This window comes from Eleutherodactylus coqui, chromosome 6, assembly GCF_035609145.1.
Source record: "Eleutherodactylus coqui strain aEleCoq1 chromosome 6, aEleCoq1.hap1, whole genome shotgun sequence".
Taxonomy (NCBI): Eukaryota; Metazoa; Chordata; class Amphibia; order Anura; family Eleutherodactylidae; genus Eleutherodactylus; species Eleutherodactylus coqui.
The window spans coordinates 51,151,762-51,223,850 of record NC_089842.1 but is presented as its reverse complement, the minus strand read 5'-3'; the positions used below and the strand labels follow the sequence as shown (position 1 = coordinate 51,223,850).

The 72,089-nt window shown below is 43.6% G+C and overlaps 1 protein-coding gene across 1 annotated transcript; it reads right to left on the bottom strand.

Annotated features, from left to right (window-relative positions):
* Positions 1–28,608: 28,608 nt before the first annotated feature.
* Positions 28,609–70,719, bottom strand: MXRA8 (matrix remodeling associated 8). Its single transcript, XM_066606810.1, has 10 exons — positions 70,513–70,719; positions 44,512–44,535; positions 41,315–41,620; positions 38,884–38,985; positions 37,911–38,387; positions 35,926–36,084; positions 35,588–35,618; positions 35,154–35,230; positions 32,882–32,959; positions 28,609–30,906 (listed from the first exon to the last, which is right to left on the bottom strand). The coding sequence occupies exons 1-10, from the start codon at positions 70,559–70,561 to the stop codon at positions 30,881–30,883; spliced, it is 1,329 nt and encodes a 442-aa protein (XP_066462907.1). The 5' UTR covers positions 70,562–70,719; the 3' UTR covers positions 28,609–30,880.
* Between the last annotated feature and the right edge of the window lie 1,370 nt (positions 70,720–72,089).

Below are 72,089 nucleotides of genomic sequence, written 5' to 3'. Positions count from 1 at the left end.
GATGCGGGGCAGGGGTCAGACTCACAAACAAAAACCAAGTGACAAACAAACACAAAGGCAGGTCAGACAATCCGGGTCGGCAACAGCAAGGAACGCAGTATCAGGGGTCAGGCGGAGTCGAGGTCAAAGTCCAAGGCAGAAAGTCAAACAACAATCCAAAAACAACACGGGTGCAGCAGGAGACGTTTAAATGCTGTCAGAACTCTCGCCCCAGCAGCTGATTGTCACTTGTCACGGTGGCTCTACCAAACTCCTCCCCGGAGGGATGCATGTAACCTCGGCCAAGGTACTGCTAGGCCTCTTCCAGGCAACGCTGGGGCAGCGTTTACCTTAATGGGGATGTGTAGTGGACCATAGAAGTTGTCACTCGTGACGCCACCATTCCTTTTCACATCGATAATTCTCCAGCAGTAAAATAACGAGAGTCCACACAGATAAACTTGGAAAACTCAATCACTGGGAATGGGCAGTGACCGATGAACTTTACTTTTGCTTTGGCAGGATACAGCTTACTCGATCGGACAGGTGAAGGCAACCTTTAGAAGATAGTCAGGGAGGAACAACTGAGAATGATACCGGACCTACAGTCTAAGTTATCTGTAATGCTCCGCTCTTAGACACACACACACTCCGGAAGTCAGAATAACTCCGGAGGGGGGACATAACTCTCCGCTGATACTCACTCAATACTCTTGGTGATAGACGCTGCACGGCAGAATCCTTTTCTCCTCTCACTCCTCAGAGGTGGTTCTTAGGATGGTGGTAACCTGGATACCTCTCCTCCGCTTCCATCCCTTCACTACATGAGGGTTGATGGTTACCCCCATGTGGCTGGCACTTTCCCTCCTCTCTCAACCGTTGAAGTAGAAAGACCACACTTCACTCTCAATCACTCATATTTATAATGTACAAACATCATGTAACCAGACAGACTTGTTACCTTTTCCAGACATATCCCAGCCACTTGCAGACAATAACCTCTTGCCTGCTGCAGCTGTGCAATACATATAACAGCAGACAAGACAGTTTGCACAGTGCATCCACATTAAAAACATGACATGTATGCCAGCTATGAAGGGGCTAGATATAGGTGTTTTGGGCCACAACAACAGTAAGCCGGAAGTTGTTAATAAGTGAATAATTGCCCATTTACAAGTAACAATACGTCGTATAGCTTTCTGCATGCAGACACTGAACGATGAACGAAACTTGAAGAAATTTGTGTTCATCGTTAGGTCAAGGCATGCATTTACACTGAACGATAAATGTTCAGATTCTCGCTGCATCGCGGGAGTGCACTCATTGGCGCCTAGTGCTGAATGACTGGGTGCATACGACCAATACATGCAGGGGCGTAAGTAAAGGCTCAGGGGCCCTGATGCAAAAGATGAGCTGGCCCCCCCCCCTCTATCTGTATCTGTACCCGTACCCATACCTAAACCATGCTGTACAGAGACATAACTTGAAGTTTCTGGGCCCCAATGCAAAACCTGTAACAAGGCCCCCAACTATAATGCTTTATTCATAGTACTGGGCTCCCTATATGGAGAAGACTGGCCTTATGGGCCCCCTAAGGTTCCTGGGCCCGGGTGCAACCGCATCCCCTGCACCCTCTATAGTTACACCCCTGAATACATGGTTATGTAGATTGGGGCTCCACCTTCTGCTTGCGGCTAGCATGCTACAACACATGTTATAAAGACTTGACCCATCTGGATTTCTTCCTAAGGGTTACCTTAAGGACTTTTTCACCAATGAAAGAATCGGAACGTTCCCATAGGAAACCATTGGTTCTAATAGCCGCATGTTTTTTAAGCACATGATTTTTGCATGCCTAGCTCCTTATGTGAAAAAGCCCTAAGGCAGCTGTCTATGATGGATACCCAGCAGCACCTCTTGATGTTGGCAAACTGGGGGGATGAATACAAGCAGCATGTGACCCCAGAAATGCCTTCCATTCCACCCCAATCAACTGGATACATCTTTGTATAGTCGGCAGTCGTTTTGAATAGTAACAAGTTCCTAGCTGTGTCCAAATCTTCACCTGCCTCATATCAGACCCTCATATTCCTTACTGGATGACTAACAACCCTAGCCATAGTGTATAAAACCACATGTTGGGGTGATAACCACAGCTGGAAGTGATATCACCATTAGTCACATCACCTGCCACTTTTGTAATGCTTGTGGTTTTATATAGTGAAAGTAGAGGGATACTGCGGCTCCTTGTTAAGCTTTAATCACAAGAGCCAGTGTGATATTGAGAAACTCGGAACGATATCACACTTATTACATGCAATTACATGTGATATGTTTTGCGAGAAAATCATATTGCATCGCTGAACCTGCAATTTCCCCACGTTTTTCACATAAATAATAAAAATAAATATTATACATGCCTGAAACTAACATGTACATATGCGATTGCGATGTGAGGGCAATGTGATTTTTTTTCTCACCCATTGGACGGGATTTTTGCGAACTTGCAGAAAAATAGAGCATAGAAATAGAGCAAAATGGCCTATGTAAATGCACCCATTGCAAATAATGGGTTGTATTTTCGTGCAAATTTCGTGTGTCTCACAATGCATAAAACTTGCATGATTTTTTCTGCCATGTTAGTACAGCCTCAGGGCTTATTCACGTGAGCGTATATTGGCCGCCGTTTTCATGGCCGACCGATATATGCCAACATCTGATGCATTGGATTCCAATGCATCAGATCACATATCTGTGCCATAGGCCATCTATGCACTTAAGAGCAACAAGGAGATCACCATTAAGCCTGCAGATAAGAGTGGCCCTATAGTCCTCATAAATACATTGGACTACAAGAAAGAAGCAGACAGACCAGGTACTACACCAAACTGGATCAAGACCCGACTCAGAAATATGTGAGGGAATTGAGAAGGGTCGTCAGAGGCCTATGTGTGAGCTCCACAAGACTTTTGGAACCGCAGGGTTGGAGTATTCTATATGCTTCCCAAACAATGCAAATCTGGCAACCCAGGGAGGCCAATTATCTCAGGAGTGGGAACCCTCACTGAAAAAATCTCAGGATGGGTCCTCAAACCACTGGTGAGGAATACAACCAGCTACTTGCAGGACACCACGGACCTATTGAACAAACGGTCAAACGTAAGTTCCCTCCCAGATGATGCAATCTTGGCCACAATGGATGTGGAGTCCTTGTATTCCAACATCCCACACGAAGATGGACTGACCACCTGCCAGGCACACCTTGAGGCCAATGGGGTCGCCTCTGATGCAGTGCTACAACTCATAAGATTCATTCTCACACACAATTATTTCTCCTTTGACAAAGAGATATTCCTGCAACTTACCGGGACATCCATGGGCAGTAAAATGGCAGCACAATATGCCAACCTTTTCATGGCAAAACTGGAGAGTGACTTTCTGGCCTCCTGCCCCAACAAATCACTGGCCTACTTCCACTACATTGATGACATCATAATCATGTGGACCAACACCGAACAAGAATTAATAAATTTCCCTGAGAGATTCAATGCATTCCACCCCACCATAAACCTGACATGAAGCGTCTCGTATAACGAAATCAACTTTTTGGACACCACCAAAAAAAATTCAGACAACTCAATACAGACATCCCTATACTGAAAACCAATTAATTGACCCACATACCTCAGATGGGACAGTTACCATCGTAAGCACATCAAAAAGTCCATCGTCTTTAGCCAGGCCATCAGATATAACCGGATCTGCTCCAACCCAACAGACAGAGAGGAACATTTATACCATCTTAAAAGGACATTTTTAAATCAGGGCTTCCATCCCACCTCAATTGATGACCAAATCACCAGAGCCACCAGGATACCCAGAAATCAACTAGTCCAATACAAGGAGAAGGAAAGAAACAATCGTGTGCCTCTAGTAGTGACCTACAATCCGCAGCTAGAAATACTAAGGAAAACTGCAAAGAAACTCCATCACACCCAACACAAGGATGACCGCCTGAACACTATATTCCCAGACCCTCCGCTTCTGTGTTACAGGCAACCTCCTAATTTGAGGAACTTTATAATCTGGAGTGTATTACCCTCTGACACACAAAAAGGAACATACCCCTGTAATGTAAGGAGCTGTAAGACCTGCTCACATGTACTGACTACGCATAGGATACAGATCACCAACACACAGCAGGTCTATAAGATCCCGGGGACATTCACATGTTCCACGTCCAATGTTGTGTATCTGATCCTGTGCAGTGAATGTCCTGTTGGGGGGCTTTATATCAGGGAAACAGGACAAAAACTGAGAGCCAGGATGAGATCTCATCGCCACTCAATTAGAGAGGGAAAGATGGAATTACCTATGGCAAAACATTTTTGTGATCACGGATACAGCATAGAGCAGGTGAGTTATCATACTGAATGGCAATTTCAAGTCGCAGTATCACAGAAGAATTTGGGAGTACAAATTCATGGCCATGTTTGATACCCTCCAGAATGGAATGAACCTCAGCCCGGGATTCTTGCATAAGTGAAAATATGAAAGGTCTGAAGGGGGTCAAGAGGGATGTCCTCTTCCCAATCATTTTTTTCTTTTTGAAACTTCATAAAAACACAGAACTTGACTTGTAATAATGTTGCCATCCAATAGGTGGTGCTGCATCTCATTGCATGTGCATTCCATGTTGAAGGAGGAATAAGATACATCATAGAACTGTCACATTCCTGAGCTCAAAAGACTGATTAAGTAGTGTCTCAGCTCAGTTTGTTTGTTGTTTTAAGTGCAAAACAATCTCAAATTTCTGTGTGTGAACATTTGTAGTTCAATCAAGAGGAGGTGTCCGCTCTGCATTTGTATATTATATATATACCCCATCCAAACCAGTTCCATTTTAGCCTGAGGAAGGATCAACAGAGAATGCAAAAGCTTGCTGTAACATCATGTATTATTGTTAGCCATTAAAAGGTATCATATCTACAAGATTACTTGGTTTCCCTGAGAACAATCACACTTTTCAAACATGTGTACTCCAGACAGCCAATCACAAAAATAGTATATATTTACATTGCAAAAGGAACCAAGAGCAGTTACACAGTATAACCACTAGATGTCAGCCCTCACCCACAGTTTAACACAAATATCAACATACCCTATCTGAAAATATGAAAACAATAACTAATGTAGCACGTTCCTTCATGACTACCCCTCTTATATTTGGCAACTTTCTGAAAACTTTTATCATTATAATGATTATAGATTCTATTGCCACACACATTAAGCCTGTAATGGTCACCATCTTTGCTCATCTGCACCTGTTGCTGCTGTGGTTGGTTGCAGTTCACACTGGTAAAAGAGGGAATACCAGGGTACCCCAAGTGCTGCATGCAGATTTATCCGAAAGTCAAACCAGTCTGTGGCAAGGTAGATCCATATCTGCTCACTGACAAAACCTTCATGGAGCTGTAAGAGGGGTGAGCAGTGCCCTGCTCCCTTCTTATTAATTACAATGGCTCACGACTGTTCTGGACCGAAGTCCTGTCCATTACCACTATTAGGCTGCAGTATCAAAATTGGCCATAATGGGGCGCTCCAACACAATCAAGGGTTATTGTTAATAGAACTGAATGGAGCTATTTGAGAACACTGAGAAACTTCTAGAATGGGGTTCTAATTGGCTGTGTCATCTTGGGACACTGTGCAACACAGCTACAGGAGAATAGGGCAGCAGCCCTGAGAAAACACAGCAGCAAAGGTCTGAGCAGCCTCGCCAGTGGACGTGGCAGAAGCAGCTGGCTGCAAGTGTAGCTCTGTCCCCACGCTAGGTAGCAGTGCAAATCACTTCTAAAAGTCCCTGATGACCGGGGGTGAAAATCAGGATCGCAAGGGTCCTGATAATTGGGGGCCGAAGAGGCAACACCAAACATGAACCGGCCAGAGCACCAAGGTGAAGGACTCTACAGGGTTTGGGAGGAGTGGGATTCTCCCTCCCCACAGAGCCTGACACTGAGGTGGCAATGTCAAAGAGAACGCTTCTGTGCAGCTGTAAGCTGGAGCAAGATACCAGAACTGTTTGTGAGTGTGATAATGCCCCTAGGCCTATATTACATAAATCCCTGGCCAGGGTGAGGGTCACGGACACATGGGGGCTGAATTAACACTGGGTTTTAGGGTTACAGTGTGATGCATTTCTGATGTAAAATGTGATGTGATTATATGTGTGGTATAACATGATGTAGAACGAAAAAAGTTTGGCACCGTGTTAGCCAGTAGAGCAAAATGTTAACCCTTTGCAATCTAATTTTGGATTCAGGGTTTCCTAGGGGGCTTTCTCTTTCTGCCATTATACAATAGCACCATCTGCTGGCTAGAGCCAGTACTGCGGTATGGGACATGCTGGAGAGGCCCCTGACAACAGAGCGGCCAGTAATCTACAGTAAGAATACCCTGCCGGACATCTTCCGACATCGGAGCTGTACAGCCTTCAATCAGAATGTCTTCAGATGTCAGACAGTGGATTGGAAAGGGTTAATAGAGAAACACTGTTCTATAACACCATGTTGGCCATTAAAAGGCATCATATCTACAAGATTACTTGGTTTCTTTCACTGAGAACAATCACATTATAACATGTTGTATAATGGTGCAATGAGGCACCGGTTAAAAGAGAGCAGCAGAATGTTTGCCAGCACGCTGTTTAAAGATGTATGTACACGGGGATTCAGCCATGATTATTGGATGATGACCTCAGTGGCAATGGCATCTCCGATGCGTCTTGTGTGCCAAGGACGTGGTTCCTATGGAGCAGGAGAGGTTGGGACTATAGTGGTGGCATGAAATAACATTGGTAAAAATGACATTTAGGGATTATAACAAGTGGTTGGTTACTGTCACTTTAACAGAAGTTATGCAACGTTCAAGTACAGTGCCTTCCTATGGATGGAAAGTATTATACATCCGGTGGCTGCTCAATAAAAGTTACTTTTATTTAGGAAAATGCGTCCTGCCTCCGTTCTCTCACCCCCGCGCTATACACACCACCCACCCTGCTTCAGAGTTTTCCAGGAGGCTTCTACAACACACAGATCTGCTAACACTCAGCTGGGAGCTTCTCCTCTAATTTTCGGGAGCCTCCAGTCGTTCTGGGAGAGTTGGCAGTATGTTCTATACTGATAATGAATATCTAGATCATTGTATCTCAAAGTGGGTTTTGGAATCTCCAGGGTACATCCATTATGTCCAGGGGTTACACTATAAGGAGTGTAGAGCTAGCTGATTGAGAGGGGTGAGCGGTGCACCGCTCCCCATCTTATAGTAGGGGCTCGTAGCAGCACTGACAAGGGGTCATGCTAGGCTCACCCCCATCAGACAGGAGGAAGCGGAGGAGAGAGCGTCGTGCGCCAAATTCATGCACCAGATTCATACGCATGGCAAGAGGTTCAAGTGCATGAAGGCGGCAGAATGCAAGAGTGCTTGTCCGTGCTGAAGAGCTAAGCCCCAAGTCGAACCCAGGGGAACATTCCCTGCCCTCTGCCAGCGCCATATAGAAGTGTGTGTGCTGCACTACATGGGACAGCGGTGTCAGAGCGGGGAGAAGCACCAGGAATGCAGAGACTGGCAGTGAAGTTAAAGGGGCTGCTTGGGGAGGATATTGGGTGTTCTAATGAGGGACCGGAGAATGTTTGTGACAAGAGAGGACAGCGAGAGCGCTATGCTGTGAGCCAGGGAAGGCTAACCAGATGCATGAGTTTTCACATGGACCATGTGTTGCATGTCCTATTCACATCTGTTTTCACATACGGGGAATAGGATATGCAGTGTGCACTGTCCATGGAGATTAGACAAATGGGAAAATGGGACAAAACCTCTACAGCACCACCTATTGGACGGCAGCATTCCTGTTACAAGACATTAAAAAGTCTGACATTGACTTGCATGAATGCTGCCTTCCAATAGGTGGTGCTGTAGAGTCATTATTCTATCTTAACATTTGCATATGTCCCAGAGGAGCATGAATGGCTCCTCCCACATTCTAGGTGCTCTCCCTGAGTAAAAACGATACCCTGCTTGATCCTGGAGATTAAACAGCATACAGGGAGGGGATCTGTGTTCTGTCTAATTTAAAGGGGTTGTCCCGCGCCGAAACGGGTTTTTTTTTTTTCAATAGCCCCCCCGTTCGGCGCGAGACAAACCCGATGCATGTGTTGAAAAAAAAAACCGGATAGTAGTTACCCGAATCCCCGCGCTCCGGTGACTTCTTACTTACCTTGCGAAGATGGCCGCCGGGATCTTCACCCTCGGTGGACCGCAGGTCTTCTGTGCGGTCCATTGCCGATTCCAGCCTCCTGATTGGCTGGAATCGGCACACGTGACGGGGCGGAGCTACGAGGAGCAGCTCTCCAGCACGAGCAGCCCCATTCAACACGGAGAAGACCGGACTGCGCAAGCGCGTCTAATCGGGCGATTAGACGCTGAAAATTATACGGCACCATGGAGACGGGGACGCCAGCAACGGAACAGGTAAGTGAATAACTTCTGTATGGCTCATAATTAATGCACAATGTACATTACAAAGTGCATTAATATGGCCATACAGAAGTGTATACCCCAACTTTGTTTCGCGGGACAACCCCTTTAAGTTGTGGCTGACTTTCTCAGGCGCAACCCACATATGGCCTTAAACGAGTTTTCTAGGAAAATACTATTGATGATCTATCCTGACTCCTGCAGCGTCTGTTTTATATTGGAAGGCTCTATTCATTGTTTTTCTCTTCACTTGTAACTAAGTGGGCAGACATCTGTCACCACGATTGTAGACCATGTACAGCAGATGACATGGCTGCTTTCAATCTTCGTCTGGCTGGAATCCCTGACAAGCTATGATCAATGGGTTTTAAATGTAAATTTTCTAAGAATGAGGACAGTGTGTGCAATGGGTTAGTGCATAATGTTTGCAATTTCTCTTGTTTTGTGTCCTGTAGAGTCATACTAGATTCCATTGCAATGGCGAAAGCATTGCCTGGCACCTGCCTGCCACATGATGGCAGCATAGAGACACAGGTCACGTAGGTGGCATGCAACACTGCATAATGATGAAGGTGGGACAATCAATGCAAAGAGTGAAACGGTCCACAGCAGCATCACAACCTTGAGAAGCAAACTGTCTCATTTTCATCTGTGCTGTGTTTGTTCCACTGTTATGGTCAATGTTTAATTCACTAAACTTATATATCACTGAGAAAGTCCATCATTAAAGAGGTAAGCCCACAAAACCTTTTAAAGGGGCTGTCTGACAACTGACTTCTATCACCTATCCATGGTGGATCCTTGGACAAGACCCCTTGTCTGCTGTAGTTTTCATACATGAGGCGTACACAGAGACTAATATGACGGTACATACCTCCAGATGACCATAAATGTAACCCCTTAGCAACATCCACTGTACATGGATGTGTATAGAGCAGGCTTTGACAGCTGATGGAATTGCACTTTTTTGGTCACCCCATCTCCAAGAAAATAAATAAATAAATAAATGCTCAAGAGGTTGTATGCACCTCAAAATGGTAAAAGTAGAAACTACAAGTCATTCTGCAAGAAACAAGCCTTCACAGCTGCATCAATGAAAAAATAAAAAAAGTCAGAAGATGGAGATAGAAAGGTTAAACGGAAATGGGGAAAAAATAGATAATGCAATCCTATGCAGACAGCAGCAATTTGACCGGTGAAAACTTGCGCCGTAAACAAATCGCGGCATGTCCTATTTCTGTTCAAGCCTCGCAGAGGCCCGCAGAGAAACATCACTAGTGATGGGTGGCAGCCGGCACATAGCAGAGTGGAGGAGACGCCGGAGGAGGTGAGCCGCGGGGGTCACTGCAGGGGCACGGGTCGCATCCCGCTGCGAGAATCCGATCTGGCCGTCTGAGTGAGGCCATAATCAATGTTCATGAAAACTAATAATAAACAAATGTGTAAAATAACACGCAGCTCCTTGTAATAAGTTTAACATTCGTGTATTAACCGTATTACTCTGGGATAAATGTTGATTACACTTGATAGTTAATGTGGCTGTATGGTGGTAAGCACATAATTGAACTTGGGGTGATCAGTGTCCTAACTCAGTCTTCTAGAAAAATCTGTTAATTACTACTCTGGCAACGTTCCTTTTACATAACAATTGGGCATGAACACTTGTAACTGTTAATAAATTGTGTTATCACTATCTCTGCTAGCTGGCCTGCTACCACTGTCCTTTTAGTGTCCACACTTGCTGGTTTTTATTGAGGCTGGCCTCACTTACAGTCCGATGATTATGAACTCCTAGACATCCTCTTTTGGTTCTGACCTGGTTGTCCTTTAGAGCAGTCACATGCTTTCTCGCTCCTCCAAACTGTTTGCTGCTTTGACTCCCCAGCGGTCTGTCAAGCGATGAAGTAGCTGTCAGTGGCACACTCTCCCTCTGCAGTCCTTATATATCCTGCAGACCCTCCTTTTGCTGACACTGCAAATTGTCAGGCTCCACACAGTTTACAGTCAGCACCTCTGCTCATCTACTGTGCTCTGCTCATTCGTTCTGAGACCTTCCAAACACGTGACCTCCTGCCAGCACAAAGGAGGCAATATTTGGGTGCAGTTTTTCAGACCGGTCAATGAGGTCCTTACAATCTCAAATTTCCCATCTCTAAGGCAATCTTAAAAAGGATTGTCCAGAGTTAGAAAAATAAGGATGCTTTCTTCCAAGCACAGTGCCACTCTTGTCCATAGGATAGCATGTGCTACTGCAGCTCAGCGCCATAACCCATGGATAAGGGTGGTGCTGTGCTTGGAAGAAAGCAGCAATGCTTTTCCAACCCTGGACAACCCCTTTAATTCTTTAGGGTGAGACACTTACAGAGTACTGAAGTTTCAGAGTAGTTATAGGAGGACTAGACCAAGGAATATCATTGCATTTTGGCATTGTAAAAGAGCCAACTTTACCAGACAATACATTAAAGGAGATGTCTCGAGGAAGCAGTTATTTTTTTTTTTTGCCCAGTCCCCCTAATTAAACATACATTACTAATTACCCCTGTAAATTACTTTCCTAGCTGGTTTGTACTTACCGTTCCAGCGTTTCAGCAACTTATAAAAGTTTCCTCAAGATGGCCGCCGGCTCTTTCCCCGTCGCTCGCTGCAGCCCGACGTGCGCGCTCCCGAGACGCCGCCAGCTGTGTCTCCATGGCAACCGGACGCCCCGCAGCCGCCGACCAGACGCCCCGCAGCCGCCGACCAGTCGCCCACCGCCAGGCAGCAGGTAACCGGCGCTAGCCCCCGGCTCCCCAGCGCTACAGACCCTCAGCCCAGGTGAAGGCCCCGGAGCCCAGCGCTAGGTTTCGGAGCCCAGCGCTAGGTTCCGGAGCCCAGCGCTAGTTCCCCCGGCCTAGCGACAGCCCCCCCATCGCAGCGGCAGCCCCCCCCGGCCTAGCGACAGCCCCCCATCGCAGCGGCAGCCCCCCCCGGCCTAGCGACAGCCCCCCCATCGCAGCGGCAGCCCCCCCCAGCCTAGCGACAGCCCCCCCATCGCAGCGGCAGCCCCCCCCCCCCGGCGCAGCGACAGCGACGACAGCCCCCCCAGCGCAGCGGCAGCCCCCCCGGCCCATCACTTACCTGGACGGCAGGACAGCTGGACGGCAGGACAGCTGGGCGGCTTCTCCGGACAGCTCGGCAGCTCTGCACCTTCCTCTAACAGAGGAAGGTACAGAATGGCCGCTCCAGCGCGCTCCCGAGCAGTGACAGCTCGTCTGCGCATGCGCAGAAGAGCTGTAGCGGGGAGCACACTGAAGCGGCTCGTGCTGAAAGGAGAAGACCGGACTGCGCAAGCGCGTCTAAAAAAGCAAGCTGCCAGCGAATTTAGACGGAACCACGGAAACGAGGACGCTCGCAACGGAGCAGGTAAGTGAATAACTTCTGTATGGCTCATATTTAATGCACAATGTATATTACAAAGTGCATTAATATGGCCATACGGAAGTGTATAACCCCACTTGGTTTCGCGAGACCACCCCTTTAAGGACATGTTCCATATGAGTCACTTGAACCTACTCTGACTCTTCATGGCGTTTGGTCATTTCCTTTTTGAGATCATAGTTGGACTAAGTTATCTTTCGTGTAATGAATTATAGTTTGGGAATCGTGTTGTGAGCTGTTAGGTAACGCGTCATCCTCCAAAATCTACTTTTCATGTAGTGCCAATTGAGCTCCTCCTCAAATGTCTGCCTCGTCTGTGAAGTACTGGAAGACTTCATTATTGGGACTAACTGGGCACAAACTTCTTACAGTAATTGAAGGGGAGATTTCCAAAGTGACTTCTATCCATTTCCTGAGGCAAGAGTGGTGACGTACTTACCATGATGCCTACTGTATCATTAGCAACATCTTATGGCCCAAATCACTCAAAGACCTACAGAACCTCCACTGCAAAGATCACGTTTTATTCCAAAGTGTCCAAAGTCACACCACAGAAAATGCTACTTTGTGGAAAATGGCATTTTTTGGATTTAAGTCACTTTGGAAATCACCTTGCCAATTCTAGACCTTATGAAACAGATGGCATGGCTGGGTTCAATCTGAAATATAGTATTAACAGGGAGCTGATGTGAGAGTCAGAATTTGGCACAAGCAGCACAAATCGATGAATTCTTTCTGACAGCTGTTGAGAATATGCCAGTACCTCCATCTGATTTGCATCAACTGTGAGAAGCTTCCTGTCCTGCATGGGCTGGTATTCTATTAGAGCACTTTAAATGTCTAATGGAATCTATGCCACAGTGAACTGTGCAGTTCTAAAAGCCAAAGGAGGTCCAACACGCTACAAGTTGGGGTGTCTAATAAAGTGGCCATTCATTGTAGGTCTAGGTGGCTTTTGTTTCTTCTTGTTCAGAATGCTAAGTTGAGACTCTTATATGCCAGGCAATGCTCCCTGGGAAAAGTTTGCAAATAAGCTTCCATCCAAGAACTTGGATCTCTAAGGCCATCTACTGAATAGTAACTCTACTAGTAATTATTAGGAAATTATAGTACCGATGTTTCTGGTGGCACAATGCACCGCACAGCTCTTCTACATGCATGTCACACACAACTCTGCTACATGTACATCGGATACAGCTCTGCTACATACATTCTTCATGCCATACAACAGGAATCACTAGTAGCACAGCACTCGGGATGAAGGACCTGTGATGACATCACTGTCATGCTCTGCCCCTGATCACATGACTATGACGTCATCACAGGTCCTTCATCCCTTTGCAGATACTAATGACCACCTGTCCATGAGTGAGTGAGCGAGTTACATGCTCCGCCCCTGATCACATGTTGGTGACATCATCAAAGGGCCTTCATCCCGAGCGAGTGAGTTACATGCTCCGCCCCTGAGCACATGATGGTGATGTCATCACAGGACCTTCATCGCTGTGCAGACACTAATGACCACCTGTCCATGAGTGAGTGAGTTACATTCTCCGCCCCTGAACACACGACGGTGATGTCATCACAGGTCCTTCATCCCTGTGCAGATTACGAGAGGACTACATCCCCTACAAACCCCTAGCGGCCTCGGTTCCTATAGAATACTAATGAACACCTAGCCGGACAGCAGCCGTGTGCTTACAGAACCTGTGAGGACGTCACCGTCATGTGATCCAGGGCAGAGCATGTAACTCACTCACTCGGGATGAAGGACCTGTGATGACATCACCATCATATGATCAGAGGTGGAACATGTAACTCACTCACTCACGGACAGACAGGTGGTCATTAGTATTTTGACAAATTCTTACCATTGCAACATGATTAGTGATATAGTCCAAATAATGGAAAATGCAAACGGCACTTCCCAATGGACAAAGCAATTCAGAACACGGCTCAGTGTGGCAACCAATGGTGCTCAGCCAAAGTGGTAGAAATTGTAACACTTCAGAGCAAAAAAGTGAACAGGCGGCACTCACCGGATTTCTTTTAAAATCTGAAGCAATTACTTTATTTTTTATGTACAGAAACATACTGTATGTAGTGCAGGAACATATATGAGGACGGAGGGCGACAGACGTTTTGCCATCGGTTGACGCTTTCTCTTCACTTTATAATTTTCTGTACATGAAATAATGAAATTGCTGCATATTTTACAGACATTGGTGAGAGCGCTGCCTGTTCATTCCTCTGCTTTGAAGTGATAAGCAATATAAGCTAAATCCGGATCATTTCCATAAAGTAAAATCTCCCATCTGCAGACAGCTGTTGCAGGGTTTTTGCGCCTTGTTGTTATATCTGTTTCTCATATGGCTAGGATCATTCCGAACGTGGCAATTCCTAATATGCTTATTTTTTTTTCCATTACAAAAATGGGATTTTGTAGGGAAAATGTGTTTTTTTTCAACTTTTTCAAACTTTAATTTTGTTTTACACATTTTTTGCCCGTCAGGGCTCAGTCAGACGGGCGTTTTTTCGCGCGATTTGCGCATGTGCATGCGTCCAGCGATTTTATAAAACCATTGCTTTGCAATGGTATCGGGCACATGAGCGCTTTTTATGCGCTCGTCCGATAAATTATAGAACAGAAATCGCAGATCGCACCTATCTGCGAACTGCGATTCCTGTTCTCTTCTCTATATGCGCTCAATGGGGCCGGCGGCAGCAGCGCCGACCCCATTGAGAACATATAGTAGACAAATCATTCTCCTCTGCCACAGCTGTAACAGCTGTGGCAGAGAAGAATGATGTTTGCCCATTGAATTCAATGGAGCCAGCAATATAGCCGGCTCCATGGAAAGCAATGGGCTGCTGGCGAGCGCGGGATGAATTTTCGGGAAGGCTTAAAAATATAAGCCCTTCCCTACAATTCATCCAGAAATGTGTAAAAACAAAAAAAAAATATATACTCACCTGGTCCCGGCAGACGGAGTTCAGCTGCGGCCGCCGGCAGTTCTCCTGAACTGCTCTGAGTAGTATTCAGCAGCCGGGGATTTAAAATCCCCGCCTGCTGAATGAGCTGCCTCTGATTGGTCACAGCCCTCACCAATCAGAGGCAACTCTCACTCACACCCATTCATGAATTCATGAATGGGTGAGTGAGTGCTGCCTCTGATTGGTCACAGCCCTCACCAATCAGAGGCAGCTCTCACTCACACCCATTCGTGAGATCGCCCGCAGCCCATTGCTTTCAATGAAGCCAGCTGTATTGCCGGCTCCATTGAATTCAATGCGCTGGACAGCTCCGGCCCGTTTCTATTGAAACGCGGCTAGGAGCAGTTTTTTCGGACGATTTTTCGGCCCCGGTCACGCGATTTGCGGATGCGCATCCGTCATACGATCCGCAAATCGCGGGAAAAAACGCCCGTGTGACTAAGGCCTCAAGGCGACTTGAAGATGTGACAGTTCAATTGCTCGCATAGTACCCTGTAAATGCTAGATTTTACACTCATATAGAGATATAGTCCCTGCTCGTTAATCCACAAACATAGTAACATAGTATGTTAGGCTGAAAGAAGACATTGTCATCTAGTTCCGCTCGTCCCCCCCCCTCCCTCTTCCTCCCCATTCCCTGCACTTGTCTATACTGTCTACCTTTGTAATGGATTTCTGACCCTGCTTACTTCGACATCTGCCAATTGAAACCCACCTACAAATGTAGCAGCACTAAGGCAAAGTGTATTAAAACACTGGAGAGATAGCATGTGAAGTTTACGCTCTTTGCACAATACTGGCCGCCATTCAAACTGATTCGCAGTAGCCACACAATGCATACAAAGCGCATAATTCATGTAGCGTGCCATCAGCCATCATAGTTGGCAATGCTACTTTGGTACAGCACAAAGCCACTTTTAGATTCTTTTCCAGGGTCATCTTAAAGGGGTTATCCCACTTCTAGCAGTTTTGCTGCAGTTAACAGGCAGCTCCATACATTGTGCAGTGGCTTGGATTGGTACTGCAGGCTGAGTCCTTAATGGGACTGTGTCTGCAATACCAATCTGGGCCACTGCACAATGTACAGAGCTGTCTTCCTGCAGCAAAACTGCTAGTAGTAGGACAACCCCTTTAAGTTCACCCTCTGCCTAATCAGGGTATTTAAAAATGTCTTAACTGGACTACGTTTAATTTTAAGAGGAAATGCACTTTAATACTGTAGATCCATCATGCCAAGTCTTGGAATGCGGCAGCATTCTAATAAGGAGAATGATATATACTAATCTTTCATCAAGTCTTCCAGTACATTGCGCCAAAAAGAAAGTGACATTCGTAAATTTAGAAAGGCCAACTTTTAACCCTGCGAAGTTATAATCAAAAACGCCTTCCCAGCCCTATTCACTTTATATTGCTTTTGAAAGGAACTGCCAAAAGATCTTGTCTGCTGGGCTGGAAATGGAAAAACTGCTTCATCTGTACATATCCCACATACTGTAACCCCGTGCCAGATAACCAGGAATGTCACACTGTACTGCTAGAGCTCAAACAGGGCAGATTGATTCAGGAATTTAACCAGTCGTCCAATGGCCATTCTTATTTTTACTGGAAGTGGTTTGGCTTCTGCATACATTCATTTATGTGTAGGAGAAAGCCAAAAGTTCCTGTACATGAAGATAACATACAAAAACTTTATAGCTGTAGAGAAAAAAAAACAATGAAGTTATGGAGTTCTTCTGAGAAAGCTCGTAGGAAGCAAGAATGCTAGCTGATGTGGAAGTGTTATGTAAGTGCTCGACTATTCAGGATCTCTTGCACAGATGTGGCTTGCTGCATTGTTGAGGTGCTAGGTATTTTTATTGTGTGTCTCATATTATATTTTATATTTGTTTTCTCGCAGATGGTAGCCTTCATTAAAGAACACCTGTCATGTCCTCATGTCAACGGGACCAGCTGCATAGCGTTACAAACGCTGACTTTGTCATAGCCCTTCTTTCCTTCATACTCTCCCCTCATTTCCTTGGATTGGAACTTCTCAGATTTGGCTCCTGACACTTGGAGTATGTGAAGTGGGTGATCACTACCACAGTCAGTGGATGACATTAATTTGATTGACAGTGATTGGTGGTGACTACCTGCTTGACACATTCCAAGCATCGGGAGATGAAACTAAGGAGCAATGGTAAGAGAGAACGATGGATGGGGCGGGAGTATGGAAAAAAAGAATACTGCAATGGAGTCAGCAAGAAGCATAGAATGGTAGAGTTGGAAGGGACCTCCAGGGTCATCGGGTCCAACCCCCTGCTCAGTGCAGGATTCAGTAAATCATCCAAGACAGATGATATTTGTCCAGCCTTTGTTTGAAGACTTCCATTAAAGGAGAACTCACCACCTGCCGTGGTAACCTGTTCCACTCATTGATCACCCTTACAGTCAGAAAGTTTTTTCTAATATCTCATTTGTGTCTCCTCCCTTTCAGTTTCATCCCATTGCTTCTAGTCATTCCTTGTACAGATGACAATAGGGCTGATCCCTCTGCACTGTGACGGCTCTTCAGATATTTGTAGACAGCTATTAAGTCTCCTCTTTGCCTTCTTTTTTGCAAGCTAAACATTCCCAGATCCTTTAACCGTTCCTCATAGGACATGGTTTGCAGACCGCTCACCATCTTGGTAACTTGTCCGTGAACTTGCTCCAGTTTGTCGATGATTATTTCTAAATCGCAGTGCCCAGAACTGGACACAGTATTCCAGATGAGGTCTGACTAAGGTAGAGTAGAGAGGGATAATTACCTCACGTGATCTAGATTCTATGCTTCTCTTAATACACCCTAGAATTGTTTGCCTTTTTTGTTAAGCTGCATCACACTGTTGACTCATGTTCAGTCTGTTATATGTTAGTATACCCAAGTCTTTTTCACATGTGCTGCTGCTTAGCCCAATTCCACCCATCCTGTATATGTTTTTTCATTTTTCTGGCCCAGATGTCGGACTTTGCATTTCTCCCTGTATAAGGTTGTCTATATCTTTTTGAATTCTCTCTCTTCTCTAGTGTTAGCTATCCCTCCTAGCTTTATGTTGTTGGCAAATTTGATCAGTTTCCTCTCAATTCCGTGTGATCTGCTTACTTTAAGATAGTGTAATAGGGGTGCTGCCCCATTACTGTTGCTTGTTCGCTCAGTTGTTCCGGGGATGTTCTGGGCTTTTTCCTTTATGTTTTTTTTAAACTGCACTAATGGTCACAGTCCTTTTAAGCACATGACGGAAAGTGGAGATGAAAAACCTGTCAGCCTGGAGTAGATAGAAGGAGATATTAGGGAGAGACGTTTGTGGGCTAAGCTGTTGATGTAGTAGAGACTGCAACAGATTGGGCTATGGACTAAGTCCTATTAATACCGAGGAAGAAATGCTAGAGAGCTTGTATGCTGAGTAGGGGCCACACAATAGGAGCTTCTTAACACGGTTGCTGGGTGCACACAACTCTACTATCAGACCATCCAAAAAAACTGCTGTTTCTTGATGTTAAACTGTTGGTTAAAGTTGAGTTTAGAGCAACGAATATGGAGTAATGTGGTCTCGTCCTATACAGCCCCTCACCTACCCTTGCAGGTCCCTTACATTAGAGGGGGAGCCTGTGTATACTTGCTACTCTAGCTGCTGTCCCCTTTACCACTTCCATTTGGCCAGCCTATACCTAGCAAGAACTTCACTAACACTTCTAGCTAGAATTAATCTATAAAGAAGACAAGCCTTTTAAATGTAACCTATCACCTACTCCATGCTGTCCTCTCTGATACTGTTGATAGTGTTGAGCGATTATTGAAATAATCAGGTCAGGAGGAACCGACCCAATGTTAAAAAATAATTGTAAATCAGGACTCCTGATTCCAACTTCCGTTAAAAGCAATAGAAGTAAAACTGGGGTTCTCTAATTGGCCATCTTGAACAACAGTGAAGGTGATGGTGGCCCAGTGGTCAGAACTGCTGTCCTACAGTGGTGGGTTCCCAGGTTCAAATCAGACTCAAACCTAGCACTCCAGCACTGAAAGGTAGCAGTGCTAAGCCAACACACCTGTCCTTCATGCTCAAAGCAGAGAACCAATTTTTGCTAAAAAATTGGATAGACATGATTCTAGTTTTGCAAAAATCAGCCCGATTTTATTGCCTGGCTGGTCACGACGAGCAACAGTAGTGACAGGGTCCTCTTAAGTAGATAAATAATTACATTCTTTTAGCCTTAGATTATTTCCTGTTTGGAAATCTAGAGCTGATTATTCTTTAATTTACAAGACTTCTAAGATAGTTAGGGCAGGAAATGAGAGATATCGGGAAAGTAGCCAGCAACGTGATTTGGACAAACTATGTTTATTTTTCATATTAGATTACAGAGGAAATAAGTCAGAGATTGGTAATGGCTGGGAGAGTTTAATTAGATGTCACTTTTAGGGTGTGGAAATACTCACAGTATAAAGAGAATAGGACATTCAGCAGCAAATCCCAACAGTCATTGGTGTAGCCATGGAATAAATATGTAGAAGAAGCAGGAGCCCTAATAGGCACCCTGAGGCTCCATAGATCTATAGAACTTTTTAAAAGGGGTTTTCTAAGACTAAAATTTGTTGAGCTATCACATGGATTACAATACCAATATGTTATATATTTTAGGTTGTCCCACTTTTGCACAACAAAAACCCTTTTTTCAGAAGTTTTTTTTTTTGGCATTGCAGCATTCAAAGCCCCATAAGTTTGTATTTTTTGATTGATTGAGGTCTATGAGGGCTTGCTTTTTGCATGTCGAACTGTAGTTTTGATATTTTTTATTGCATTTATTGGGTTCCTGGAGAACTGGGCTGACTCTGCTGTTGGCTACAGGTTCTACCATAGGGATAGGCTGCATCTCAAGGGGGAGGGTACAGCTGTGCTGGGGGAGAAGTTGGCTAGAATGTTAGAGAAGTGTTTAAACTAAGGACTGGGGTCAGGGTAACCAGAAAGATAAAGGGGAAGACAGTGTAGGCAGTGACATGGGATTAAGTAATGGAAATAGGGGTGGAGCGGTGGGAAGGGCTAGTCTAGTTTGAATTGTTAGAACAGTTAGTAGGGATAGACGTAATATAAAAAATAACCAAAACCTTCTAAACTGCATGATGACTAATTCTAGAAGTCTGACCAATAAAGTAGATGAACTAGAAGTAATCATATCTGAGAAAAACCTCAACATAGTGAGAATAACAGAGACCTGGTTGGATGAAAGCTGTGACTGGGTGGTGAACTTACAGGGTTACAGTCTGTTCAGGAGAGATTGTAAAAACCAGAAAAGGGGAGAGGCTTGTCTTTATGTAAAATCCTGTTTGAAGCCCACATAACGGGAAGATATATATGAGGGAGATGAACATGTGGAGTCTCTCTATGGGTGGAAATACATGTAGGGGAAAACAATAATAAAGTCCTCATAGGGGTTTTCTATAGGTCACCAAATATAATAGACGTTACTGTAAATCTATTATTGAAGTAAATAGATGAAGTGTCAAATCACAATGAGGTAATTATTATGGGGGACTTAAACTATCCGGATATAAACTGGGATGATGAAACCTGCAGATCTCATAAAGGTAACAAGTTTCTGTCAATTGCTAAAGATAATTACTAGAGATGAGCGAGCACCAAAATGCTCGAGTGCTCGTTACTCGAGTCGAACTTTCAGTGATGCTCGAGAGTTCGTTTCGAGTAACGAACCCCATTGAAGTCAATGGGCGATTCGAGCATTTTTGTATATGACTGGTGCTCCGCTAAGGTTTTCATTTGTGAAAATCTTAGCAAATCACCAAATTCATGTAAAAAACACAGAAATGGATAGGGCAGGCGAGAAGCAATATGCAGGGCTGCATTTCGGGCTCCGAGGTCTCACTGTTAAGCCACAATAGTGGCAAGAGTGAGACCCCCCCCCCCCCCCCCCCCCACTGTCAGCATAACTGACAGCCGGCTCCATTGAAAGCAATGGGCTGCCGGTGAGCGCGGGATGAATTTTCGGGAAGGGCTCAAAAATATACCTGAAAAAGAAAGATTTTAGTGTAAAAAAGAATAAAAATGCAGGCATTCTCTTCAATAGAGCCGCTGCTGCTGCCGGCGACTCCATTGAAGACAATGGTCTGCTGGCACACCTGAATTCTTTTTCAGGGAAGGGCTTTACATATAAGCCATTCCCTGGAAATGAATTAAAAGTGATTTAAAAAACAAAAAAAATACATACTCCCTTTCCTTCAGCTGCCGGGGCACAGCCGCGTCTTCTCCTGCTGTCCCCTGCACTGTGGTGCTGAACTGCTGTCATTCAGCTGAGAGCTGCGCTGAGCCAATCAGAGGCAGCATTCACTCACCCATTCATGAATTCATGAATGGGTGTGAGTGAGATCTGCCTCTGATTGGTCAGGCTGTGACCAATCAGAGGCAGCTCATTCAGCAGGCGGGGATTTTAAATCCCCGGCTGCTGAATACTACAGAGAGCAGTTCAGGAGAACTGCCAGCTGGCCGCAGCTGAACTCCGTCTGCCGGGACCAGGTGAGTATATATATTTTTTTTATTTTTACACATTTCTGGATAAATTGCAGGGAAGGGCTTATATATTTAAGCCCTTCCCAAAAATTCATTGTGCAATCGCCGGAAGCCCATTGCTTTCAATGGAGCCGGCTGTATTGCCGGCTCCATTGAATTCAATGGGCTAACATCGTTCTGCCGGGACAAGGTGAGTATATTTTTTTAACTTTTTACACATTTTAGGATGATTTTCAGGTAAGGGCTTATATTTTTAAGCCCTTCCCGAAAATGTATCCTGCGCTAGCCGGCAGCCCATTGCTTTCAATGGAGCCGGCTGTATTGCCGGCTCCATTGAATTCAATGGTCAGTGCTCGTTTAATCGAGACGAGCACCGCGTGGTGCTCGTCTTGAGTAACGAGCATCTCGAGCACCCTAATACTCGAACGAGCATCAAGCTCGGACGAGTATGCTCGCTCATCTCTAATAATTACCTTACCCAACTTATACAGGACCCGACTATGGGGACGGCCATTTTGGACTTAATACTAACCAACAGATCTGACATTGAAAATAATAGAAGCGTTTTACAGTGGTTAGTGCAATTTTGAAATGCTGCGGTAAACACTGTAAAAAAGTGTTGTGTGTAAGGGTGGCCTAAAGGAAGGAATAAATGGCAAAAATAAAGCATTTAAACTACTAAATTAGAAAGGCAGTGAAGAAGTACTAAAGACCTAAGTAAAAAAATAACTTATGTAAAACTTACATATAACCAGCAAAGATGGAAACAGAGAGATTAAAAGAGTAAAACTAATCCTAAACTGTTTTTCAACTATATAAATAGTAAAAAGATTAATAATGAAAGTGTCGTCCCTTTAATAAATAATGTAGGGGAAACTGTACAGGGTGATGAGCAGAAAACAAATCTATTAAATATTTTTTTCCAGTGTATCTACAGAGGAAAATGAAATGTCTAATGAGATGCAGAGTGATAATGTAAACTCTCCACTAAATGTCACCAGTCTAACCTAGGAAGAAGTGCAGAGCCGCCTTAAAAAGATTAAAATAGACAAATCGGCGGGTCCTGATGGCATACACCCCTGGGTTCTAAGGGAATTAAGTAATGTGATACACAGACCCTTGTTTCTTATATTCAAGAACTCTATAGTGACAGGGTCTGTTTTATTGGATTGGCGCATAACCAATATGGTGCCAATATTCAAAAAGGGGTCAAAAAGTGAACCTGGAAACTACAGGCTGGTAAGTCTTACTTTTATTGTGGGTAAAATGTTTGAAGTGTTTCTAATAGATGCTATCCTGGAGGACAACAAGGAAAATAGATTTTTAACTCCATACTAGCATAGGTTTATGAATGGTCACTCCCGTCAACCAATCTGATCAGCTTCTACAAGGAGGTAAGTTCTAGACTGGACCGGGGGAGTCATTGGATCTTGTGTATCTGGACTTTTCCAAAGCGTTTGATACTGTGCTGCATAAAAAGTTCATATATAAAATGAGAATGCTTGGTCTGGGGGAGAATGTGTGTGAGGGGGTAAGTAACTGGTCAGTGATAGAAAGCAGAGGGTGGTTAGAAATGGTACATACTCTGATTGGGTCACCGTTACTAGTGGGGTTCCCCCGGGGGGGGGTGTGTGGGGGGGGTGTATTAGAGGGGTCACTGTTACTATTGAAGTACCACAGGGGTCAGTACTGTGCTCTATTCTTTTTAATACATTTATTAATGACCTGGTAGAAGGATTATACAGTAAAATATCAATATTTGCAGGTGATACAAAACTATGTAAAGATATTTACACAAGAGAGGATGCAAGGCAGTTGCAAGTGGATCTGGATAAGTTGGGGACTTGAGGAATAAAGTGGCAAATGAAATTTAACACTGATAAATGTAAGGTTATGTACATGGGCAGAGAGATATATGTCACCATTACACACTAGATGGAAATAAGGGAGATGGAATAAATCCTCCACAGTACCACCTATTGAAAGGCAGCATTCCTTCGAGCCAAAGTCAGACTTTTTATACAAGCCTTGTTACAATGACCAGGAATTACAAGCAAAGCCAGACTCCATGTACAAATGGGAAACCACTGGGTAACACTGAAATGGAAAAGGACTAGGGGATTTTAGTCAATTGTAAGCTTAACTGGAGCAACCAGCATCAGGTAGCTGCTGCCAAGGCAAATACGATCATAGGGGGCATCAAAAGAGGTATAGGGGCACATGACGAGAACATTGTTCTTCCTCTTTACATGTCACTAGTAAGACAACACATGGAATATTGTGGACAGTTTTGGGCACCGGTACGCAAGAAGGACATATCAGAGCTTGAGCGGGTACAAAGGCGGCAACTAAAGTAATAAATGGATTGGGCGGACTACAATACCCAGAGAGGTATTTAATCAAAATTGGGATTATTTACTTTAGAAAAAGATGGCTGAGGGACGACCTAATAACTATGTATAAATATATCGAGGGACAATACAGAGATCTCTCCCATCATATTTAAACCCAGGACTGTGATAGTAACAAGGGGGTGCCCTCTACATCTAGAGAAGAGAAGGTTTCTGCACTGACATAGAAGGGGGTTCTTTACTGTAAGAGTAGTGAGACTATGGAGCTCTCTGCTTGAGGACGTGGTAATGTCGAATTCAATAAAAGAGTACATGAGGAGTCTGGACGCCTTTCTTCAGTGATGCAATATTATATGTTATAATCATTAATCATTTCAAAAGGGTCGGTTCCTTAAAAGGGGAAAATTGGCTTCTACCTCATGCGTATTTTTGCCTTCCCCTGTATCAACATTTGGGGGGTAGTAGGCTGAACTGGATGGACGCATATCTTTTTTTGACCTACATACTACCGTGTTTCCCCGAAAATAAGACTCTGTCTTATAATAATTTTTGCCCCCACCACCACCCCCCACCAAAGGGTCTTATTTTTGGGGGATGTTTTATAATACTTACCTAGCAGGCGCTGTCTGGGTCCTTCCCGGTGTTCCGGAAGGCTTCTGTACAGTTCTCAGTGCCGACAGAACATCGCTTTCTGGTAACAGGTTTTGAGAAGCCTGCCTCCAGCAAGCGATTGTTGTGATTTTTTACTCGAGCACCGCAGTGATTGGCTCAGCCACGGCACTCAAGAACCAATCAGAGCAATCGCTTCCTGGAGGTGGGGTTTACAAACCCCATTACTAGCGAGTGATTTTCTGTCGACGCTGAGAACGGTACAGAAGCCTGCCGCAATTGCGGAGAGCAGTGGCAGGGACCCAGATGGCGCCTGCTAGGTAAGTATTGCTTTTTTCATGTAGTGTAGCTAGGGCTTATTTTTGGGGTATAGCTTATATTTCAAGCCTCCCCGCCCCACCTGAAAATCAGCTTATATTTTAAACCTCCGCACCCCACCTGAAAATCAGGGTAGGGATTATTTTAGAGGTAGGTCTCTATTAGATTGCTAATAGCAGACCTTGACGCCAGGCAATGGCGTCCACTTGCCATGGCAACCCATTGGGCCTTTACAATGAGCTCATGGATGACTGATGATGATCAACATTGCTCGTAGCATGTAAGAGGTTAACAGTGGGAATCGGTGCCAGTCCCGGCCTGCTCCCGCTGTAGATGGCACGGGCACAGCTCCTGAGTCTGTGCCATGTACAGGATGTAAGTTTACGTCTTGTTGCCTTAAGTACCAGGCAGCCAGGATGTAAGCTTACGTCCTGTGGTGTTAAGGGGTAAAAAGTACCATTATTTTCATTTATCTGTCACATGTTATCATACAATTAGCATGAACTAAAACAGGCAACAACTTTGCCCTTCTCAGCTAGTATAAGCCATCTTTGGTGAAGGACAAGACTACTTTCATTTATGATCCATATAGACTTTAACTTAACAAAAACCACAAAAATTCCATACTTTAAGTAGTTAATTAAAGCCATTTAGGAAAATAGTTGTCACTGTGACTGTCCCATTGGAATGTAGTAATTTGTCAGAAGGTAATTACTTCATGATGCTCTTGTTTTCATTTTGTTATGAGGTCTTCAAATGTCTAAGTGAAAACAAGTGGAGATGCCCAGAGGCCAACCAATTACCCATCATGTCTGATAGGACAGGATCTAGTCATCTTACCATGGATTGTCTCATGCTATGACTTAGGTGGTGACACATGGGCCACAATGAGCTGTCATCATTAGTCATCTTCTGCTTTATGATCATTTAAGGAAATTCAGTGATGAACATGAAGGCCCATTTGATATCTTCTAACAGTATCTCTAAAACATGCCCATAACTAGGCTTTGCATGCGAATGTAGTAATCATTAACATGACTTTCACATTGTAATAACTACAATGTACTACAATGCTCAAAACCAAGTTATCGTAACACGTTAAATGTTAAGTTAACTTGTATTTCTGAGAAATATCTTACTCATTTGGAAGCAATAGATGTAGCAAGCCAAGAATTCCTGCTTCTACAAACTTTGGAAGCATAGAGTGTTCTTGCTTTTCTACATTGGCATCCTCACTTTGTCTAATGTACTTATTAATTGCTCCATCTCCCTTATTTGCATATTACCCAGAGGAGCATGAATGTCCCTTTAAGTCACCTCCGTCACTCGCCTTCTAGGTGCTCTCGCTAAGGAGAGAAAAATTGCGTTTCTGACCCATGTCACAGTCCTTTCGCCAGCAAAGCCAGAAACCTACTGCACACTGATGAGGGTCAAACACCCCGAAACAGCTGTCTGTGTATGGATTCTAACTTGACTTTCAGTTCCCAGTCATTGTTACAAGGCTTGAAGGAATGCTGCCTTCCAATAAGTGGCGCTGCAGAGGTATTCTTCCATCTCCCTTATTTGCATATTACCCAGAGGAGCATGAATGGCCTTATAAGTCTCCTCACTCACTTACCTTCTTGGTGCTCTCCCTAAGGTGAAAAGATAGCGTTTCTCACTGCGCAGTAAAATGTATTATGTAATTCAGCATATGAGATTGGAATTCTCTCTGTTAGGACTTGATGAGGGCTGGATTGTTAATTATGTCCTTTTAGGTTGAATGCATGTATTCAACATGCAAGTATTTAAGGAAGATTATTTTGATCCCATTGCTTATGGCATATACCCAGGCGCTCATTCCAAAGATGAAATGGACTGCCTCTACCTCCCCTCATATTCTGGGTTCTACCTATGGTCTCACTATTGGGAGTCTCATTGTCAGCTGTAAATGGAAAGCATATGCTCCATGATGCATGACTGTGTGCACAGGATATTCACCGATATCAGTCCATCCAACATAGTGGAGGATTCTTTCTATTTTACAAACTTGTCCTTGTACAGATCATTAACATGACAGGCGCATTGTGATAATTCCATTTACAGCATTGTAATACATGGTAGTAAAGTTGTCATAATGCCTTAAAAGCTAAGTTAATGTTTACAATAGCTATATGATGGGTACTTGTATAGAAAGGGCTCAGCCTTGGTTGGCCCCATACCCTTTGCAATGGTGTGGCAACACTTGTGAAGGGTCTTTTCAAAAAGAATTGTTTCATTAGCAAACAAGAGGATGAGGAAATATCCAAAAGTTAAAAAGGTTTTCCGTGGAATGAAAAGTTTCTCAAAGTTGCTCAGCCTACTGTAAAATGATAGAAGAAGCCATTCTCAACTCAACCAATCCCTCACCGCTCCTGTTCCACTAGTGTCTGGTCCCCTACTGTTGTCTACAGCAGTGAGCCAGAGATGACAACACTGACCCTAGAGACATGTATATATTGCAGCCAATCACTGTCTCGCTTAGGCCTCCTATTAGCTGCTGCCAAGTGCGCGCAAGATTGATCGTGCCGCGTGCCCAACTATTTGTTCATTCAGGGACACTTGGAACTCCAGTTCTCATGATCAGCGTGAGTCCTAGTCATTGGACTACAACAATGAGATACTTATTGCCTATGCTGTCACATTTCCCTGTGTCAGGGAATCATTGCTGCAGCCGGAAGTAGAGAACAGCGGGGTACCGGGTGTGGTAAGTATGGCTGATATTATCTTTTCATTGCAGGCTGAGCAGCTTTGAAGAAATATTTTGTCCCTGGATAACCCCTTTAAGAAAAGGATGTGGTCTGGGAAACAAACACCATGCCTCTCTTTTTTTCTGAGCGACTATATGAACAGTATTTGCTCCATGTAAAGGGACCATTAGGGACCTTTCACACAGGATGGAATTACGCCACAGGACTCAGCAAAATCCGCTGATCCAGAATTCCACACCAAAACCTATAGGTCAAACTGCAGATTTTGATATGGAACTGCAGGCCGGTTTTAAGCCATTTTCAATTCTGCATTAAAATCCACAGGTAGGCTTTCGATTTTGGTGCGGAATTTACCGCGGCTTGTGGTGCGTCACGCAGCCTATTCCGTCCTGTGTGAAAGTCCTATGAGCAGGAAACCCATTTAAGGGCTCACACCCACCGGCGATATGATATCCTTGCGATGCAATAGTGAGTGAAAACGCATGATAATGAAACCAATGATTTTCAATGGTTTCATTCTCATTAGCGATGTTTTCACTGTGACCTCGCATAACAAAGAAGAATCCGCAATATCGCCCATTGTGTTCAATAGGGCCAGCGGCAGCAGCGCCAGCCCCATTGAAAATATAGGGAGTACATTGTGCTTCCCTGACACAGCTGTGACAGCCGTGGCAGGGGATGAACGAATGCCCTGTTACAGCTGTGGCAGAGCTCCGCGATGCTATCCCACTGCTTTCAATGGGGCTGCTGCTGCTGCAGCCCCATTGAAAGCTATGGAATGAAGACTACCACCGAGGCAATGATTTTAGGGGAAGAGCTTGAAATATAAGCCCTTTCCTAAAAATAAATTGGCTAGCTGTAAAAAAAAAAAAAAAAGATTAACTCACCTAGAAGAGCTGTTTGGCTCCTCTCTCCAGCCCCAGCAGTCATCTTCTGTGTTTTGGAGGCCAGGGATTGAAAAATCCCCGCCTCCAGAAAGCGCTGCCTCTGATTGACTGAGGGATGTGACCAATCAGAGGCAGCGCCCAGCCATCATTGAATGACAGCATACTGCCAGTGGGTGTTCACCCTAAATGCTTCTATGTACAAACCAGCATTTTTTAAACTATACATCAATTAAGTTTGAAAAAAATCTAAAGTGTTCATCAAAGTTTATTTTCAGATCAAGCACATGTCCACACTACAGTCTCTATTGTAGCAAATGCAATTGTTCATATATTTTACATTAACATCTTATTTGGTTGATTTTTTTTGGTAATGTCTGTTATATTGATAATGATATAATAAAAATGTATACTAAAAAAAGATCTGAAAATGTGGTTCTCCACCTTTAAGTCCAATGTAGTGGCAAGAATACATTGTATTATCACAAACATGTCACCAAACCAGCGGCGCCAAAAATACTTAATAGTTATACATATAACATAAACCAGAACTGTGCTGGTTGGAGGAAAAAACCCTATAAACAGCTGCTTCCTCTTCAGTTTTGTACATAGTAGATATTTGTGTCTGGATCTACAAGACGAGTCAAAAGTTAAGCCATCCCGTTCAGTTTATAAATGGTGGAGAGGGAAGGGGGTCTCCATCTAAATAGGGCAGTCTAAGTTGCATTCAGCTTGACTCCAAAAGTTAATGAGGGTCCACAAGTGAATGCAGTTCATATATTTGATCTTTACATGCCTATTGAAATAGACATGAGATAACATTTGGATGTCTTGACTATCGGTTGAGGTGAAGCACTTCGAGTGATCTAGAAACATTACAGGAGGGGTGGTCCATAATCATAGACCGCTACAGATTGGCAATGGCGAAACAGACCTCTTTGAAATGCCTTTTGGCATCTTCTTAGAACATTTTTCATTTTCTCCTACATTATTCATGATATTTTCTTCTACACTATGGCATATGCCTCCATCAACTTCACTTGCTTTTGATCCTACGAGTCAACTTAAAAGGAACTTGTCACCAGGTATGAGCACCATAGACTAAGTTCCCAGTTCCCGAAAGTCTGGGGAGGTATTTCTTATACAGTGATACCTTTGGTTAAGAGTGCCTCAACTTACAAGCTTTTAACTTGAGAGCAGGCTCTCTCCCGAATTTTTGCTTTGACTTAAAAGCAAAAACTTGGGTTAAGAGCCTTGGTCTCAATGGAGCCACCGCTGTTGCTAGTGGCCCCATTGAAAGCAATGGCCTGTTGACATCCCCTGTAGTGATTTTCGGGGAAGGGCTTTAAATATAAGCCCTTCCCTGAAAAATCATCCCTAGCTGTAGTAAAAAATATATACTCACTTGGCCGCTGCTGCGGGGGCTCAGGTGTGTCTAGCCGCCACATGTTCTCCCTGCATTTTTAATCCCCGCCTGCTAAAAAGCTTCAGAGCAGTGCAGGGAGAACAAGCAGCGGCTAGACGCTCCTGAGTTCCAGCAGACTGGTGAGTATATATTTTATTTATTTTTTTACTGCAGCTAGGGATGATTTCAGGAAAGGCCTATATTTAAAGCCCTTCCCCAAAAATCACTGCTGGGATGCCAGCTTACTTTTGCTTTCAATGGGGCAACGCCATCCCCATTGAAATCAGTGGGAGAGTCTCACAATTTGAGATAAGAATGTTTTGGGTTAAGAGCTCCATCACGGAACGAATTAAACTCTTAACCCAAGGCACCACTGTATTTACCTGGCTCCCCGATCCAGCACCATCCCCCCCGAAAGTCAGCATGGACCATGCAGGCGGACTGCTGGCTGCACGCAGGTGCTCATACCTGTAGATAGGTACCCTTTAATCTATTCTAGGTTCCATAATGGAGAGAGGAGACTATATTACAAGATGGCAGAGTGGACCATTGTTCACTCAACCTGGAAACCACAGTAAATTAGGGAGAACCTGATATACTGTGGTTGCTGCTTCTTAGAGGGGAATTTTCAACAGGCTATACATTAACCCTATCGAGAACACTGGCATACAGAGTCATTCATAACAATCACAAAAATTTGGGTTTTATGAAATCCCAAAAGGCACATCAGAATGTAGTATTTTGCACACACGACGTTACCTGCTACTTATATAAGGCAGCTCTATAGGAAGCTATTGCAGCAAGCCATTACTACGCTATCATTTCGGTAATATGCTACCTCTAAATTTTGGAAGTTGCTTGAGACGCATCTCTTGGAAGTTACCATAGATAGAAAAATGGCGCAGGACAATGTGTGCATTCCATCATAAATGTCTTTTGTCAATGTCTTTATAGAAATGTCGCCTCCACTTGGGACAGTGATCTGAATATACAGTAGCACACGAATATGCAGGCAAAAGTAACAAACAGCTTGAATGAAGACAAAGGAGGAAGCATTACGGCCCTCTTCCTAAGAGAAGGTGGAGCTTCTGGGCCAGCCAGTCGCACAAGTAATGCCCTATTTACAGTATTCTTTGCGAAGTTCTGTTGATGAAAGATAAATATAGGATTAACATTTCGAAGCTTTACATTTCACTTATTAGCTTTAGTCATGGCGAAATCATTTCTATTCTTGTTACTGTAGAGAATTCTTTTATATGCTGTTATTGTAAAAACTCATTCCAAGGTTGTTACTGCACTATATTATTACTATAATCATATGGAATACAAGTTTGGCTGTCAAGAGCAATTATAGGAATGAAAAGGGAATGTATGCATGATTCTGTCTTTGCTTAAAGCTCTAATATTGCTCATATACTTTAGATTAAACACCCTATATTCTCCCAAGCTCTCTTCCTGCTATAGTCAAAGGACATTACAGTTTTGGATGAACTGAGTTCATGCTAGTTCAAACGGCTGTGACTCCAATTCCATCCGTGCTACTGAAATGCATTTGGTGTCATTTTTAAAGCCAATATTATGTAGCACTAATAGAACGTCAGCTACAGTCGTTTGAAGTGGGGTCAGTAATCCTGAAGTTACAGCTGCCACTTCAGTCTGTGTGCAAAGAAGAGGGAGAGAGGCAGTGGTGGAGTGGCAGGTGGCAGAGAAGATCTGGCATTCTACTGTCTGTCCCAGGGAAAGGGTTGACATAGACTTTTCTTCATGTTATCACTGCCCCCCTTATCAATCAGAGAACATATTTGCTCTCTGATTGTCACATACAGGCCCTTTTTACTTGAAAAGAAATGAGAAGATGAGCACTTGCTCATCTAATAACTTCTCTATGCCATTTAGACCCGCAGATGCTGCAATAATTGATGGCCATGGAATCTACATGTTTTTACAGAACAAAAATGTAAAAACGGTTTTCCATTACACAATGCTTGAAATATGGAAAAAATCAAAAGAACTAAAAAAAAAACTACACGTAATTAGAATTGCCACATCCATGACAACCTGTACTATCAAATATTACATTTATCCAGTGCTTTAAATTCCCCAAAAGAAAAGTAAAAAATACTAAAGTAGTCATTTTCTGTTCATCTTACTTCCCAAAACAGGACAAAATGTAAAAAAAAGTCATATATACCTAGAGATGGGCGAGCACGCTCTTTTAAGGCTGCTACTCGATCGAGTAGCAGTCTTATCAAGTAACTGTGTACTCGCCCGAGCAACATGCGGGGGGGAGAGAGAGATCTCTTTCACTCTCCCGCCGCTCAGTTGTCCTAGAGGGGATTTTGTTGAATTCCTGCACAATTGCAGTAAATATCTTGAATACAAACCTTGACTCCATGCTTAAAGCTACAGGCAAGGATCTGGCTATTTAAAAACACCCCCTCTTCTTTCTACGCAAATGTTTGTTGCAAAACTCCCTAATGAATTATTACTATGGGTAGCTTTCTGTTTTTACTGAATTCCCTTTAAAGGGTTTGTATACAATTAGCAAAAAAGTCAGCTTTTTAAAAAAATCTTCCCAAAACAGCACCACTCTTGTACACAGGCTGTGTTGGGTATTGCAGTTCAGTCCCATTTTAGTTAGATCGAGCTGCTATACTTGAAACAGTCCATGGAAAGGAGTAGTACTCCTTTTTTCCAGTGTTAAATAACCCCTTTAAGCAAAATATAGGCTTTTTCCAGCTACTAAAATAACAGGATCGAATAGCAAATCAAGTCCCAAAACCTTGTTCACAGCTGTCATAAGATACCAAACCCTTGTTTTTGTTGCATTGTATTGTCATTAACCAAGATCAGGCTTGCTTTGAAAAACCACAGACCTCGACTTTCATCTTGGATCCACATTTCGGAGCCCACACTGTATAATTTTAACTGATCTCTGGCCAGACTCCTCCCTTATGTCCAGTGTATCTTCAGAAAATGTCTCCTGTAACTATTTGCTATGGGAATTGTATCTACTTTGAAATCTCTGGGGCTGCCTTGTTGATGTAGCTGCATGCTCGCTGTTATACTGGAGCTGCCAATTAGTGGTATGAAAAAATGACAATGTGATCTCACTCACCAAGGTCTAAGTCAATGTTCTTCGGTGGGAAGGTCCTCTCCATGGATGCTCGTTCCTTCAGTATGTTATTTTTGTATTCTGGAAAGTCAAAAATAAATTTTTAATACATTTGAAACCATATAAATTTCTTTCAAACAAATTTGGAACAATAAATAGAACGTGAAAACACTACTTTTAGATAAACTTCACTCTACTCCCACATCCTGCATAGTGCAGGGTGGGCCACCGAAAAGCAGAGTGCCTGCAACAATACTGCGATAGGAAGAAGAAGCAAGTGGATTGTTCTTTCCAAAGCTTTATTGTTTTACTCACATGTTTACTAAAACAGATGCTGGAAGTAGTTCCAATTCACTTCTATGCATCTCTGGGCACTTAGCAACATGTTGGCTGATACTGCCTGCAGCTCTTCAATAGGGATGCTACATTTTCCTGCAGATACAAATCGCATATAGACAAGTCCTGGGAACGTGATGGCCATAACCCCTTGCTCACCGCTTCCTCTTCTGTAAACAGTTCATGAACCCGTGCCAGTGAGTCTTCTTTCTTTTGGTGTTAGTTGGTTTGTAAAGCTGTTCAAATATGTCCAGATAAACCATGGACCCACTATTTGGGTTCCTAACACTGCGCACTAAACAGCAATTTTCCTGTTGTGCAGTGGTGTTTCATGAGTCAGGTGGGAATTTTCAGTAGACCAGTATCTCGTATTCTGTGAAGTCATGTGATCTTATAAATGAAACCATGCTTTGTCCGTAATAAAGTACAGCAATGCGTCCAAAAGTCCTCCATCGATCGTAGTCAGCAGCCATGTACAGTAATTCCTGTGTTTAGCTTCATAGAGCTCTTCAAGTTCCTGCACGTTATTCTGCATGTTTTCAGGTTCGAAGATTTCAGCACTTGTAGGAACGTCGTTTGTGATACACCAACTTGCTCGGACAGTCTCCAAGTTGATCTTCAGTGGCTATCCGCTACTGACAACGTTGGATGATGTTGGACTGATGAAGGCCTTGGTTTCTTCGTGTTTTCAACAGACTCTGGTGCAATTTCTGACCCAGCCTCTGAATACAATGTCTAGCAGGTGGTTTTGTACTCGAGTACTTGTCAACGAAGACCTCTTCCGTTCCCTTAATTGATCTGCTTCGCACATAGCCTTGCACAATAACTATTTGCTGTTGCAGGAAGAACACCATGGGGAAGATTTATGAAAGCTGTCTAAAAGAAAATCTACTTTCACTTCTTGTGAAAGGGCTACAATCTTCTGGAATCAAAAGTGGGCTACTTTTCTGTGGCCCACCCTGTAGCATTCCTGCAGCTATGTTACCTATTGCATTTGGTAGTGGCTTTGCTAGTACCTGGCACTACTGAACACATGGCCTGGGAGTCTTTAGCTCATTGCACTAGATCTCTTAGCTTTGGCGATCACCACAATCAATAACATCTGTGTTGCCCCTTCTGCTACTGGCCAATGGTGCCCCAATTATCTTTAGAGTGGGTAGACATTCTAGGAATATGGTAACATTTATCTCTTAAGGAGATCAGTGGCTTGCATAGATGGGGGTGGGTCCATAGGAAAGATTAAAATGGGAGAGGAGAACATGGTGCGTACTTCCATCTCCTTTCCATGATCTATGAGTTAATTCCTCACACTCTTGTGAAGGTGTGGAAGACATATGGGCTACGTCTATGGTACCAATGACATTGTAGAAGCCTGTTTAAACCACATACTTAACCCAATCCATATTTCGAGGGACTGCAATACTGATGACCTATCCTTAGCCATGGCCATGTGTTGCCCCTTCTGCTACTGGCCAATGGTGCCCCAATTATCTTTAGAGTGGGTAGACATTCTAGGAATATGGTAACATTTATCTCTTAAGGAGATCAGTGGCTTGCATAGATGGGGGTGGGTCCATAGGAAAGATTAAAATGGGAGAGGAGAACATGGTGCGTACTTCCATCTCCTTTCCATGATCTATGGGTTAATTCCTCACACTCTTGTGAAGGCATGGAAGACATATGGGCTACGTCTATGGTACCAATGACATTGTAGAAGCCTGTTTAAACCACATACTTAACCCAATCCATATTTCGAGGGACTGCAATACTGATGACCTATCCTTAGCCATGGCCATGGCCTTTTAAAACAGTTGATCGGTGAGGATCCTGGGTGTTGGACCCAACTGATATGATATTAATGACCTATCCTAAGGACAATTCATCAGTGTCCAACCTCCAAAAAAGTGCATTGTACTTTTTTAAAAATATTTTTATTTACCAATTCGAACATCTTCCTTTTTGTATTCAATAAGGTCAGGAGGTCTCAGGCAAATTTCCTTCATGTTCACATCTTTCCTGCAAAGAATACATGGGAAAGTCAGCACCACTTGGTAGGAAGTAGTCACAATTTTCATTAAATGGGTTGTATGGGATTAAAAAAAAAAGTGTGTAATTGCTTCCAGAAACAGCGCCGCTCTTATCTATAGGTTGTATTTGGCATTGCAGCTCAGCCCTATTCAGGTAAATACAGCTGAGCTGCAATTTTGGACAAAAGCAATGGACAAGAGTTACGCCGTTTCTGGGGAAATTATTATAATTTTTTTTTTTTTAAATTTCAGATGTATAAAAAATGTGAAAATAGGCATTTAAAATGTAAAAATCACCATATTTTTTCAGAATTTCTATAATGAAGTAAATAAACTCCATACGTACCCTTGCGATTTATTCAAATTATAAGCATAACCTACAAAGCAAAGGAAAAAAATAATAATTTTTCAACAAGTCTACCTTTTTGGAAACTATTAAGTATTACACGGCACTGATAAACTTGGCACAATTTGCGCTATTTTCGTCAACCCAAAAATGCACGTTTCAGTATTTGTAGACCAGAGTCAATAATTGGACTTGGTTACAATGTAAATGAACTTTTTAAGCAGGTACATAAATCTGCTCTTGACATTGGATCGTTAATAATAACACCTACAGACATTTGGCCCCTTGAGGTTGCTTGTCTTTCGAGCTACGTGTCACATCTTGTGAGTCACACTTACCTTTCCTGCGATGTTTGCGGGTGATGAGGATCACAGCTGTAAGCAGGAGAAGGAACAGCAGAAGGGTTGCCAGGATGTATCCGAGTTGCTGGAAGAAGTGAAGTCTGTTTTCCGGAATTATTACATTGATCACTTTATTTTCTCGGATGACGGTAGGATCTACGGAAACAAGAATTAGAACAGAAAAAGAAGGGTAATCTATATTACGGATATATTTCATTTCATACTATTATTCTCATATACACCTCATACAGACTGCGAGTTGTGATCATGTTGTTTATGGTGCAACAGATTTTGTATTTACAGGCTCCATTATGCTGTTCTTACGTCCAAGCTGGACGCCAAACACCTCGTCCTGATCAGAGGTGATGTATTGTCCTAGAAGGATTGGATATGCACATAATATATAAATGCGGAGAACACAATATATAAAGAATGAAACTAAAAAATGTGGAAGCAGGAAACCAGAACCTAACCTACTGATGTGAGGAGAGCCTACCTTAAAGTGGAGCACTCGCCCTGGTAAGGGCGACCCCACGTCAAGGACCTGCGCCGAACCTTACTGTCCCTAGTTGGAAACATGGATAATGGTAGCTACCATAAATAACACTATGTGCAAAGTTGATATTACACAAGCACACAATTATTCAGATGTAAAATCGATGCAGAAGACCACAATAGTCTGGATATAGATATTATAACACCCCACATAGTATAAACGTCAAACAGACTTATCTGAACTGTAAGGCCTTATGCAGATGGCCATGTCGGAGAATTCTCGCAGAGGGATGCGAGCCATGCCTCTGCAGTGACCCCTGCGGCTCAACCTCCTCCCGGCATCTCCTCCGCTCTGCCATTTGCCGGTTGCCACGCAGCTGACACATCCGCAGAGGCTTGCACAGAAATAGGAGATGCCGCGATTTGTTTTTCACGCGGTCAAATCGTGGCTGTCTGCATAGGATTGCATTATCCAATGCAATACTATGGCAGCGTGCACAAGCAAAAATTCTGCGGGACATTCCGCCACGGAATTTCTGTCCGTGTGCATGACAGGAGCCACCCACTTGACCAGAAGCACCTTCAAGCTAGATGTATAACTTGCCGAGGAGGAGCCGAAATTAATGTGTACAGACAAGCACTGATTGGCCGGCTGAAACACACATCACTTGGCTAACCAATACATCCACACAGCAGCAAAGAAGTGCTGATGTAGGCATTCCACGCCAGAATGACACTGAGCATGCGCCAGCATTTGGATAACATGGGCGGGAGCTGATTCTTTGATGTTACCTTATCTCGATCTGCCATGGTCGGCAAGCCATGAAGGTTGTGCTCTGGGCCGTTGCCCCAGTCATTGTAAATGGGGCATCTACATTTGGCATCTACTGTACACTCTCTGGAGCAGAGCATAGATGGAGGGCCCTGGGATATTATCTAGAACAGTTGTAGCTAAACTTTTCTTCACCCAGATTGCTGCCCTAGCCCTGCATCTAAATACTCTCTCCATGTTGAAATAGCTTGTTGCTAACCTTTTCCAACTGACACCCAGCACACTGGGTATATTTCAGTCCTCATTTTTCTTTTTTGGTGGCTTATTTCCCGCATGAACAGAGGATTGGGCATGTTGATATTGTTGAAATTCAACATGCCTGATCCTCATACACAGTATATTGTGGGCTGGTCCTGCTGAAATCGGCAAGTTCAGCCAACTTTTATCTAGTTTGTATGAGCCCTTTAAAAGAGTTGTCCACTTCTGAACTATTGATGTGCTTATTCACAGGATAACTCATTAATAGTTGATCGGCAACCCGGAAAACAGCTGATTGGCTGGGGTCCATAACGGTAGGCCAATGCTGATCAACTATTGATGATCTATCCTGATGCATAGTTCAGAATGTGACAATCCTTTTTAACAGCAGTGATTCAAGAGTTGTGCCAATACAACAGTACATTTTTTGTTACATGTTCATCATATGGTACAGTACCTATGGCAGGTGCTGAATTCATGATAGTTTTCTTGGGTTCTTCTTGGGGGGGTTCTTTTGGAGGTTCTTTTGGTGGATCATAGACAGTTAGTTGAAAGATTCTGCGTTCATGGAGCCCACAGTAGTGATGGTGCAGATGACATGAGTAAGTCCCTTCATCTCCTTTTGTCAGGTCTGATATGAGAAGTGAGAAGTCTCCATGAGCAAAAGCCATATCTGTCACATTCATTTTCCTTCTGATAAAGAGGGCACCATATGACCTTCTCTCCCCTGAGGCATACATGTCAATCAAACGGTCTGCTCTATCATGAGGGATTCCTGGGGCTTGTCGATCCCAATGCACCACTTGCTGGTCTTCTTCACGATGGCGGTCAGTCCATATGTGGTTCCAGTTCTCACAGGGCAGCATGACATTGGATCCAACCAACGCAACGACCACAGCTTTTTCCCCATCCCAGTACATCTTCACCTTACGTTCTGAGAGAAATAACATTATACATTAGACATTATTGAAGAAGTATGAGAATGATATCTACAGCCAATTCAGTCCTGAATCCCACACATTGCATTCACTCTTCTGTAAGGACAGATCAAGTATGTCAGCAATGAAGGTTTTCCTAAATTAGTGCACTTATCCAAGATTATTTGCCTCCTAACAGAATCCATTACTAAGCTGATGATACATGTGTAGCACAGCCATCTCTCCCAACTCCCTTTTGAATAGGCATGCTTGGCTTGGCCGGACAGTCGTGCATGTTAACTTCAATGTGGAGAAGGGAATAAGCTTATCTCTTGACGAAGCAAGGACATTTGCCACTGGGGACAGTCAGGAAACCCCCATACACATTAGATCCTGCAGAAATTGGACGTTTATTGCCTGATTTAATGTTGGAATGAATAAGCAGATATCCACTTCTAAATGTATGACACCCTTGGTCCTCCGATGAATCTGTCCAACCCAGTACATTCCTACCTGACTTTGTGATATTCAGTTGGACCCTGACCGTCTCATCAAGGTGGCAGTAGTGATGATGTAGGTTACATGAATACAGTCCTTGATCGCTCGTAGATACTCCTTTATGGAAACAATAGAGAAGTTGAAAACATAGTTGTTATAACTGTTCATTTTTAGATATTTATTTGACGGTTTTCTCAAGTTTAAAAAAAAAGGAAAAGGATGTCAATTTTATTTAAAGGGGTTGTATAGGTTCAGTACAACAGGGCTGCTGTCTTTACCAAAAACAGTGCTATCGATAAATTAAAGGGGTTGCCTGTAGAGATGAGCGAACGTGCTCGTTTAGGACAATTACACGATCGAGCATCGCTTTTTTCGAGTAACTGCCAACTCGGACGAAAAGATTCGGGGGCGGCGGGGGGGGGGGGGTAGCAGGGGAGAACAGGGGGGAGCTCTCTCTCTCTCTCCCCCCCCCCCCCCACTCACCCCCGGCACCCCGCGAATCTTTTCGCCCGATTAAGCAGTCACTCGAAAAAAGCGATGCTCGATCGAGTAATTGCTCTAAACGAGCACGTTCGCTCATCTCTAGTTGTCTGAGATTAAAACCCACAACAACTGATAATGGTAAAAAATGCTATACTCACCTTTGGAATATCCCCTGATCCAGCACCGCCTCTACGGTCCCTGCAATTAGTCCGGGAAGTTGCTGCAGAGGTCACATGTTATTCATATACACATGCCCGCTGGTGCTAGTGATTGGGTGGTGGTCACATGATTGATGAACAGCACATGACTGCTGCAGTAACTTCCTGGACTGGAGCTGCAGGAACCAGAAAGGCAGCTTTGGATCGAGAGGCCATTCAAAAGGTGGGTATCGTTTTTTCTGTTTTTTACTATTAAGAAGTGTCTGGAGTGATTTTTTTTAAATCTGCAAAAACCACTTTAATAATTACTGGATGCTAAAAACCACAGTGACAGTCAAAGTCACGATTTCCACCTTGAAGATAATCTCAAAGCGGTTATGCAAGATTAAAAAAAACATGTCTGCTTTCTTCCAAAAACAGTGCTACTGAAATGGGTTAATGGTTGACAGGAAGGGCCCCAGGCTAGTTCACATCTGAGGGACTTAGGACCACCTGTGGTTCAGGTTCTGTAACTGCCAGCACCATCAATGGTGGACTCCTTTCAACCCAGGGGGTTCCCGTGTGGTAGCTCATGTGCTAGATTCTAGGCCTTACTTCTAGGCCTTAGCATGCATAAGAGGTCCAGTCACAGGGCTTCCAGCAGAAGCCAAACATGGGAACAACCATGCTGCTCATAAACTTTACTAGACAATGTTGGCAAAGTAGAAACAAAGTTGGCACACAGTAAGACCTCACTGAGTCCACAAATAATCTCTTTAAGCTCAGTCCTTTAAAGTAACCAATTGGTGTCAACGGTGGGCCAGCATGTGGTCAATAAGTCTCGACTGGTGAAGCACAGCAACTGAGGACATAGTCTGCAATAATTCTGGAATTCGAACCAGGCTAAGTCCTCACCAATGCAGTTGCACCTAGAGAAGATTTGTTGCTTTCCAAACTTCACACCTGGGTACTGAGGTATGTTGCAGGCCAGTGCGCGGTGGGACTGGTACAATGGTCCACTGACACTCTTTGCTCGCGTAAACTAAACATCACCTTTTTTAGCGCATCATCGGTCCTCAATGTGACCACACTTCCCTATGTGATCCCATAACTCGATAGGAATAAATGCTATATAAACAGAACATTAACCCTTTCCAAAGGCTTTCTCTTTTTGCTGTTATACAATTGTGCCATCTGCTGGCTAAAGCCAGTGTGTGTGCGCCAGAGAAACTCAGACAGAGGAGTGGCTGGCAATAGATGGTAAGAATACCCTGTCGGAAGTCTTTTGACATTGGAGCTGTGCAAGCTTCAATCAGAATGTAGGAAGACGTAAGACAGTGGATTATAAAGGATTAAGGAGCTGCATTAAAGCTAATTGGGCTGAGCTGCAATATGACACACAATCTAAGGACAGGTGTAGCGCTGGTTTTGGAAGAAAGCACCATGTTTTCTAATTCTCGTCAAAGTCTTTAAAGAAATGTCTGTATCCAAGTTCTACCATCCCTGGATCTCATGTTTCTATCAATTACGTACATAACTAATTTACTGATCTGGCTGGCATGCAACCTTGTTTTGGTTACCTTATTCTTAATGTAAGGCAACAAGGATGGCGCATGATATGAAGTTTATGTCTCTCTATACTCTATGGAGAGAGATACCATGTCAGTCCAATCACCAACAGCACCAACCGTATCAATCATGGAAGTGGGTGATCCAGGTTTGGAAGGACATACTGAGGTGAATGAAGTACCTAAAACTTCTGGCAAAATTACTTTTGAGTTTTGCCCAGATTGTTTCAGATTTCTCAGGATTAGACACTGTCATACCTTTTATCACTAAAGAAAAATTTCCATCTTGGAAGGCAGACTTCGACACCATGATTCTTCCTGTGTTGTATCCACTGTAGATGCGTTGTTCTCCTACAGAGAACATGTCCAGAAGACGCTCTCCTCGGTACTGTCCTTGACTGCTATAGAGATCCCAGTGTACAACTCTCTGCCTGTCTATAAGGCTGTCCTGCGTCCACACCATGCGATAACTCTGACATAGTAAATGAGCTGTGGACCCTGATGGTGCACTGATGTTAGATACGGATACGACCACACTATCCGGATTCTGCTGGCTGGCAGGCACTACGGAGAAAACAGTGAGAAATTAGTTAATTCTGGAAAGAGTCTTGGTTTATCACAAGGCCTTTGGGTGCCCTCTATTATCGGGCCTTGGGTGCAACGGCTACCTCTTCACCTTCTATAGCTATATAAACTGACACCAGCTACAGGATGGGGGCGCCACTGGGGAAATAGTGGCATTCATGGGGTATTCTCATCTGAGACTTTTAGGGCATATCTACAGAGTAAGTTCTAAATGTTTGATAGGTGCAGGTCCCAGATCTTGAGCTCACACTTATCTTGAGTTAGGGCCCATCGCATCAGGCCACCCTGAAACCTGTGGCCAGCGGAGGAACATAAATGGCAAAGTTCCCTGTTCAATATTGTTTCCATAACTATGGAAACAGCCTCAGAAACAGTGTAATTCACAGGGCTATACTGTGCTATTTGCGGAGCTTCGAATTACTTCTAATGGAGATGTGAAACAGCATAGCTCAGCCAAGCTTGGGTGTTTTCATCATCCCGTCCATCTAGTCACCCCGTAATCAGCAGTGTTCCCATCTTGGCCATGGTTGGCCAAGTTAAACACTTTTAACATTTTTTAAATTATTTAATTTCACTGCCGCCAATGTTTTCTTCATTCGGACAACCCTTTTAACTGCTTAAGTTTAAAAAACGTAAGTGTATGTCCCGGCAGTTGTTAATGCAATAGAAGTGAGCCCATGCCATCCTGCATTGGTAGTCAGCCTCCCGCTGCAACAGCGGTGATCGATGAGAACCCCTTACATGTCGCGATTAATGCACATTGTCGCAGGTAAAGGGTTCACTCGGGGAGCGCCCTCCCTCTGTGACATCACCAGTCCTCCACGATGTCATCGCAAAGGGCTGATGGGTTGCCTGTCATGGCTTTTTGATCACTGTTGTGAGTGATAATGCATTGCAATATTGCATTATCATAGCGATCAGAGCTTTTATGATTCAAGTCCTCTTCAGGGACATAAAAAATGTAAATAAATAAATAAAAAGTGTAAAAAAAAAAACACAAAAAAATACATTTTTTGCACACTTTCCATTTGCATAAATAAATTACAAAATGTAAAAAAAAAAACACATGTTTTGGTATCATTGTATCCGTAATGATCTGTGAAATAAATTGAACACAATTTATCCTGATAGGCAAAAAACATTTTGCCTCCCAAAAAAATGCAATAAAAGTGATCAAAAAACCTGTATGTACCCCATCGTAAACATACCAGCCCGCAGAAAAAGTTTATCATGTCATTTATGTTGCATAAGGAAGGGCTTATTTACACGAGCGTATATCGGCCAGTGTTTTCACAGCCGGCCGATATACGCTTCCATCTGAGCAGTCCCCCCCTTCCCTCCCCTTCACTGTCTCTCTGCCTCTTTCCTCCCCGACGGCTGTTTGCAATGGGAGTGGGCGAGACGGGGGCGGAGCTAAGCTCCCGTCCTCTCCCAGCCCCTTGTCCGCAGCCAGCAATAGGAGTGGGCTGGACAGAGCACAGCTTAGCTCCGCCCCATCCCACCCCCTCCCATTGCAAATGCCGGAGTGTAGGTGAGAGGCAGAGAGCCGGTGAGGGGGAGGGAAGGGGAATTGCTCAGATGGAAGCGTATATCAGCCGGACGTGAAAATGCCGGCCGATATAAGCTTATGTAAATAAGCCCTAACACTGTGAAAGGAAAAAAAAAACAACAATGGCAGAATTTATGTGTTTTCTCCCCCGGCCCTCCAAAAAAATGTTTAAAAGTTTTACAATACATTATACATACCCCAAAATGGTAGAAATAAAACCTACAGTCTGCTACACAAACATCAAGCCCTCGTTGGCCATGTCGATGGAAAAAAAAACGTTATGGCTTTTGAAAAGTGAAGATGAACATCCCCCCCAAAAATTGTTGCATCCTTTTGGCCAAAATAGGCCGTGTCGTTAAGGGGTTAACTATCCCAACAGACCCAAAATGCCAAATAGCTGGTAATAGTCCTAAAATTCCATCTCCTAACTTTCATTGAAGAGGTTAACATCTCTAAGAAAATGTTCCAAGACTAGCCAATCTATAAAAATACTGAATTTGCCAATGCACATACTTTTGCTTTCTTCAGCAAATTTTATTCCTGCAGTTATAAACAGAGGATTTGGGGGGAAAAAAAGCTTAATATAGAAAATCCTATGGTATTTAAAATACAAACAGAGCAGGACTATGTGCAAGAAAGGTGAAACAGATGGACAACTTTGGTCTTACGATTCCTGCTACCCCAGAATGTGTAGAAGCTTCTTATCAGTTTACAGCTGGCGGAAGGGGGGACTGGTAAGTATACCAAAGATGGATGGTCCTATGGGTCCCCTAAACCAGGGGTCTCTAACTCCAGTCCTCAGGGACCACCAACAGGACATGTTTTCAGGATCTCCTATGATAGGAACACCTGTGGTAATGTCTGAGGCACTGACAATAATTACATCACCTGTGCAATACTGAGGAAATCCTGAAAACATGACCTGTTGGGGGTCCGAGGACTGGAATTGGGGAACACTGCCCTAAACTACCAGACCATCGTAAGAGATAAGGCCAAACTGGTTATTAATGCTGCATTAATAGTACCACGGTCCCCACCACATCTAGCTGTAATGATACAGTGATGGCACATGATTGTAGCAAGCAATCTAACCAGTTTGGCTGTACCTTTAGGGGTTGGAAAGCCCCTCTAGGTTTATCAAACTGGTACAAACATGCGCTACTGTTGTAGAAGCTATCGAATATATATACTCAAATCGGGCAGCAATGTCGGCAAATATTTTTGGTCTACTTCTTGGATGATCGGAAACCTCCATAGATGTCTTAGACCCCGACGACACGTATAGATAGCAGATGAATTGGTATTTAAGGAAGGTTCTTACCTGAGTATAAATAAGCAACTGGACCTGAAAGGCAAAAACAGACAAGTGTTAGGACTTCCGTACAGATGTACCATAAAGGGAATGTGTTATCAGAAAATGACCTATGGTTTAAATCAAGCGTTAGGTTAAACTTTTTTTTTAAAGTTTTGGTAATTTTTTTAAAATGTCACTATCTAATTATTAAGAAAATCCTGAAATCCTACAGTTTTCACTCTTCCCATTAAGCTTGATGTCATATGGAAACCACCTCCTATTCTGTAGAGAACACTTCTCAGAAGTCATTATCATCACAGACCGGATTAGAATGAAATGTAACACCTATATGCAGGGTGCGATCAAAAAGACTGATCCAGAGCCATAGCTCAATATGTATAGTGGTGTCCTATATTGAAATAACAGTAATGCACTTGAATAGAAAGACATGGATACACTATGGGGCTGGAAACAGGCTGAACTAGATGGACATTGTCTCCTTTTAGCCTAACATAGTTTATGCTACACAATGGAAAGACGAATGGGCCTATGGGGGACACAGCACATGGATTTCAGTGTTGTGTTGTGGCCCCTGTAAGAGATAGAGACCCAATTGCAAGGTTGAAAACTAGCATGTGAAAAGCAGAAATTCACCTTCCTTGTCTCTATGAGTCCCGTCAGACCGCCGCTATGACTGAAGCAAGGAAAGCGTACATGAAGTGGCCTCCTTCTGCTACAATACATGCATAGAGCTGTTCAATAGTGCTAATCCAGGGCTGACGCTCTCATTGTGGGGCCGTGTTGGTGAATGGTAAAGCGCCAATTCAGTGCAGATGCAATGCAAATTACTAGTAAGAACACAACCGAAACAGAAAGCAAATTTCAGCATGAACGTGTGGGTTGGAATTTGTTTTTGAGCGCCTCGTTGGTCTTCTCAGCAAGGATCGCGACCTGAATAAACAGGGTATATAAACATTGTTATGGCGATTTTATTCTTCTCTATATCTGCTTCCATTTAAAAATGGGAATAGGGCTACCACTCATGTCTGCCCTGGGGCATCCAAAACTTTTATCCAGTACCGTATACTGTACATATTCTAAAGCAAAATTAAAAATCATCTTAGGGTTAAATTATTTCATGCCATTAATATCTTTCAATATTTTGTTGCAACTGCTGTAACTTTAGACTTCCTGCCCACTGGCGTAACTATAGAGGATGCAGGGGATGCGGCTGCACCCGGGCCCAGGAGCCTTAGGGGGCCCATAAGGCCTCTCTTCTCCATATAGGAAGTCCAGTACTATGAATAAAGCATTATAGTTGGGGGCCCCATTACAGGTTTTGCATTGGGGCCCGGGAGCTTCAAGTTACACCTCTGTTCCTGCCCATTGTAATATCTGTAACAATGCCCCCACAAACCAGGGATCATTTATAGTACATGTGCTTTTTTAAGTGGTAGAGTGGCTTTAAAGGCGCTCGTAGTCACCATGGCCGGGCGCGCCTGCTACCCCTCATTCCCCTTTAGCTACAGCCTGGCTACTCCTAAACAGAACCTGAAAAAGCAGTAAATGAAAGATTGGATTAAAAGGTCGCATTTGGATGAGCGTTTTTCAACTCCGTATTTGGTCCATGCTTTGCAGACCGTAATACGATGCACAGGTAAATCTATGTATCTATATACATAGCCGTTTTTTTCACAGACTTTTTAAAAAATGCAGCATGATGTGTTTTTGTTCATTTTTGCCTTCATATTATTCTCTATTGGGCCAATACGGATCGGTATAAGCCCAGTAGAAAATAAAACCAATGGCAGCAAATATGGAGGTAAATGCAGATCAAATGCTGATAAAATACAGGTTATAGTGTCATCTGTAACATGTCTGTATTACGGATCTCTATTACCCCCTTAAAGGGGTTGTCTGAGTTGTTTATTTCCCTCCAAAACATGTTCTCCATGCGTAATAAACAAGCATGTACTCACCTCTCCCAGCTCCTTGCATCTCCCGTGCCACTGCTCAGTCCTCCGTGCCCCGTGTTTGTTTACAGGCTGCAGTCAGCCTGTTTATGGGATGTCACAGGATGCTGCAGCCAATGACAGAGCTTAATGATTGAGCATAAACAGGCTACTATAGCTTGGGGACATGGCATCATGGGGAGACCCTGAACAGTGGCGCTGGACACAATAGGGATTTGGAAAGGTGAGTATATATCTGTTTGTTATGTTGCTGAATGGAGAGCATGTTTTTAGAAGAAAAAGACTTAGGCAACTCTTTAAGCATAGTGCCCTACTTCATGTTTGGTAGAGATCAGCTATCAGCTTGTACTGTATACACTGAGAAGTCTATGGAAGGTGCGCAAATGAGCAATCTGCTGCATGCTTCAGTGAAAAAAAAGAACACATCTGGACTTCGTTAAGCTAAATAGCCATTTAAATCAGGGCGTGTTCGTCAGCTGCATGCAAATGAACATGTCTATGTGCTTAAAAGTACAGTAAAATGCAGAGATATGAGCACAAATCAACCTAACCCATAGTGCAAATCTGTGGTGCTGAAGTGTGCACATTCGCGCATATGCCCGTGTGAAGTAGCCCTTACCCTAGATCTCTGGTTCCTGCCTCAGGCTTTCATCTGAATTGTCAAAAATGACATCTAGATAGAACCCTGGACAGAAGGGTTTCATTAGTCAGAGACTAGTAAGGTTAACTTGCAAAAAAGAAGGCTGAGAGGAGACTTAAAGGGGTTGTCCCGCGCCGAAACGGGTTTTTTTTTTTTCAACCCCCCCCCCCCCCCCCCCGTTCGGCGCGAGACAACCCCGATGCAGGGACTTTAAAAAAAAACAGCACAGCGCTTACCTGAATCCCCGCGCTCCGGTGACTTCTATACTTACCGGTTGAAGATGGCCGCCGGGCTCTTCTTCCTCCGTGGACCGCAGCTCTTCTGTGCGGTCCATTGCCGATTCCAGCCTCCTGATTGGCTGGAATCGGCACGTGACGGGGCGGAGCTACACGGAGCTACACGGAGCCCCATTGAGAAGATAAGAAGACCTGGACTGCGCAAGCGTGTCTAATTTGGCCATTAGACGGCGAAAATTAGACGGCAACCATGGAGACGAGGACGCCAGCAACGGAGCAGGTAAGTGAAAAACTTTTTATAACTTCTGTATGGCTCATAATTAATGCACAATGTACATTACAAAGTGCATTATTATGGCCATACAGAAGTGTATAGACCCACTTGCTGCCGCGGGACAACCCCTTTAATAGCTGTCTACAAATATCTGAAGGGCTGTCACAGTGCAGAGGCATCAGCCCTATTCTCATCTGCACAAGGAAAGACTAGAAGCAATGGGATTAAACTGAAAGGGAGGAGACACAGATTAGATATAAGACAGTGAGGGGGATCAATGAGTGGAACAGGTTACCACGGGAGGTGGTGAGTTCTCCTTTAATGGAAGTCTTCAAACAAAGGCTGGACGGACATCTGTCTGGGATGATTTAGTGATCCTGCACTGAGCAGGGGGTTGGACCCGATGACCCTGGAGGTCCCTTCCAACTCTACCATTCTATGATTGTATAGATAGACATCTGTCTGGGATGATTTAGTGAATCCTGCACTGAGCAGGGGGTTGGACCCGATGACCCTGGAGGTCCCTTCCAACTCTACCATTCTATGATTATATGCATAGATATCTGTCTGGGATGATTTAGTGATCCTACATTGAGCAGAGGGTTGGACCCGATGACCCTGGAGGCCCCTTCCAACTCTATCATTCTAGGATTAAGGTTTTCGTTTCAGCAGCGTTCCATTCGCTTCTATTATTTAGTGGATAGAATAATATAGTCAGATTACGCTATTCTGTACAAATGCGGGAGACCTTATTGTTTTCGCTTGACTAATGAAAACCTATGGTTCCGTCCATGGATGCTGTTTTAGGGGATCCAGATGGAACTTCGGGACAGAAACCGGAGGGGGGGGGGGATGTGTCGCGAACACAGCCTTAGTTTCCTTAAGGGCAGCTGCTCGCTGTAAATCATATCTCTGTAATGGTTGTTATAATTTACTGCAATTCATGGATGAAGTAATAATGACATCAGCAGCAAACCCAACTTTTACATGTTCAGACTGCTAAAATGTTCGGATGTGGTTGTCATTCTGTGGAAAGCAGAGGGCGGAGTGTAAGGTAAGATGATGCCGTACGTTTGCTAGCCTATAATTATGTTTCATTAGCATTTTTCTGCTTACGCTGCTGTAATGAAGCTGTAGGAACCCAAAGACATAATTACAGAGTATAGCAGTCATTAAATGCTGCTACCACAAGCACAATACTGTCCCGAAATTGGTGGACGCCTCCTTTACAGCAACCCACCGGGTCTGGAGAAACAAAGATGGCTGCACCAGCCTCTCTGACTGCCTGATCATAGGGACATCCAGGGTCATCGGGTCCAACCTGAAGTACACTATACTTTAGTATGCATCATTAGTCTAAGAGCCGTTTTACAGGGGCCAATAAATCAGATTGCTGCATTCAGTGGGAGTCTGAACGGTATCGTTCAGTGTAAATGCACGCACCAACTGAACGCCAAATGACAGTTTGTTCACTTCTTGTTTGCTGTTCGGTTTTTGCATGCAGAAAATTGAACGATGTATCGTTCCGTGTAGAGAGGCTGTCATTCATCTATGAACGAAGGCCTGCTAACTATGAATGGAAGTGGCCCGCTCTGTCTCCTGTGTAAAAGCACAGGGATGATTATTGCTGGGATGACCTGTCGGGCATCTGTGCATGGCGTTTCGTCCCTTGTAAAAAGGCCCTAAGGGTTTCTGCACACAAGCGTTTTTGTGCACAGAAGTACGCTTGCATAAACTGTATACAATAGAATCTATTGATTTCAGTGGGTTTGCACATGAACGCCACCCAAACATGCATGAGAAACAGTGTAATTGTGCAGCCACCTGTCAGGATGCTATAAGATTTACAGCTAATTGCAGGGAAGGCACGGCAGCCATCTTGAAGATTGTTTATGATCATTTTGGGACTTGAACCCAGGAGCTCTAGTGTTTTAGGTGGCAGCTCTACCTGTTGAGCTACCCAGCCTGTTGAACAGTTCCCCTGCTGAATTGTAGTGGCCTAGTGCATCGGGGCCCCTCCTGAATGGTGTGTATGCTCAGTATTGTGTTGTGAGTGTTTCATGTTGCAAGAATGGTGTGCATTGCATAGCCACAGCACTGAAAGAGTTAAGTGTCTGGTATGTGGATGACTGTCTGGTTTTGTATCTTTTTTGTCCGTCACGTGATGATGATGCTTGAGATGTGTGTCCTGGGTTACGTGGGAAAGTGAGAGTCTGTTCTGAGTTCTGCTAGAGAGAGCAGTGCAAGGCAGCTGTCTGTGGGTACCTTCAACCCACAGACACAGAATGGAGGAAGCCGAGAGGATGGCCTAGCGAATGTGGGGACTATTACTCCCCAGAGGTTCGGCACAGTGTTCTAATCTGTGAATGTGAACCGGTAGAGTCAGAGAGAGAAGAAAGTGTGGTGCCAGGCCAGGACCTACAGATAACTGTGGCTGTGGTATCCCCTGATGTCCCGTGAGTCCTCCCTGTCACATCACCTGTCAAATAGCTGCTGAACTGTTCTGTTTATGAAGTTGAGTAAAACAACCAGTTGCCCCTCCATTTCCGGAGGCTGTGTCTTAAACTGTACCCATGTGTGTGTGGATTTACTCCGTCACCCAGGAATTTCCCCACGGTAGCTACACAGGAGAGGATTTACTCCATCATCCAAGAATCCGCCACTGTGGAAGAAACGGTGGCGTCACGAGACAAAACAGGACTCAAGGTAATCCATCCCTTGGGTTCCCCTTTATTCACCTGCCCGTGGCCCATGGACATGTGACCAGTTACCCTCTGGGTGGGAGATGGTAGAGCCACCGTGAATAGGCTCAAACTGTACTCCGCTGTCTCCTAGGCCGTTGCCCGCTCCTCGCTCACTGCACTAGTTCCTTGTTCACGCAACTCAGTTCCTGATTAGCTCCACCCTGTTCCTAAATGGACTTCCTAATTAAGCCTGGCCCTGTACTTACCTCCATTATGTGATTATTGAGCTCCTCAGCCAGTTATCAAACTTCTCTTCTTCCTGCTCCTCTGTCTACAAACAGCTGCTCTGTGTACTGACCTCTGGCTTCCCTTGACTCCGCCACCTGCCTGCTCCTCTTGTACTGCGGACTAATATTACCCGTGTACCGACCTCTGGCTTTCCCTGACCACGTCACCAATCCACACCAGTTACGACAAAGAGGCTCCAACCCAGAACCAGATCATTACAGACCAACTCATTTTGGAAGCTGAATCGAGGGAAGATGGAGATGCTCATCAATTTACTTAGTTGAGACAACAGAGGATGAACCCCAAACCCAAATCTAGGAACATCTTCTGCCATCTGACGTGACTGCCCAAATCTGCGTGACAGCAACCAAGGTAAAAGAACATCCTCGTCATCAGATGTCTCCAACCTCAGCTACTCTCTCACAAACCCATAAAGTACCAGAAGCACCACAAGATATCGTCACGCCACACATGTTAAATATTTATGGATGATTACAGGGGGCTGAGTCAGTGATGACAGCAAGACATATTGCTAGCGTGTTTCTATGTGTTCGAAAATGCGCAGCTTTTCTGAAATGGGTAAAAATATAAGCTATTTCGCGCGTAGGACCTAGTGTTCTTATGCTCGTGTGCAGGAGCCCTAAGACATGAGACCTGCTTTGATAAACCAGTGCTGCCCACCTGAGCAGTGTTGACCACTCAGAGCAGCCTGTAGCATCTTAGACTACTTACGCCTACTATACACAGCATGCATCAGATAAACGGTTCGGCTATCTTTGTTTCTCCAGGCGCGGAGGGTCACTTTAACTAAATGTAATATTTTTTCAGCAGAGTGAATTATTTGTCCATGTGTTCGCTGGGCCGCACCATGCATCTGTGGAATTAAACCTACGAGAGCCAGAAAGTTACATAACGCTTCTTTATAGGCAACAGCGTGCCAAGTCACTGGAGTCAGGCACAATAAAGCTGCATTTTGTATGATTTTATCCACTTGTCCTATTTGTTGCTCGTTGTGCTAATTCGACAAGATGGTCACCAAAATACCGATGATCACTCCAAGCAGACGGCACTTATAATAGGCCTCCAGCATACTACCATGTTTGGGTCCATGTGCTGTCCGTGTTAATTCACCATCAGCATATGGTCTCATTATAGCCTATTGGGCTGTGCAGGTTGTAAATTTTGCACCCGCAAGTCATGTTCATTTGCCCATGGCAAAAAAATACGCGCCAATTGAAGTTCCAGATTTTTTTTCCTGTGCAGTCCTGCAGTGTTTTACGCATCTCCTAGCATATTGCGCACGTATTTGTGCATCTCCATTGACTTCTATGGGGGCTTTTGTTTCGTAGGAAAATAGAGCATGCTGCGTTTTTTCCCGTTTAATATGCGCAGGGAAAATACACAAAACTGAACAAACCCATTGAAATCAACGGGTTCTATTCTCTGCATAAAGCCTCTTTCACATGGCCATAGGCGTTTTTACGGCACCCGACGACGCCGTAAAAAACACGTGAACAGGCGCACAAGTCTAACATTTGTGCGCCTGTTCAGATGGCACAGGCCTGGTGCATATACGTCGAGGCCACAATGCTGTTGCCTCCCCTTCCCTCCCCCTCGCCGGCTAATCTCCTCTCTCCTTCCCTCCGGCTGTTTGCAATGGGAGTATGCGGAACAGGGGCAGAGCTAAGCACCGCCCCTCCCGCCAGCAATGGGAGCTTCGATCCGCCCCCTCACATTGCAAACAGAGGGAGGGGAGGAGAGAGGAAGAGACCCACCTCCCTTCTCTAGCCGCTGTCATTGGCACCCATAGAAGCCCATGGAGCAACCGACGTATTCCAGCCAGAAATATAGTTCCAGGACTATCTGAAAATGGTGGCCGATATACGTTCGTGTGAAAGAACCCTAATACTGTGTAAATACACCCATGTGGGGTAGGTCTTACTCCAGTAGCTGGGTGGCATAGAAAGTGACTCCACAACACTAGATATATTCAAAGACGCAACAAATGTATCGGCATTGATGAGTTTGTTACATTTTAAACTGGAAAAAGAAAGAAATGTGCCAGAAAGTGGTGCTAAGAATTGCCCAAATTATAAATTCCCCTCAATGTCTTTTAGAACTTTTATTAGGGAGGGACGGAAAAAAAATTCCATCAGCTTTTTTTATTTTTCCGACATTCTCCAGGTGTTATAAATAATATGATACAAGTATAGGACCCGGGAATTCACAGCACTTAAAAAAAAAATATTAATCATAAAAAATTTTTCCTAGATCGATTCGTTTATGGTGAATACCAAATTTATATACTTTTATGTTTTAGAACTTTGGCTCTTTGAAAAAAGAAAACTATTTGTTTCTCTGTTGCTGCATTCCAAGACCCATAACATTTCTGTTTTTCGTGGAACGTGCCGTATGAGGGCTAATTTTTTTGCACAACAAGTTGAGGTTTTCATTGGCACCATTCTGGGGTACATATGGCTTTGTGATTACCTTTTACTCTGCTTTTGGGAGGCAGGAAGAATCTGGCAGGTTTTTTATTTATTTTTGATTTTAAAGTTTGAGTCGATATAAATGCTGTGATACCAATTATCTGCAATAAAGCATTTTGTAAGAAAAAATGTGTTTGTTTTAATTTTTTGCTTTTTTTTAGACTTTCTGGAACTTTTTTTCTCACTTTTTTAGTTCCACTATGGGATTCGAACATGCGATTATTTGATTGCTTCCATAATACACTGCTATACTTCTAGACTGCAGTGTATTATGTCAGTGTAAGGCCCATTCATATGGCCATATTTCCATGTGCTGTCGGTGTATTTCAGCACACTGACCCATTATAGCCTATAAGGGTATTCAAATCTGCGAGTTTCTGGTCTGGTTCAAATTTCTAATCTGGTCCGTATCATGAACAAGAATTAGACATTCAATGTTCACTGTCCATGGAGATCAGACAGCACATGGATGTGTGTCCATATGCTGCTTGATGGGAGATCCTTGGGCACAACTTATATATGGCCCTCTGAATGTGGCCTTAAACTGACAGGCATCATTTGACAGGGCCTAATAAGACAGTTGAGATGACACAACAGAGGCCTCCATTAGACCCCCATCTGCCATGGAAACACCTAAATACCTTGTGATTGCATTACAGGGCCACCAATGGAGTCCCAGAGGGCACCCCCTTCCTCTGCAAACAACTTAGGTGCTGTGGTCATTTTTTACTGCAGCATTTATGGTGTTAAATGGCCAGGATTGGAGGTTCCTCTGATTTTTAGTGCAGAAGTTTAGCTATCATTAAACACCCGCGGGGTCAAAGAGGACTCATCAGTTCTCCTGACATGTCTGTTTTAGTAATTACTTGTATTCCTCATGAGATAACAATTCTGGAGCATCCAGATCACCCAGAATCATTATAATATGAAAAATACAATTATTGACCAAAATTTACTGGTTTTGCTCTGTCCCAGGACTGGAGGAGGGGTATATTATCTGCAGTTGTTCTTCTCTGCCGTCCCCCCGATCCTCCAGTCCCGAGTCCTGTTTTTGGCCATCCAAGATGACCAACACAATCTTCAGACTAATCCCAACAGCACATTAGTAATGTTATACTACCAATGCACTGTACCTGCTCTCTGATTAACCGGAGCTGTTCATGTGATCAGCACTGACCAATCAGAGCGCAGCATACAGTTTTTATTAGTTAAAAAATTGTAGCAACAATTTGAAAACAAGAAGAGCCCAAAACCCAGTAGATTGGAGGGGCAGCGGAGAAGAACTGCAGGTAGTATACCACCTCCTCTCCCAGGACAGACTTTTGTCTTGGAACCGGAGGGCCACTATAACCCTCTAACATTGTTGACACATAGGGCCCAGTATTTCCTCATCTGGTTTTTATTCCTAGTACAATATCTGCAGTTTGTGGCTTTTGACTCCTTGTGGCATATGGTTTCTATATATACCATATTGCAGTCACATGCGCAGCTCAGGTCCACCGGCAATGAATGAGTCCCACATCCAGGTCGAATGGAAGAAAACCACCTTGTAAGTCTTCATTCTGCCGGTAGTCTATATTGTGTGCGACTATTTCAAATTAGATACAGATGCCTCTGAAACCGCTATTAATAAAATCTGTTTTTCTAAATGCCTCTCCGTTTCGCAATAAACCTTAAAAAAAATCCACCTCCCCCTTCCTCCATCATTAAGGACTTATTAAACTACAGCAGAATAGACGACTTCTTTTTTTCTAGGTTATTTTGTTTGGTTTCCATTTCTTAAAGCGTCCAGCTGTGTTAGCTAGAAAAATACACTGTTTGTTTTATAACCCACAGACCACCATTAACAACACTATAAAAGCAGAGAAACAGTACATTAGAAGGTACAGGGTGGGCCGGGACCATGACACATTCTGAAAGGACTACAATTTAAAGCTTTCCCTTTAAGAACGTATCTATTAGTGCATATGAATACCATAGGTGGGGGAGGTGGCCCCATTCTGGACCACCCTCTATGCAAAAGCTGCCCATTACAGATAGAATAGCTGTTGCCCAACACTTGTTTGGCTCACGGCTACTCCTCCCAGCACATAATATACAGCAGTAACATAGTTAATGCGGTTGAAAAAATGCATACGTCAATGAAGTCCATAAAGTATGTGTTTTTAAAGGGGAGAAGGGAATAAGATATAATAAGACTCATCTGGCAGAAGAGTATCTTCCCCCCATAGGAACAAAGGATAAGGTATCTTAAAATGCAGCAATACAACATACCCGATCCCTTTTTCTCTTGACATCTGTTGGAGTGTGAAAGATGTTACACCCCCCATACATATCAAATAGTCACCCAATCCTGCCAAACTTTGGCAACAAATAAAGCAAGAGATTATAAATCACACTGTCCCCAAACCCACTTGCCCAAACATCCAAAAGCCACTAGATAAGAAAAAACATGTAGATCGCGGATTAAGACCGGCCTCTCATAGGTACAACATGTAGAGAATAGAACCCATTGATTTTAATTGGTTTGTTCACATTTCCATATTTTGCGTTGATCACATCCCAAAAAAATACAACATGCTCTATTTTTCTGCATATTTGCACCTTCAGTCCCCATAGAAGTCAATGAAGGGTGCGCAAATGCGTGCAATATGCAAGACGATGCGTGCAACACTGTGTAATTGCACTGGAAGAAGATCAAATCAGGAATTGATTAAATTAAGTGTAATTAGCAATTTCAACCCGCAAATACGCAGCGCTCAGGCGTTCGCAAATACGCTTATGCTCGTATGAAGGGGGCCTAAGTGGAGGTATACTGTTAGCTGCATTCATCTATATTAACGCTTTAACTACAAGATGTTTTGGGGGGTTCTTTTCTGATGGATTTAATTTCATCATGCCATGTTGGCCTTGATTCGGTATTATGGAGCTATATTTCTCTAGAGACAAACATGTCTTCTAGGGGACAGTATCTCTGTAATACAGAGGCATATGAGGGCATATTAAAGTGACAACTTCATACTACAGATCTGCAGTGTTCATAAGACCCTCCTCTGTAACCAGCATGTCAATGACCTTTGAAGACCTCCTTTGCTGTGATAACAACACTACATAGTGATCTATCAGGGCAGTTTTGCAGGAATTCCATTATGGAAAATATAGCCCCGGAACAGGACGACTGATGACATGTTGCTTTTTGTCTGATTTTTGGTCTCTTTCCCTCTTATTATTTTACACTACACTGCTATTTTCCTGTTGGGCTTGGATATTGCCCTGTCAATCACATTGTTTTCTTCTCTTCTTCCTATGTTCCGCCTGTTATTTTAGCCTAGACAAGTACGCACTTGATAGCACTCCTGCCCTGTGCTATGATATTCTGTATTTTCACGCTACATTTTGCCTATTTTCTCCACTGCTAAACACAGTTCTGTCCGGTTAAATGCATCCATGCCCAATCCCATTATCCTAATTTCTCTCTGACAGCTTTCTCTGCCATTCATGCATTCAGACCATTTACAATTTGCCAAATCTCTGCCCACAGGGAAGTGAAGACAGATACGGCTCTTATTCTTCATGTACAATTGATGCCATTTAGAATGACTCGATATCATAGGAATGGACGGTTCCACCCAGCAATTCTTAGCCAGCCACCTGACTGAAATGTCAGAGCACAAAGCATTAAGCTTGATAGAACAACATATTATTTCTTAATTTCACCCTAAATAGGTTCGGAAAATGAGTTTTGTTGCTTATAGGATTATAAATGGAGAACAAATAAAGTAAAAATGTAACTTACTGAGTATAATAAGAGTTTAAGAGACTTCTCTGCTTTTGACAGTCCCTACTTAAAGGTCCTTTTAGATGAGCTGAGTTCTCAGTCCAAGGTTATGAGCGCCAATCGACACGCATGTCAATCAGCACTGGCTTCATTTTCTTTTCCATAGGCCGAGAATCGACTTACTGCGACAAATTATTGCTACTACGGTCATTCGTTTCCATAGACTGTACATCTCCCTGTTCACGTGGGGAAATATGCTACTGATCGGTCAGCATGAAGCTGAATGATCACCCTACCAATAAGTGTTTGCTTGTTTGTTGGTTGATCGTTGGTCCCTTTACTTGGTCCAATTATTGGGCAAGCGAGTGTTTGGAGAAATATTCTGGACCAATTATCTAGCCGTATTAAAGGACTTTTATATGGGCCTTGGCCAATGAACTGATAAAATGTCCTCCAGCTGGGACCCCCATGGATCAGATGCAATCTTTGGGGAAACTTGGCAGTAAGTGTTCATTTTCTCTGCAGCACCACCACCACAGGGGAAATTAGACATTAGATGGTGCCTATTCAAATCTATGGGTTCTTTATGTACTGCAAGAGATTACAGGTCCTCTATAGTGTAACTGCTCTTTGCTTTGGACATAAAAATGAGGATCCTGAACACAGGACCCCCTTTATTAACTCACATCAACATAACACATTCTGCAAAAAAACTATTCTGCAGCAACTTTGTGGGTCTGGCTCCTGGATCCACTGGCATAGCTATAGGGGATGCGGTTGCACGCGGGCCCAGAAGCCTTAGGGGGACCATAAGGCCTCTCTTCTCCATATAGGGAGCCCAGTACTATGAATAAAGCATTATAGTTGGGGGCCCTGTTACAGGTTTTGCATTGGGACCCAGGAGCTTCAAGTTACGCCTCTGCGTTAAAGGGTTAAGAGAAGTTTGGGGAAAACAAGAAAAACTTTTACACCGGGGCCCATAAGGCTTTAGCTACGCCCGTGCCAGGAACATATGGCGATTAGCTCCAGTTGACCTTGCATGTTGCCTGCAGTGGTCACTGTGATTGAAATATAGTATTATATGCCATCCATTCAAATGAAAGCCTAACCATGTAATGCATGTATGGGCCAGGGTCCATGCCGCTCTTATTTACTCTGATGCATAGTGGGGTCCCTCTAAAAGAACACGTAGAAAATAGCTGTCCTGATTACACAACCCTTTTTAAATCTACATAAAAAGTTGAGTACCATCGTATGTACTTTGCATTACCTATAGTCACCACAACACTGAATCAATAGTCCAGAGCTGCCTTCATTCTTCACCTTGTTTCAGAGTGCAACTTGAACAGTACACTAATCTGAGATAAGGAATAGAGATGAGCGAGTATACTCACTAAGGCACATTACTCGAGCGAGTAGTGCCTTAGCCGAGTATCTCCCCGCTCGTCTCTAAAGATTCGGGGGGAGGCGGAGGGCGGCGGGGGGCGGGGAGCGGCGGGGAAGAGTGGGGAGGAACGGAGGGGAGATCTCTCTCTCCCTCTCTCCCCCCCGCTCCCCTCCGCAACTCACCTGTCACCCGCGCCGGCCCTCGAATCTTTAGAGACAAGCGGGGAGATACTCGGCTAAGGCACTACTCGCTCGAGTAATGTGCCTTAGCGAGTATACTCGCTCATCTCTAATAAGGAACTTAATTATCCCAATGCATTATGGGAGCTCAGCTAAAGTGAGCCATATGAGATCACATCAGAGGGCCAGATGATCGTTGATGCCCAGGTTCTAACACTATAATGGGTCTTACCCATAACACAGCACATTAGCTTCTACAGTCGACAACACCATCATCAATGAAGTTGATCACGTGACGTTTGGGCTTAACATTTATTTATATTATTTTTCTAATAACCATTTATTCCTTTGACGACTGTTGGCCACAATAGCTGCTGAGTTTAGCAGTTGTCTACAGTGGACCCTCAGTATTTTTTCATAGTATTCCAGTTTCATACTGAGTCCATTATTCTGGATTATCAGAATTCTTTCATAGAAGAAGAATTCTAATTATAACATTATTGTTAGGTCTGGACCTACTAGTTTTCACAAACGGTGGCGACAATTCTCACATACAAATCCGGGGTAAAACTGGTTACTGGTGATACGGGTCTTGTAAAAGACAATGGGACTAAATACAGCAAGGTACAGAGGATTACACAAACAAGATACCCAGAACTGCCTGAACTGGACCATCCCTCAAGCAGAGTACCCACCCCAAAAAAGGCAACTCCTCTACGGGAGTAAGAATGGTAACCAATATGAGAGAGTCAGATAACAATTACACTAGATGCTAAACCTAAGACACTACAAAACCCCAAGTACTACGCAGACCAATATTCCTAATTCCGAACACTATGGAGCAGATTTATGAAACTGTCTGAAGGAAAAACTGTCTTTGTTGCCCCTAGCAACCAATCATAGTGCAGCTTTCACTTTATCTCAGCTCTATGAGGAATGAAAGCTGAACTGCAATTGGTTGCTATGGGCAACAAAAACACTTTTTCTTTTAGACAGTTTCATAAGTCTCCCCCCATGATCCCTGAGGCTTAAACTAAGCTACATTTAGCACAGCATGGCCAGTTACACATATAGTCTAATAAACACCCTTAGAATGGTTTATATATCTTAAAACTATACCTGATAGGCTGACTGGATTAATCAACAACCTAGTCAGCCCATCAGCGCTGGCACTAGAGTTACTCCCTTGGTGTCACGCAGTGAATGACACAGCGCATGCGCCACCCAATGAGTCTTGTGGTCCGGGGTGCCATGCTAATATCATCCTGGACCGGAAACCATGGTACACCAACAATTTTATTAGGATAGTTCTACATGAAGAATTTTCTAATATTTCTGTAGGTTTACATTTGACTTACAGGAAATGAACTTCATGAATAACAGGAAAATCTGTAGCATCAGCATAAATCCACCTGTGCACCGTCTACTACAATGCTGTCCTAAGCCATTTGTTTAGCAATTTGCAGGCTCTGGCCTGTCCTATTAGCCTCTAGATATAATGCTGTTCCTGCTACATAGGACTAAGTTATAATTACGGCTGAACCGGGCGCAGGCAATTTCATTTAAACAATTGATGTATTCACAAGTCTAAACTAAGACAAGGGTCTGTGACTATTCTTTATAAAAGGAGAAGAGACCAGTGATGGCTTGCAAATGCTACGTGAGATTTAGCACGGTAAAGGGTTAATGCTTTCTAATGTAAATGCCAGAAATTTACTGTCAAAGAAAATTGTATCTTTACAAAAGATCTAATAATGTTACTTAGTGTCAATCAGCTGCAACAAAAGCTATTATTTGATGGTGCTCCACATTTATATCCTTATGAAATTCTTATATTAGTCGTTAGGCAATAAGTAGAGATGAGCGAGTATACTCGCTAAGGAACATTACTCGAGCGAGTAGTGCCTTAGCCGAGTATCTCGCCGCTCGTCTCTAAAGATTCGGGGACCGGCGGGGGGCGGCGGGAGACAGCGGGGAGGAACAGAGGGGAGATCTCTCTCTCCCTCTCCCCCCCCCCCCCCCCCCACTTCCCGCCGCAACTCACCTGTCACCCGCGCCGTCCCCAAATCTTTAGAGACGAGATGCGAAATACTCGGCTAAGGCACTACTCGCTCAAGTAATGTGCCTTAGCGAGTATACTCGCTCATCTCTAGCAATAAGCCATAATGCAAAAAGTAAGTTTTTAGAAAACTTGCATGCAGATTTATCAAAAGTTAGGTTATCAATAGTATTTTTCCCAGAAAAGGTCTTTAAATGAAAAAAAAATGAATTGTGAGCTCTACTTGCAAGCATGTGTCTACTGCAACTTTTCATGCTACCGAAATAGCATGTGATATATAATAATGTAGGCATAAAGTAGTTTATTTTTCTGGACTATTCTCTTGCTAGCAAACCCAAACATTTCTCAATGATGTTTTCATTTTTGTCTGGTTATCTATGAAAATTGACCTGGATGAAGATTACTATGTCTATCGAACCATTACACTTCTCAAGGAAGTGGACTGTACCTGTGACATCAAGACACAACCACCAACAGCCGTTTGACTGGGTGTGCCACAAACATGTACAGGGTTTCCTGGGGAGAGAATTACCCTGTAGAACTGAATCCAAACGTGAGGCTGTCATAGTATGTTAGGCTGAAAAAAGACATATGTCCATCCAGTTCAACATATAACCCCCACCAACACCCCTCAACGTTGATCCAGAGGAATACAAAAAACCCTAATGAGGTAGAAGCCAATTTTCTTCATTTAAGGGAAAAAGATTATTTCCCGACTCCAATCTGGCAATCGGAATAATCCCCGAATCACCAACCCTTCTGAAGTAATCTGTGACTATAACATGTAATAATGTAACACTCAAGAAAGGCATCCAGGCCCCTCTTATATTCTTTTATCACCACATCCTCAGGCAGAGAGTTCCATAGTCTCACTGCTCTTACAGTAAAGAACCCCTGTGCTAAATTTGAATTGTCTAAACATTTGGCATTTAGAGCAAATGCACCACCTTTTCTTGATATTTTGGGGCATATTTGCTAAGACCAGAGTTTCATACACCTGTCTAAGTAAATTGTTTACTCATTTACCTGTGCCAAATGTATGACAAGGCACAAGCATCCAAAGTATAATAAATAAAACCCTTTGTCTTCTTCCTCTCTATTCTTAGTCTATCGATAATAAATTGAGACCCAGAGTATCCTGTCTTCTATTTGGATCTTCTCGTTGCTATGATTTTATCTGCTCTGTTGGGTCTTTGTAAGGACTTCTACCTACACTGGTTGATACAAGATATTTTATTGTATGGAGATGTTATCTGCCATTACATATGGGGCTGCCTGGTGAACTAAAACCAGCACATTCCAATATCACAGTTGTACCAATATACAAGCAGCGAGACTGCTAGAGGTCAAACTCAGCATGTAACATATTACTACAGTGGCCATCGATCTTGTTGCTGGTCATCTTTATCTCATCCCTTCAGGTTTTCCAATGAACTGGGTTTCATGACAACATTTCTGAAATCCACAAAAGCTTAAATCCTGACTTAGTGGCGTAAGAGTTTGATTTGGTGACAGTCCAGGATCCACTTCTTTGTTACACCAGTTCTTCACTGTATTCTCCAAAGTCATGGCCAACACCGACGCTTTGAGGCATCAATAGGTTTCTTGACCGTCTTCTTGCTTTTGTATCTTTAAAGAGACGTTGTGCCGTGAACTATTCCATTTCTCTGAAATACTTACTTCCCGAAACAAAGAGTTTTCAACAGACCTGTGAAATGTCACCTTCAGTCTTCTACTTTGCTTGTTAACATCTGGGCAATAATTCGAGAGAGTGGCCCATGTTACACGCCTTCTAAGTCGTTAAAAGTGTCAGTAAATTTAAGGAGCTTCTGTCGCTATTTTATGAGTTAGAATCAAAGTTGGCTTATACTATGTAAGCCTACAATCCAGTCACATGATGCCTCCTATTTCTTTAGAGTCTTCTTGTGACACATTTCAGGAAACTTTAATTAGGAGGTCCGAATAAGTCTATGAGGTTTGTCTGTATGTGGCAAGTCAAGGGGATTTTGCGTGTGGACTTGTTCAAGCAATCATGTTACAGCAGTGACGCTGAAGCTATTCTTATAGAATAGTTTGCTGTCAATGTGAACATCTAGGGAAAGACTGCTCAGTTACATATATTTCAGTCAGGGGCGAAAACTCTAATGAATGTGTATAAACTGCCGTTTTGAAAAACAGTGTATTTTGTTGCTTTTTAGAATTTCAAGATGGTTGATTGAGAGGTGTGTGTAAATAAGGCCAAGGAGAAGCAACTTATGCTTAAGGAAGAGGTGGGATACCGTGTGAATTCTGATGAATACAGAGACTACCATGGGGTCAACCCATCGTGCAAGTACCAAAATCCTGTTGTCCAGTATCCGAGTCCCCAGATAACCCCTGTGAGCAGCAACCTGTTACCGAATTCCTCATCAGTGCTAAGTCCACAGAATGACCTATTCATCATCAGACTGACCTGGGGTATTATATGGGTCCCCGAGTCCAAGATAGTTTGGCCCGTTGTGGTGTTTGCCCTGATTCTGATGCCACTTCCAGGTCCTTACTGGGGTTGGTTCTAAGTCAGAGTGGTACCATGCTACAACCCTGCAGTACTGCTTCATTATTGCAGTTCCAAGATTAGAACTTTCCTTTGACCACAATCCAACATTAGAGTTGGGGCTATGTTTGCCTTGATGTTCATGGAAAACTGTGACTCTCCCATACGTGGTCAAAGATAAATCGTCAGTTAAGAAGTATAGGAGGTTGCAATAATGGCTAAAGTCTCCTCTCCAGATGAGGCCTCCGATATATTACATTACATTTTGGTTATTTAGTAGACATGAACTTCTAAAGGTGCCCTTGGTCGAATAGTTGCGTGGGCACCTAAGGTCCTTGTTACATATCTAACTTTATAAGCTACCATAATGAAGTTCTGATACTTGATGATCAGGACTATGCCAAATGAAGTCAATATCTCACCTGACTTCAGTTAGTCCTTCTCCGGAGAGATGAATCTAAAGATCACAATGTACAGTGGATGTCTGGGGATTATCTATCTATCTATCTATCTATCTATCTATCTATCTATCTATCTATCTATCTATCTCATATCTATCTATCTACATTTCTATCTCATATCTATCTATCTATCTATCTATCTATCTATCCCATATCTATCTATCTATCTATCTATCTATCTATCTATCTATCTATCCCATATCTATCTATCTATCTATCTATCTATCTATCTATCTATCTATCTATCTATCTATCTATCTATCTCATATCTATCTATCTATCTATCTATCTATCTATCTATCTATCTATCTATCTATCTCATATCTATCTAATATTTATCTATCTATCTATCTATCTCTTTGTTCAAAAGGGGCATGGATACCTTTCTTGAGTGTAATAGTATTAGAAGTCATTGGTGGGTCGGGGATCCAGGAATTATTTTAACTACCGGATTTGGAGTCGAGAAGGAATTTTTTCACTAATTTGAGGAAAATTGGCTTCTACCTTATGTGAGTTTCTGCTTTTCTCTGGATCAACTTTGCACAGTAATAGGCTATGTTATACATTTATCTATGTTCAGCTGCTTACATTGAAGAACTTGATCCTGGAAATCTATGTATTTTAACTATATAGCATTTTTAGAACTCCTGAACATTTTTCATGTTTTATGCCACATATTCCTTTGCGGTTTTACAAGTTTTCCATTGGGACATGAATTCTTGTATTTGCATTAGAGATGAGGGAGCGTACTCGCTAAGGCAAACTACTCGAGCGAGTAGTGCCTTATTGGAGTACCTGCCCGCTCATCTCCAAAGATTCGGCTACCGGCGGTGAGTTGCGGGAGTGAGCAGGGGGGGAGAGAGTGAGAGAGAGAGATCTCCCCTCCGTTCCTCCCCGCTCTCCCCCGCCGCCCTCCGCCGGCAGCCTAATCTTTAGAGACGAGCGGGCAGGTACTCCAATAAGGCACTACTCGCTCGAGTAGTTTGCCTTAGCGAGTATGCTCGCTCATCTCTAATTTGGATGTAATCTGATAATATCCAGCTTGTGGATACCGGTCTACTGTGGTGTTTAGAGCTGTGTACTGTAACCTATGGTTTATGTTTATCTACAAACAACAGCCACACATGCTGCATGTCCTCATCTTGGTTTTGCTAGAATCTGTTTACACCAACGTTAAGTGTACCTTTGATCAGAATCCGTAGAGTGTCTTTAAAAAGTTCTAAAATGTCCTAAAAAAGTTTTTAAAAGTAGTTTTTCATATATACAATCAAAAGAATAAACACTCAACCATATTGGAAACTAGAGGACTACACAGCCCATGGTTCGTAGTGCTCTTGGGGAACGCTGGGTGTAGTCCATTGTCAATGCCTTTTTGGCCCCTTAAAAACATACATATTTCCTTTCAGGGAAATTATTGGTCTTCATAAAAAAGAATAGCTTATGTTTCATGATGGAATTTTTGTAGCTTTAACATTATACAAAGTGCAAGAAGGGAAGAGCGACTGCCAAACGCTGAAGACTGTGCAAACACATAATAGAGCCTAGAGGAAAATGATACAAGCTGGACCAAAAATGACATGTCTCTACAGCAGCCACAGAGAAAATAAGCCGGCAGCCAATGACGGCAATTATATTAATAGCTAGAGATCCCAGCTCCAGAAACTGAGCATCTCAGCGTGCACCATCCAAAAGTGCATATCTACAGGGGGTGGACAAAAATATGGAAACGCTGTACAAAACGCATTCCTTAAATTACATGGGATGATAAATCATATTTCAATAAGACATGTAGAAACTGATTTTAAGTGGAGGTAATATGACACAGATGCTGCCAGGCAGAAGTGAACATCTGCCCGAGCAACAAGGCTCCATTGGTCAGGGTTTTGAGCCACTCAGCTTTAGGGGTTTGAGACACTCAGCTGCTGTTACCAGCTGGCTCCTAAAACCACCCAGAGCAGGGCAAGAGGTGAAGTAAACACAAATTTGGCAGGAAAGCTCTTAGCTAAGCAGGGGTCAAAAGGGCAGCTCAGTGCTAATGACTAAAATCCCATGTAGTTCGTACGGTGTTTCCATATTTTCATCCACCTCCTGTACATATTACAACACTTTACTAGCCAAGCTTCCTGCTGCATATTTGCCCTGATCATTCTGGTCTAAAGTCTTTATGTCCTTCTAGTAGAAAACCTGTGCCAGGACGGTGACTGTGTGGATGTAGATGATGCGAGCCATGAAGTTTGTTGTACAGGGCGGGCCATGGAAAAGTAGCCCGGCACCACGCTCTTATGAAAGTTGTCTAAGGGCTACTGCAGTCGAACATAACTGCAAATATGCTCACTCCTGCGCAAGATACTTGTGTAGTGAACGACTCTTTTTTGCGCACGTTATGTTTTTTTTTTTCTGTTCGCAATAGCTGCGCATTTGTGAGAGAGTAGCTGAGCTTGGAGACATGTCTTCTGTTCTTTTGCTTTGGTTACTGTCGCATAGATTTGGGCAGTCACATGAGATGGCGAATGATGTTGCTGGAAGGAGGCTTTGGCGGTTCATGGTTCATCCTCTGTTGTCCCAGAGTGCCGGCTTCTTCTCAACTAAGTTGATGTGCATCTCCATCTCAACTCGGTTGAACTTCTGAAATGGCTGCCATGCTTTCCCTGTAATTGGCTGAAAACCTTATAGTGTCTTGACAGGTGGCTGAGAAATTATGCCGTTTTTCCTGCATGTTTGTGCATAGGTCATGTGCATTTGAGCACCCCTATTGACTCCTATGGGGACCTTTGCGCGCAAATGCGCAGAAAAATAAAGCATGTTACGTTTTTTTTCCCCACCTGTTGGAAATCTACGCATAAAAACAAATCAATGGGTTCTATTGTCTGCTGTTTGCACAAGCATATTTCCACATGTAAAAACGTGCGAAAATACACCCGTGTAAAGGAGCCCTCAAACGTATTTCTTTTTATATTGTTGGATCACTCCTAGAGTAATCCGTAACATGGTAGAGTGAATGGTGTGACCTGCTGGAGTGTTCATGCTCCAGCTGATGCAATGATGAACAGCCTGTAGAGGGAGGATTCCAGCCAATATAGTGAAAGTAAACTTTTGGTCATGGCCATCTTTATTAGAGAATTCCAATACACACTTGAAAGATTTAAGTGCAACGTAAATACGCCAATGCACACATATAGTACTTGCACAAACCAATTACACCTCTTCAGGAAACTGAATGGACAACTGTCCCTAACTGATCAGGGAAAGAGGGGCACCCCTGCCTAAAAGCGGAGGCATCGCCTCGATAAAGGCAGCCCTACTGTCTTCTTTCTATTGACCCGGCTACCCCTGATCAGGGAGCTGGAGGGATGCACTAACCAGACACACAGGACATGACACTGTACTGACACACCAAACATAGAACAGGACTGGACATACAGAACATGTCTGGCCACCAGCACAGACATATCAAACACGTTGCTGTCCACACCAAACATACAACAGATAGTGTATACAAAAGGAACCCACCCAGATCACACATACATACAGGTGAAATACCACATCAAGTCTAAGTGTCCTCACACTAGGGGGATAAACAGTCAGCCACTGTGCTGACATAGGGAACTGAGTCAGACATCATCCACCTGACACACTCATAGGACATCAAATCATCTTTAGGGAAGCAGAGAGGCACTAACAGACAGACATGCAAACACAGCTCTGAGTAGGCGCAAGATAGTGATATCCAAGCAGTAAGATGACCAGCATCAACTACTGAGAGATGCTGGGTTTTATGTGCTGCAGACTAAAGGGTATTGGCTGGCGGAGAATACCACACCCAGCCAGCTCAATTAACCCCTACCTGTGAAGGTGTGCACCAGGAAGCCTGTAGAACAACAGGTCCCAGATGCACAACCTAACACATACTATGTTAAACTGAAAAAAGACATATGTCCATCCAGTTCAGTATATTACTAGAGACGAGCGGGCAGGTACTCGAATAAGGCACTACTTGCTCGAGTAGTTTGCCTTAGCAAGTATGCTCGCTCATCTCTATATATTACCCTTCAATGTTGATCCAGAGGAAGTCCAAAAAAAACCCCAATGAGGTAGAAGCCAATTCCAACTCCAATCTTGCGATCGGAATAATCCCCGAATCACCGACCCTTCTGAAGTAATAAGTGACTATAACATGTAATATTGTAACGACCACGAAATGTACAGACTAAATATACTCGACCAACACTGTCCACTCACAAAGTAAGAGTGACTAACAAAGCACAAACAATACCGGAAAAACAAAGAAACAGTCAGTGAGGGTGTGGAGGGAGGAGGAGGGGGGACGTTGAACCCGATGCTCTCTCCCTGCTGGAAGTTGACAAACAGCTCCTAAACGCCCCGGCTACCCCTTAAATAACCTCCCCACAGCGCATCAACCTGTCCAATAACATGCCTATTTCCAGGGGAAGGTCAAAACCTTCCCATAACTACAACAAATGGGGTCATAACTCAATGACCCAATCAGCACCTCTCTTTAAGAGAGACCTAAACTGCCTTAAGGGACAACTAACCAGGGAATTCTCACCAAAAACCACACATGAATACCTCATTAATACCTACAGAGCATGCGTTCTGCACTGTGAGCATGGACAGAATGCAAAAATGAATATGCTTATCACAGTGCGGTTCCAGGCTACTTTTCTGTGGCCCACCCTGTAGATGCTATGGTGATAACGAGTGTCAAGCATAGCGTATAGTGCTACAAATCTAATATATATATATATATATATATATACACACACACACATCTTAGCCTGATTTGGTATGGTTTGTGTTCAAACCAAATAGTCCGGCACTACATTTTTCTGAAAGCAGTCCATAAGAAAATCAGTCTTTGTTGCTCATTGCAACCAATCACAGCACAGCTTGCAATTCTTATACTGCGGAGGTAAAATGAAAGCTGTGATGTGATTGGTTTCTAGAGTTGTTTTGAGAACAAACAGCACCACATCAAGTTAAGATACATATATATTAGATATAGGGGCACAGTCTGGTTACTGTCCGCCCCCTATAAATTTATTCTACTTTGCTCCGTTTTCATTGACCTCACTCTGGCAAATGTTTAGGAAAATCCAGTAAAGTTGCTTAACTTGCAGTTCCATAATATAATGTTATTATTGGTCCCACTCCCTATAGCTATGGAAGGAACATAAAGTGCCGCAGACCATTTCAATTAACCTGTGGATGTCCCACAAACTTGTCAGCGGACTGCTTTATGGTAAATGAGGCTCTAACCTGAAGGCTATTCACAGATGACTGCACTTATAGCATACCTACCTACATTTAAGTCACTACTTCATAGAGTGACGTACCATAAATAGGAGGTCGTGCCCTCAAATGCCCCTAACCTGATGCCCTCGAAGAAATAGCAAAGTCTGCTACAGAGCCCCCATAACAGTGCCAGCCTCTATACCTCCATAACAGTGTCTACCACAGTGCCGCCATAACAGTGGAAGGCACAAACTGGTAATTGCTGCAGTGCCCCCTTTATAATGCCAACACAGTGCCCTATCTATTACCTAAGGAGATCAAAACTCCATTGGTAGTTCAGTGATGGTGGCAAGAACCAATGTTTGGCCTGCTGCCTGCAAAGTAGCAATTGTCTAAGGCTGCTCTCACAGAATTAATCCGCATTACCCACCGCAAGATGCACCAAAATCTGCTATCTCCATGCGGATTTTAATGCGGAATGGCTGAATTCTGCTGCCAAGTCTGCATCAAAATCTGCAGGAAGATCTGCAAGTTTTGTAGTGGAATTCTGCACTGGCGCAAAACACGGTGTACTCACACGGACAGAATTAGCCAGCACTATGCGCCAAAAGCTGCGGCAAGAATTGCTGCTGTTAAATTTCGCTACAAATCCTGCGGGTTTTGATGAGAAATTGATGGCAGAATTAATCAATTTAAAATTCTGCATCAAAATCCAAATGGAGTCCGCAGATTTTGGTGCAGATTTCACCACATCTTGCGCTGCCCAATGCAGGCCAATTCCACCTTTGTAGAAGCACCAAAAAGCCGCCTTCACAAAGGCAGTAAAAGGTCTGGAATCTATGCTGGCGAAATCGCAGCAGGAATTTCACAGCTATTACAGTACAAGGCTAATAACTGAGAGTTTACCAACCTCAGCATGTCTGCTACATCCAAAAACGCTGCAAAGTCCGCAAAGCGCGTTAATTGTCTGTGAAAACAGAACAGAAATTCTGCAGCTAAAACCCCCTGTGTGAAGGTGCCCGGTGCATGCATGCAGCTCAGATACTGCAGCGTGTGCCATTCTGCATGCAATAACCCCCCTTAAATCCGGGGTAGGTTGGTTGAGAACCGACCTTTCCCGTGTGTCCGTGAGCTCACCCCTCATTTCAGGAGGCCTATACATGCATGTGCTAACCACAGTAAGTGCACCAATAAGGGTCTTTACATATCGAGGAATTGCTATTTAAGCAGTCAATAGGCTCACCATGAGCTAGGCTTTAGGGCTTCTTCAGACGAGCGTACGTGCAAATGCACTCGCCTCAGCGCAATGTATTTGCACAGTGAAACAGGTTGATTTGCATGCGTGCCTGTACGTTTTTATGCACGCAAGGCATTTTTATATGTGCGGCGCAAAAACGCCAATGTGAAAAAGCCATATTTGAGCCGCATATTGTGGCATAATCAATACGCAGAAAACAGAACCCATCCATGTCAGTGGGTTTTATTCTCTTTAGTGATTTTCAGAAACGCGCAAAAAATTAGTACCTGCCCTATCTTTTTGTGTATTTGCACAGCAAAGGTCCCATACAAGTCTATGGAATTTGCAGAAATGCAACAGGATGCGCAATACGCTGCGTACATTAAATCCTCATAGCCTGTACACTACAACTCCCAGCATATCTGAGCAGCCAGTTCTGCAACAGATGGAAAGTTACAAGTTGCATCCAAGTTTGTGACGAGATAAGCTGATCACAGGCATGCAAATCGGGCGCATCCTCGCACGGAAATGGTAAGTAATTGCAGAAAACATCTTACTGTGGAAAATAACGAGCTGGCACAGCAGCAGTCTGCGGATGGCCTCCATCTCTTCTGCGCAGTCTTGTGGTTGTGCAGAATCACCTGTGCTTGACTTTAGCCGCGCGCCACTCTACTTCTTATGCTCCGATGTTAAGGACTCTTCTCAGTGGATACATAACATCTGCTTAAGAAAACAGTTTTGGTGTTTCGCTCCCCCCCCCTCCCCTCTAATAACTTACAGCGCTTTTTTTGTCCCCTCAGCCCTACCCCTATCCCAGCAGCTCCGCTTGTTACAGCCTCTCTTTGTGACTTGCATCCAGACCCAGAAACAACTATAAACTCTAAAACCTCCTCTTTTCTTTCCCTCCACCCTTCTCCGTCTTGATCTCTTAGCATGGAATTCATATTCCTGAAGTCTGGACAAGTCACAGCTGTAGAAGGCAGTTCCTGACACAACTCCAACCCCGTCAACTTGTTTTTGATGTCCCTCTTTATCTGCTTTAACATTTTCGGTCGGAGCAATGATGTAGTCGCTGACCACTAATCTCCATTGATTAAGGTTATGAGTAAAAATAAGGATAGTCAGAATTTCTTTTGGAAGGGTGACTGAGTTATTATGTAAGGGACTCGCCCCAAGGGGTTAAGGTTCTCAAAGGAAAAGGACTAGAGAGACGCACCAAAAATTAGTCCAAAATCGCTGTGTGCACCAAAATTTGGCGCAGTAGAACTGACCATGGTTAGTGAACACTTGCTGATTAGAGGATGATCTGATATAAAAAGAGACAATTTTTTACTGTGCAGTGACCGTTAGACTGGAGAGTGAGAAGTTGTCGGCTGTGCTGCATAAGGACTGGAAGGAGGGCCTGGAGAACTGAGCTGCTGGAGGAGAGAGAACACAAAAGGCTCTTAATGGCCCTAGAGAGACAGAGGACTGATTAGTACTGACAAGGAGACAGAGATAAGAGCAGAGACTAGTGTTCGCGACCCTGGACAAGGCTGCAGGATTGCCTGGGTCAGTAAAAGTTGCGACTAACCTGCAACAAACTGTAAGTGAGGGCGGCCCCAGCAGAGATTTTAGGGGTGCACACCCATAGGGAGAAATAGTTAGCCATCAGGCCTGCTGCATCTACCAAGCTAATTTAGGGTTATTGGACTTGGAGGAATATCTTTCCGATGCTTGAGCTCTTTACTTTATCACTGAGGAAATCGATAAGAGAGAATGGATGCTGCATTCCATAGTTTGAATTTCTGCCGGATCGTATTACTCACAGCCATGTGTTATTGCTATTGCTCAGAAATGTATTGCTACTAGAGATGAGTGAACGTGCTCGTTTAGCGAAATTACTCGAACGAGTATTATTTTTTTCGAGTAACTGCCTACTTGGGCGAAAAGATTCAGCGGGCGCCAGGGGTGAGCGGGGGGTTGCAGGGGGGAGCGGAGGGGAGCAGAGGGGAGAGAGAGCTCCTCCCTGTTCCTCCCTGCTACCCCCCGCTGCCCACCGCCACCTCCCGCCCCCGGCGCCTTCCGAATCTTTTCGCCCGAGTAGGCAGTTACTCGAAAAAAGCGATACTCGTTCAAGTAATTGCTCTAAACG

Bases quoted from the DNA above. Each gene is read 5' to 3' on its own strand.
- MXRA8 (XM_066606810.1), bottom strand. From the start codon at position 70,561: ATGGAGGCCATCCGCAGACTGCTGCTGTGCCAGCTCGTTATTTTCCAC. The intron at 36,085-37,910 runs GTACTGTACCAT...TTGTTTCCGTAG, and splicing joins GAATTCAGCACCTGCCATAG to ATCCTACCGTCATCCGAGAA. The intron at 35,231-35,587 runs GTACGTATGGAG...TATTCTTTGCAG, and splicing joins AATTTGAATAAATCGCAAGG to GAAAGATGTGAACATGAAGG.